The sequence below is a fragment of the Panulirus ornatus genome, chromosome 44 (genome assembly GCF_036320965.1).
Source record: "Panulirus ornatus isolate Po-2019 chromosome 44, ASM3632096v1, whole genome shotgun sequence".
Taxonomy (NCBI): domain Eukaryota; kingdom Metazoa; phylum Arthropoda; class Malacostraca; order Decapoda; family Palinuridae; genus Panulirus; species Panulirus ornatus.
In genome coordinates, this window is record NC_092267.1 from 8,430,490 (window position 1) to 8,502,578 (window position 72,089).

Sequence of the window (72,089 nt, forward strand, 5' to 3'; positions counted from 1 at the left end):
CTATATCATAAATGCTACATACAAATCCTTTTGCTTTTCTAAGTATTTCTCACATACATTCTTCAAAGCAAACACCTGATCCACACATCTTATACCACTTCTGAAACCACACTGCTCTTCCCCAATATATATATATATATATATATATATATATATATATATATATATATATATATATGCCTGGGAGTGGATCTGTCAGCGGATGGAACCATGGAAGCGGAAGTGGATCATAGGGTGGGGGAGGGGGCGAAAATTTTGGGAGCCTTGAAAAATGTGTGGAAGTCGAGAACATTATCCCGGAAAGCAAAAATGGGTATGTTTGAAGGAATAGTAGTTCCAACAATGTTGTATGGTTGCGAGGCGTGGGCTATGGATAGAGTTGTGCGCAGGAGGATGGATGTGCTGGAAATGAGATGTTTGAGGACAATGTGTGGTGTGAGGTGGTTTGATCGAGTAAGTAACGTAAGGGTAAGAGAGATGTGTGGAAATAAAAAGAGCGTGGTTGAGAGAGCAGAAGAGGGTGTTTTAAAATGGTTTGGGCACATGGAGAGAATGAGTGAGGAAAGATTGACCAAGAGGATATATGTGTCGGAGGTGGAGGGAACGAGGAGAAGAGGGAGACCAAATTGGAGGTGGAAAGATGGAGTGAAAAAGATTTTGTGTGATCGGGGCCTGAACATGCAGGAGGGTGAAAGGAGGGCAAGGAATAGAGTGAATTGGAGCGATGTGGTATACAGGGGTTGACGTGCTGTCAGTGGATTGAATCAAGGCATGTGAAGCGTCCGGGGTAAACCATGGAAAGCTGTGTAGGTATGTATATTTGTGTGTGTGGACGTGTGTATGTACATGTGTATGGGGGGGGTTGGGCCATTTCTTTCGTCTGTTTCCTTCCGCTACCTCGCAAACGCGGGAGACAGCGACAAAGTATAAAAAAAAGAAAAAAAAAAAAAAAAAATATATATATATATATATATATATATATATATATATATATATATATATATATATATATATATATATATATATATATATATCCCTGGGGATAGGGGAGAAAGAATACTTCCCACGTATTCCCTGCGTGTCGTAGAAGGCGACTAAAAGGGGAGGGAGCGGGTGGCTGGAAATCCTCCCCTCTCGTTTTTTTTTTTTTTTTTTTTTTTTTGATTTTCCAAAAGAAGGAACAGAGAAGGGGGCCAGGTGAGGATATTCCCTCTAAGGCCCAGTCCTCTGTTCTTAACGCTACCTCGCTAATGCGGGAAATGGCGAATAGTATGAAAGAAAGAAAGAATATATATATATATCTTTCTTTCATGCTATTCACCACTTCCCGCATTAGCGAGGTAGCGTTAAGAACAGAGGACTGGGCCTTAGAGGGAATATCCTCACCTGGCTCCCTTCTCTGTTCCTTCTTTTGGAACACATATATATATATATATATATATATATATATGTGTGTGTGTGTGTGTGTGTATGTTTCAGAAAAAGTGCTAATTTCTCCGGATTTTGGGTGTAATCAGGGTCATTTACCTCAGAGAGTCAGCCCCAGTTGTTTTCCTTATGGCTGAAGTCTCCTAGAATGATAATTTTATCTCTCCATGCATGCCTACCCTCACCAATTCTTTTAGTGTAGGTCATCCCTTCATTTTTAATTTAAAAGTTGATTTGGCATTTTTTGATCCTCATGGAGGATTGTTCACTAGTTCAGATTTTAACAGTCACTTGCCTAAAATGTGCTACCTAGAATTCCTGTGTCTGCCATTATCTCTTGGAATTTTATGATTTCAGTTATCAGTGTACTGGTGTTGGTGCTGTGTAGTAGTGTAGAACGAAGAAGCTAAGATAGGCTTAGAATTGTTCATTGTGTAAACAGAAGGATGAACTGTGTTTCACCAAGCGCACTGAGGCTCTGGGAAAATTCAGCATGGATGGAAACCATATAACGCTTCAGCCAAAAATCAGATTATGGTTACACTCAGGAGTTATCATCTGCATCAGTATATATACATGATACTGCTATCATGATGTTTTTGGAGTTGGAGCTCAACATGAGGATGTGGAGTGATACTAAAATAATCTTTTTATCAAGGAATTTTAGGTTATTTGGAAGAGGTCACAGATACAAGTTTTCACTGACATTTCCATTTCAATTTCAAGAACAGTTTCAGTTTCAAGTTTTGCTTTCTCATGAGAAAAAGGACCCCATCTACAATGTGATGAGGTGCCTGCATTACTATATTACCAGTTTCATTCGGTTTTACACATGTAGGGAACACATAGTGACTTATGTTTACATTATTTCTAAAGTTTAGCAACTTTATTAATTATTTATATTAAACTAATAGCTTTATTATCTAGCTTTATTATCATATCTCCTCTTACTCTGAACTAGACAGTGCATTTCATATTTTGGTATAATGCTGATGTGTACCCCTTTCCTCTTCAAAACACTTCTTACCATTTTTCAATACCATACTCACTACTTATTCTGTATTCCCATCCACTTTTTGTTATTTTATACTAGCCATAACATATCCTTATGGCTATTTCTTGTTATGTTTCATTATACTGATTTAAGTCGTATTGTTTTCTTTCATATCTGAATAAGAGAATGATATACCATTCTTTTTTGGTCTAACGGGTAGTTGTATCTTTGCTGTTGTTGTAATCAGTTCATCATTGATATCATTACTAGTTACCTCATTAAGCCAACTGTCACTTCCCATAACCTAAGCAGCATCAAAGCTTGAAAAGTTTTGAGAATATGAGGCTGAAATGGAGCTATCATCTCTGACTCTAATGTTGTTCTTAATATGAAATCACTGACCATTTGTTATGCACCTCTTACTAAGTATGCATACATCTAGGGAGAACTTATGTTTCATGAGATATGAAATTTGGTTTACAAGAGCTCTCAGTTCTTTTGTCACCTTAAAACTTCCAGGATCAGCTCCTAATCAAGGCATGAGATACATCTTCACCTTCTTGTATTTAGACTGGGTAGTAGATATGTTTTTGGTTCCCTACCTGAGTATGTTTCTTGTGTAACTGCTGTGAATGGATTTGTATGTGACATATAACCATACAAGAAAGCCCTTACCACAGGGAAAGGTCTTTTCCATGGTTGTGGATCATTGCATTCAGTGTTGTGACTTTTCATCCTTTTACCTCTGCTGTAGTGATATGGTTTAGTGGCAGGTAATGGATAGGGCAGGGTAGAGTTGTTGTGTACTTGATGTGATCCTAGTTTACCTTTAAAGGAATCTGTGGAAAATTTTTCTGACAGAACTTGAAAATTAATGCTACTTATGTGATTGGATCTAGACATAACTAGCTGATTCAGATATCATTATTCTCACAGTATAAGAAAAAGATTGTGTAGTGTTAGAGGATGTTTTCTTATGTCTTACTTTTAGCCACAGAGAATTGCTAAGCTCCCATTTCTAATTATCAGAGTAAATGATTTTATCACTGACATTCCTCTTAGAGATTGTTCAGTTCTAAACCAGTACTTTTCATCCATCAATTGTATATTACTGGATGATTCTAGAATGAAATTTTATTCTCTTAATGTTCATAACTTTGTGAGCTTGGTGTAGCTGCTCAAGAGAAATGATTGTTCTTTAGGTTTAGTTGTGAAATTGTTGCGTATGGTTCTTCATCTGTAATGTTGATTTACTGGTTTTTAGTGTATGGTTGCAAAGCTAATCAGTGTCCTAGCTTTAAGGGTACAGCATTGTATTTTGTTCCACTATTTTAGAATGAAATATATCATTTCTGTGAAGATGTTTCAGTTTAAGGAAGTTTGATTGTACAAAATATATTTTACATTTGCCAATATGTTTTTTTCAGTAATGTAGATTTATGATTGCATGATTAACTAATTCCTTATTTTGGTAGGGAGATTTTCTTTTACAAACATGATTTAGTTTTAATTTTTTTTCACATATGTCCATGTTTTACATGTTTAGTTGGAGACTGATCATGACAGATCATAAATAGCCCTCTCCCTCTCTTTTTTTTTTTTTTTACTTAAGCTTGCTGTGACTTTTACGTTTAGTGCTACATTCTCCTTTTGCATTAAAATCCTGGTGTTGACTGCATTCTTAATCTTGAAATCCACAAATTAGAGACTCTATCTTACCATTTCAGTGGCTGTTGAGATTACTATTGGCTGGGTAGATGAGAAACAGCATGTTTGTTTTGAAATCTTTTATTTGGATTGGCTAGTCAGATGGCAGCCAACACTTGGACATTAAGGCAATACTATTTTTAGTTTTGTTAAATGTGGTCAAGCCCTTAAATTTGATGCTCTGGCAAATGGGTGTTTCAATGTGCATCCTTCAAAATACTTAAGCTGGCATATACTGGATTCAGTATGCTGATAAAGCTTTAGATATTAATCAAGAATCCATTTTTTGGTCAATAGGTGTATGATATAGTTTGAAGTATACTCCAACTTGGTCTAAGCATTATCTGGCCATATTAATCGCCTTGAATTCAGGAGGCCTGCTCCTTCCCTTGTCAAATCCCTCCCTACACTTGCATTAATATAATAGATATTCATGGTGATGATCAACAAATTTGATTTGTAATGGTGATGTTACCGTTAGATTTGATATTAAGTGTACAGTATAAATGAATGTGATCAAAAAGTGCACCTTGATAACCATAGTAGTTTTATCATTACTTTCCTGTGATAGATTAGAGTACATAGAGTCAATCTCTGTGTACTCTAATCTATCACAGGAAAGTCCTTTTTGCAAATATTTTCACATACAGTAAATATTCATGTATAGTTCAAGTTTTTAAGACCACATGTCTAGGCAAAAAATTAAGGGGTCGACCTATTCATGGGTAATAGTTTTCATAGGTTGAAAAATATTTACCTTGTGACCAAGTTCTTGTGGAAAGTGCTGTGATATTTTCATTCTCCATCTCAGTACAAAATAATTTCTTTTCAGAAATCTTGTGCACCAGCCATGGCTCGTCTTAAAATTTGTGATGCCTTATTTCCTTGCTAGTTTTAAGGCAAAGATTCTGATTGATCCTCAGGAAATACCATATCCATTCTGTCAGTTTTCACTCACATACTTTGCCACATGTTTCACTTTCCTTTATTAGCATCTTTGTTTTTTGGGATGTGCTTAAGTTGTGCAGAGAGCTTTCTTTAGTCTCTAAGATTATTTCAGATACCTTAAATTCCCTTGCTGCATATTCAATTACTCGAAGCTTGAACTTTGCTGTGAACTTGTTTTTTCTTGAATGCATGCTGAAGAAAATATAGGGCGAGCATATCTACACTATAACAAGACACAATTTAAAATAGCTGTTACATGTAGGTGTTTTTGCTGATGTGGGACAGGTCATCTACACACAGTTCCAAATTTTTAGATTTTCTGTTTAAAATTTTATGTTACTGAGTGTTTCTTTTCCCAGATTGTTTTACAGTATTGTTAGAAAAGTAGTTTACTATAGCAGGAAATATTGCGCAAACCCAACAGAAAAAAATAAGACACCAAAAATGTAAATAAAAAAAATAAAGAAAAGGGCTGTCTAACTTGAAACTTTGTTGGTAGGATAAGCTGATTCTAATGGCATCCTGCCAGTAATCAGATTTATAGCAGTGTCTCTGTTTGTTTGGCGTCTTATGTATTTTTGAAAATGAACACTGTAAATTAAAAGTACAGTAACATTGTACTCTATATGAACTGTCATATTTCTGGAAAATAAGCAGGACAATAAGAGTATAAATACAGTTTCAATATATGGTAATACTAAAGGCTGCTTAGGAGGGCCACTACAAAGGCAAAGTCTCTGCAACCAGGGCTTTGCCATACCAGCTAGATGGTACTTGTTTTTCAAATTGTATTCAGTTAAAAAATTTTACATCACAAGTATATTTTACCTTAACTGTGTCTGAATGAATATATTCTCAAAAATAAATAGCAGTTTTGCTGAAATGTGATGTATTTTTATATAAGATAGGATAAGATATATGATGAAGACAAAAGACTGCTTAACCTTCTGATGTTCAAGAAATGTTGCTTTTTTTAAGAGTTTTCATTTGAAATACTGTTATATTACGATGATATTCTATTTCTGTGCTTGATATAATGCATTCACAGAAATGTAATACTTTTGCTGAAATGAAGTACGTATTACAGTGGGAAATTGGGATAAAATCATTTTGAACACAATCAACTTCTGCTATCTTTCACTGTCCAAAAGATAGTGTGATAATTGCTTTTCGAATGATTTTCATTTAAGAAAAACTGTTGTATTACAATGATATTCTGTCCTAATTGACTTGAGTAGATACATGAATGGAGATATACAATATTTTTGCTGAAACTATTTTTGCCGTAATGATAAATGGAAAACAGTTTGCCTTTGGCGATTGGAGTTTCAGTCTCAGTGAATCTCAGTTTATATGATTTAGAGGATTTTTAGTAAGGATTTTCTGTAATTATTTCTATGTGCCCTAAGATATGGTGCTTATTACCCTCATTTGTTGTTCCATTACCCTCAAAAACTTGGGTTAACTTATGCACAAGGCATATCATAAATTAATGATATCTTGGCCAGAAATCAAGGCTCAACCTATACATGAGGTAGACATATAGATGAGGATATACAGTATATAATGATTATTCTCTTTCTCAGTGAGAATTCTTTTCAAAATACTTGTACCATTAGTTTGCTTCCTATGTGATATTCCTGATTATTTTTACTTTGCTTCTCTGCCTTCATCAAATTTTTCACTTTTATCCTAAGTCCTGAATGTTTTGCATCTTTTTATGTAAAAGTTCATCATAGACCCATTATTCTGAAGAGTTTCTACCATAATTTTACTCTATTTTGTTTTCTACAGCCTAATGACTTTTGTTATCATCTAATGCCAATTCTCTCTTTAGAACAGTGTTGTTGTATCAGGTAACATTAGTAACTCACCTTAAATTCTTCAGATGAGATCATGTGTTCTCTATGCTTGCCACTATGAAATACTGTAATTGAATGTGTACTAAACATCTGACCAAATTATACATTTCCATATAACTTCAACAGCCTAAGCTAACTTTCCACTTAGTCTCCCAGCCAACTTTTCTTCATGCAGCTCTTTCATTCCTTTTAAAACATTTCACTTTTAATCATTTGTAAGACTCTGTAACTGTCTCAAACCAGTAAGATCCCCCATGCAAATAAGTCTTCACTGTATTTCTAGCTTATGAAATGCTTCTTGTACTGCAGTGTGATTCAACAGAATTTCCTCCAAACATGGGCAATTGTCTGTGTTCACCTACTATACATCTCAAACTCTTTTGGTCTTGTTTCTTTACTCAGGCCTTCTTCACTTTTAGAGTGCAATCATATACACCTCAAGTTATCTACCTGTGATATATTCTTTTAGATGATATTTTCATGTGCTTTTACCACCTCTGCACTCTGTCTTTACAGATTACCCATATTCTCATAAGTGAACCTCTTTCTAATTTCTCATTCTTTATCTGTCCACTGTATGTTAATTCCATATCCACCTCTTAGCTGTTAGCTTTCTGCTAACCATTCTTCTGTTACATACTCATGCTTCACAAATGTATAGTAGAGTTGGGGTACATCACTCCTAATAAAACACTGCACTCTTAGTAGCAGAGCAATACAGACAGGTCCCACTATATGTCTTAAGTTGCATTTCTTAGAACTGATTTCTTACAAAACAACTTTTAGAACATAAAATTTTTCCATCGACCCAATGTATATGATTAGGAGTTACATAATTAGGGCAACCTTTTTGGTCAAACTTTTGTCCCTAAGGCATCAAATAAGATACTAAGCACCAATATTATATTATTTTAACATTAATAGACATCCTGATATAATTTGCAACAAATGAATGAAAGACCACATTCACCAGAGCAGTTCTCTGTGCCATAAAACAAACTTTTAGCTTTTTGTAGATAATCTTGCTAAGCGGCATGCTACGCTGATTTTGATTTTCCATTCAGATACTTAAAAGTTTTTCTTGTCCTTCATAATGCCAATTACTCTAAAGTTATTTTAGTAACTCTGAATAATGTGACTCTTTAGGAACAGTTTTTAATTTTGTTTTGTTTTGTTTTTGTTTTATTTTTACATAGGATGTAACCCAAACACTATGGCAGTATCAACAGCCTGTTAGTGAGCATTCAAATGCTTCAAATATCTAGATTCACAACTGCATTGATACTTTCCTTTGCTTTCTTTACTAGACATACAAGTTCCCCTTGCTGGCATTTTCCATTCATAATTCTACAGGTTTGATGAATTTTTAAAGTGAAATAACAGGAAAATATCTTTCAAAACAGATGCGCACATAGAAAAATGGCAGAACTGGGTGAAACTATTGCTACTGATTTGATGCTGTCAAGCAGTTACAGTTGTTAAAGACTACAAGTGTTACAAGAACTAGTCTGTAGCTACTGAATCACACTGGCATGTCATTTAGAATTCTTGATATATCTTTTATTGTTTTCTCCTCTCAAGTACCTGGGATATGTTGTTTAATTCAGCACCAACTTACATCAGGATGACTAATAATGGGGCCTTTCTGTATTTTCTATAATGTTTTGGTGATCTGCATTTCGTATAGCAAACTTGAATCTCTGTATCCATTCCACTCTTCATCTTATATGTAATACCCATGTATAAATTTCCCATGCCTAATTTCTACCATATTACACTTACTAACAACTAGTAAATCAAAAATGTGTTTTGTCTTCTATGATTAATTATGATATATGATATTGTCATTTCTCTTATTACTGTTCTCTCTTTGCTCTTGGATAAGTATGTGTGCATAAGTTTTTTTTTTTACTAAGGTAGGAGTGATCAGAAGTACAGTTTGCATTTATTAGTGTTGTAGTATGGAGCATATATGTATGTATATAGACAGAGTAGATGAATTGATTGAGGATGGGGAATTTTTTAACATAGATACTGTGTAATTGTTTCTGCAAATGAGATGTGAATAATTTCCTGCCATTTACAAAGTCTGCTGCTAAGCCTTGCACCTGAGCTATCTTGCATCTCAAGATGGGTGATAGCCAGTCACCCCATTAGCAGTGCTCATGAAAAAATATTCTTACTTCAGGGTCTCTTTCTACGTCACATTAGCACAAGCTTTAAATATAGTCAGATAGGAAACCTAAAAATGAGGAGGTATTTTATTCATACAAAAGTGACACTTGTGTTAACTTATAAAGAACTAAAACTGAATTACTTGGTTCACTGTTATAGACTGCTAACTTTTTTATCCAAAAGCTACTGGCAAAGTTGTAACTGTTTGCTGGCAAATATTACAATCACATTTGGGTATATTGATAAGGAAATGTTTGGTAAACTACTCACAACATATGATAGGCAAAACTTGATTATGCCTTTCAAGTCTGGTTTCTTCACCAGAAGAAAGACAAAAATTTAACAGACAGCAGGTCCACAGAAGGGCAACTAAGATGGTATCTGAATTAAGAGAGCTGAGGTACAGGTAAGAGGTTGAGGGTTTTTGATTTGTCAAGTGTGGAAGAGAGAATAGAGAGGGGGTGACATGGTTACAGCCCTCAAGCATATCGGTCATTTAGATGATTATCATGAAAGTGTACTGTACTTCATGAAATGTAGTGCCATAGTAATCAGATACCATGCAAAGAAACTAAGAGGCAAACTTGTTTGAAAGGACATGTAAGGCTGGTGGATGGTTTGAACAGATTAAGAAAGGAAACTGTTAATGCTGACTGTCACAGTTGATATTAAGGCTACATAATAGTAAACAAAGTTCAAGAGATGGGGCCCCACAAGTGTAGAATTATCTCCCTATACTGTACTTATAGGTAATTACTAAGTTTGGTCTATCCAGTATGTTCATTAGAAGTACTACAAGTCCATTTCAAGTGTCCTTCATTAGCTATGTGTTCACAGTACATATATACACAAAGCACAATAAAAGCATTTCTCATTAAATTTTAGCACTGCAAATTTGCTTTTTGTATATTATCACTTTAGCCCATAAACTACTCCCATTGTCATCTGAAAATCCTTAGAGTTCTGCTTGCATTGTTCCATGATTGTTATCTTTCTTTTCCTACCTATGTATTAACATCCAGCATACTTATAATGGCTCTTGTAACCTATAGAGGTCTCTTCCATTGCTAGGAAGGCACAAGAAAAACTTGTGCAGTGCCAACTACTCCCAAAGCAAATGTTATAAGTGCATTGCTGTTGACCTGTGAGTTATGCTTACATGGTGGCACCTTGGAAAATATGTAAATTGTTCGATAACATGAGTGATGAAGGGGAACATTTATTATATATATCACTTTGTGAGGAAAATTAAGAATAATAATATGTTCAATTATTTACTACTTACATTATGCCTGTGTATGTAATAAGAGTAATCATGAAAAATAGTGAAGGAAACAGAAAGACAATGTTTTCCTATCACCACTTCTTATTGGAAGCTGTCATATGTGTCAAACACATCCCCTTCCATCCTTACATAGCAGTAGACCATGTTAACACAAAGGCATTGATATACCTATATACTCATGTATAGTTCGAATTTTTAAGAACCAAAATTTTAGGCAAAAAAGTAGGGGGTTGACCTATACATGGGAAGTAGTTTTGTTAGGTTTAAATCTGTGCTTGATTGGTAGGGCTAGGAGCAACTTTTAGCTTCAGACGAAAAATATTAACTGTGTCACCAAGGTTTTGCGGAAGATGCTGTGATATTTATGTTCTCCATCTCCGAACAAAATTATTTCTTTTTTGTAAATCTTGTGCACCAACCATGGCTCACTTTAAAATCTGTGATGGCTAATTTCCTTGCTAGTTTCGAGGCAAAAAATTCTAATTGACAATTGGGAAACACCATATCCATTCTGTCAATTTACACTTACATACTTTGCCACTTCAACTTCCAACTGTGGAAACTTGTTACACTTTCCTCTGTTAACACATTTGTTTTTCGGCGTATGCTTAAATTGTGCAGAGAGCTTTTTAGATTTCCCATTTAAAATTTTCATTACCAAATATTTCTTTTACCAAATTGTTTTACAATACCGTAGGTAAAATAGTTACTATAGCAGGAAATTTTGTGCAAACCCCACAGAAAAAATTGACAGAAATGGAGACAACAAAAATGTAAAAAAAAAGTTTGTCTGACTTGAAACATTGTTGGTAGGATAAGCTGGTTCTAATTGCATCCTGCCAGTAATTAAATTTATAGCAGTGTCTCTATTTGTTTAGTGACATATATTTTTAAAAATGAATGCTTGGAAATTAAAGGTACTGTAACATTGTATTATTTACAAACTTGTCATATTTCTGGAAAATAAAAAGCAGGACAATAAGAGTATTAACAGAGTTTCAACGTACAGTAATATTACATCACAGGTATATTTTACCTTGACTGTGCTTGAATAAATGTATTCTCAGAAAAGAATAGTAGTTTTGCTGAAACATATGTATTTCAACGAAGAATGGGATAAGATACATGATGAAATAAAAGACTCTAACTAGCCTTCCAGTGTTCAAGAGATGCTACTTATTTTGAAATAGTTTTTGGTTAAAATACTGCTATATTACAATGATATTATATTCATACTGTGCTTGATATAATACATTCACGAAATGTTATATTTTTGCTAAAATGAAGTACATATTACAATGGGATAGAATTATGGGAAAACAATTGACTCGCTTTCTTTTGTTATTCAAAAGATGTTACCATAATCGTTTTTTTGAATGATTTTCAGTTAAAAAGCCTGTTGTATTACAATAATAGTCTATCCTAATTGACTTAAATAAATACTCAAATGGAAATATACAATATTCCTATTGAAATTACATGCATTTCAGTGTAAAATGTCTTAATGATAAATGGTAAACAATTTGCTATTGGTTCTTGGTGTTTCAGGCTCAGTGAACCTCAGTATATAGGATGTAGAGAGTTTTTAGTGATGATTTTCTGAAATGAGGCCGTAGAATATGGTGCTTTATTACCCTAATTTCTTTTTCCATTACCCTCAAAAACTTGGGTCGACCTATACATGAGGCATATCATAAATTGATGATATACTGGCCAAAAATCAAGGGTTGACTTATACACAAGGTGAACTTATAGACGAGTATATATGGTAATTCTTTTGAGTATTTTTGATACTTCTGAATGATAATCTATTAGTCAATATAGGATTATTTTTTGCACAAGGGGATGAACACAGTAGCAAATACTGCTCTCTAAAAGGTTCAAATGCACAATGAAAAGATACTGATTTATGAGAGGTTTACCAAACCTATTAAGTTTGCTAAAATGCATAGTGTCTGTCATAAGTAGTTCATGTTTATTTTAAGTGCTGCATGTTTGCTATGAGTGTATGATATTCTGTAAGTCATGTTCACCATAAAGGAAGCATGTTCCTCATAAGAGTGCCATATTTTCTGTAAGTACACATTGATCATGATCGATTCCTTCATGTTTATGTTCAGTGCTCCATATATAATAAAGCTGTATTTTATTCACTGTATGTGCACCATGCAGCCTTTGACTGATGACACATAATGAGAGGCAGTATTAGGTGTGAGTCAGTTATCTCCATATCAGAGTAATCAGAAAAGGCTAAGAGACAAGAATAGAAACATTGTCCTCCATGAAATAAGACATATTATGATTAGATATGGAGTGTAGAGGTCATATAGATCTACTAAAATTTCAAGTCAAGAATGGTATATAACCCCCATAAGGAGAAATGTTGATTGCTGCACAGGCCATGAACAACATTAGAAAAAGTTTAACAACCAAAACAAGATCTAATGTTTATCTGTGTATCAGTAGACTCATTGTTACTAGTTAATGAATCAAACTCCTGAAAATGAGGTCTGATGAAAACTTTTCCCATGTTGCATCAGCAAAAGCATAAGAATCCCATATTCTTTGGAACTCTCATACACTCATAAATGTAGCCATGTGTAAGATAAGAAAGAAAAACCAAGATTATTGCATTTACATATCTGTCACCAGTAAGGAGCACTCATGAAAGAACATTTTAATGAAAGATGAGAGACATTTGCTAGAAGTCAGTAATTGTAGATTGCAGAAGAAAAAGACTGGCTACCCTTTGACTCTTTGTTCTGGTTTATAGATTTCGGGGCAGAAAACAAGTAGCAACTCATTTGCAAGCAAAATTACTTGAATCTTTCACTTTGATTGGTTTGAAAAACTCCCTAGCATGGTGGCCTTACAGTCGGCAATCATTCATGCTTATATGACTATGTAGGAAGAAAACAGCACCTTTCAATGGCTGCTAATTAATATATTAGAATACTTCATTGAATTTCATGTCATTTGTGTCTTTCCATATCTGTTCAATTTGAAGAGCTGTACATGATGCACAGAATTTGTTGCACATAAGCTCCACAACACAGTTATTTAGTTCATGGCATATATCTAGTCTAAGATATTAAACTTATGGACAGAAGAGGGTAGTGCTTTTTTTCTACTGATTAGTTGAATTTCAAATGAATCACTCCAAAATACCATAAAGACCAGCAGTAGATTATGGCTCCATCTTCACCATGTATCAGTTTGATATATTTGATTACTAGTATATCATTAGCTATATCAGGTAAAATTGTGTGAGAGGCATGATGAGATATGGCTTTTGTTGCAGCACTCAGTCCTGGAGCTGGGTGGTGTTGGGTCCTCACACACCACCTCCACTCTTGGGTCTTCCAGTGATGATGTGTTCAAGGAAGAGGATGAGGAAGAGGAGGAGGAGGAGGAGGAGGAGGAGGAAGAGGAGCAGCAACAGCAGCAACAGCAACAGCAAGAAGAGGAAGCTAAGGCCAGACTTATTGTATAGTAATGAAGAGCAATAAAGAGATACCAGGCAGAATGAGAACAAATGAAGACAGAAAGAGGGAAAGAGAAAGAGACCAGACAGAAAGAGGACAAATGAAGATAGGGAAGAGGACAAAGGCAATGACATCAAAAACAACATCCCAGAGAAGATGCATGGTTTTATATGCATGATATTCTACAGCAAGGCAATTACCGAATGCAAATTGCTCCAAAATTTTGCCTCACAAAGTACACATGTGATTATCAATTTGAAAAGGAACAATGCTGAGCTGTATCGTAGCCAAAATCATAATCCAGCATACTTGTAAAATTCTAGGTTTTAGTTATGAAATACATACACACACAACTTTTTATGTCATCCATATATATATATATATATATATATATATATATATATATATATATATATATATATCTTTTTTTTTTATTCATTTATATTCATAAATCCTTTTTCTGAAAGGTAAAGCTCTTACACTGTTTGAATCAATGTTGATCATAATCTGAATGATTTATTGTGCTTTTATATTTGTTTCATAGAAACAGACATTATTTCATATATTGAAACATTTTGAAATGAGGCAAGAAAATTGATAGATATGATGTTATACATTATGTTTATTTCTTGAAGGGTATTCTGGGAATCTGAAGCATTTTTCATGAGTGCATTTATATCTATAACTTCCAACTCTTTCAGTGAAAATGATGAAAAATTAGAATATATATAAGAATTTATTTTAATATGTTGAAATATATAAAGCATTACTGTAAAGGTTGTTGATTCTTATTACAGTATAAGTGTTATATATGGAAGATAAACAGTTTGACCAAAGAGTAGCATTGTATATTACAGTCTCATTGTAATTTGATTAGATATTCCATGAACCATCTTTCCAAGAAATCTGTTACTATAGCTTAAGAAATTTAGTAATATATTGATACAATGTTTCACAAAAATATAATATTTAGAAAGATGAAATCATTATCTCATGATAAATTATCAGAAAATGTGCATTAATCTTACTGACAATAACTTGAGGAAAAATCTGATTTTCAACAACTGTCAGTTGATATAGATATTAGATAGAATAGATGTGCCAAATTTTTTGTGATACTGTAGATCTTCCTAATTTCATCCAGGTAAATGAGTAAAATAATTGCTCTTCCATTCTCAAAATTTTGAAGCCTTGTAGACAGATGATAGAAATGCAAGTTTTAGAAAATATTGTAATTTTTTTATTAGATTCAGAATTAATACCGTAGGTAAATAGTCAAGTAAAAAGATAATTCAAATAAGGCTTCAGTTTATCTGTTTTTGGCTACTTAGATTAAAAAGCTTAAATTATCTTTAAATCTGGCACAGAAGGTTTGAAAATCTTACAAACAATGCAACGATTTTGGGACGAACTGTACGTACCTGCAAAATAATATAGAAAGTGTACGGGCAAGATAGTTCAAACATCCAGCCTCATGAAATATAATTTTTCTTCATTTCAAACATAAACTCATGTTTAACAACTATTTCAGCTTTAGACAGAAACTATCTTGTCAGGACAGCTTTCAGTGTATTATCAAAACTTTTGAGTTCAACATTTTTTGTAAAAGCCTACTGACTGCAATTTGGCAGTATTACATAGGAGTCAGAGTTTCTTGGAGGTACGAAAGGTCAGTACATATCGAGATTATATAGTGTTTTTCTCAGTATTTTGAAGAAAAGCATTATCATTTTGCAATTATATGCTCTTGAAATGCATAAATACTATTGGATATGCACAATCAATATAAATACAATATACACACAGGATTTTGTTCCTAACTTCAAATTTTTCTCCAAGATTTTTTGGAGATTAATCAAGTACCAAATTTCATTTCATAGTTTATAATGGATATTGTAAGATTTGCAACAGTTCAAGGCTCACAATGCTCCATATTCCATCATGTTTGATGGTATCTGAAGGAGGTGGGGCATGGAAGTACCACAGATCAGGCTTTCTATAAGGAAAAACATTCCAGGGACTCCATAAGTGAATAACCCCAGTACCATGAACAAAAATGTCTGACATACCCCAAATCCTTCATCTAATAATTCTTTTTATCTCGCGGGTGACCAACTAGATGTTTTCTACAATAAATCTCGACACCTGAGTGTGGGTCTCAAAGCTTTTATCTTAGATTTAAGAAGATTGTTGTTTGTGTTCTGAAGTAGAACTTGGGTCATATTAAGACAAAAAGCAAGCACTGCATCAGCTAATCACACTACTTGGTGACCCTATAGTTAATCAAATATTAACAGGTACTAGTTGTTCTTTAACTTTCCACTTTCCCTTAGCAGCCATTAATAGTACTTGTAGAAAATGTAGCAATCATATTACATAAATAGATTGCCTCAAATAAATATTCACTTTTTATTAATCTTTATAGAACCTTTGTATTGAAATATGTTGATGATGTAGAGCACTTATGCACCAATTTACCTTCAAGGGCTATTTCAGAATTTGTACGGCAGTCTTCTATGAGTATGCTAACAGAAGGATCAGTCAGAAAGTTCCAAGACATACTATACCTTGCCAAAAGAGACTAGTTCAAAGCTTTGACCAAACTCATAGAACCACACATTTACAAACCTTTAGGTTTTGGTATAAATGATTATTCTTTATGTTAATGAAAGTTTACGTTATTTAAAACCATTAATTTAGTGTGATGAGAAATGAACTTTTAATAATTTTGTTGGAAGATACACTGAGTGAGATCTTAATCAAAACCATGTTTTTCCATGAGTACATTAGGAATAACAATGGTTCAGATTACTCAAACTTTGATAGATTCAGAGAAAGTCAGTACCACAGTTCATATATGACAAGGGGAAGGTTCAACTTATACCCACTTCATTTTCATGTATGGGGGGACCCTTCAACGAGGCAGACTGTGATTATTTAGTATACAAACAAACAATGTGCAAGAATATATATTTTGTAAACCGTGAATGATTTCTTAAAATGCTTACTCTCCTACACTTATCACCCAGGAGAAGGGTCTAATTGAAATTGTTCACTTTATCCAAATATATAGAATCTTACTGCACCTAAGAAACACGTTTGAAATCCTCCACTTATTGCATCATCTGTTTATTTTAGACGAAACCTTGAGTGGCTTCGGTCCCATGGGCTCAGCCGGTGCCAGGAATGGGTTTGGTGCTTTTGATGGGTTATATTATAGGTATTCTGTTGTTGGTCGTCCGTGCCATCAATATTTCACCCAATGGTTACCAGCTCATAAATATTATGAATGAGCTATTAAAATATTTTTATGTTTATGGAAAATATGTCTTGTGACATATTTTTTCGGTTGTCTATTAGGCCTGCCTTGCAGAGTCTTGAATACAGAAATTACAGATATATGGTGTATTTTGTAGTTCACTTCACTGGGTGAAATGGTGATGAAAGACCATGTAACGTATTAGATGTTTAAGGGCAAATACATTCATGTGTAATATATTCCCTTATCTGTAGACAATCCTAATATAGATGTACAAGCTATGTATTAAGTGTGCCAAAGTGTTTAGTTGTCAGTTAATGATGTTCTGATGTGCCGACTATCTTGTATACACCCCTCGCTTTCTAGCTAAAGAGTTCATTGTACTTTACGTCACAAGTTCTCGGCGCCCAAGTGTATGTTCCATGTGGCAATATAATGACTATTTGTCTGTTTATGTAGTATATGTTTTAGACTACAGTAATGATTTTAATATAACTCCAATCATTACCTCAAGATACTGGTAACAGGCTTGTGGTAGATCTATATTAGTAACAAGGATGGTTGGCAGGATTTTTCCAGTTTTTGGGTATGTTCGAAGTGGTTTCAGGTTAGGAGATTTGTGAACATAAAAGTTCATGGCCTTCTTCCCCATGCGCTTATAATCCAAGTTCAAAGGCCTGAATTTTTAAATGTCACTTGGTTGATACTGAAGGTAATAGTACTGACACTGTTAACCCTTGAAGTTGCAAAATATTTGCATTTCCAGTGTTTAAATAATTTCATGGGACAGTGGTTGAAGTACTGGTTTTTACTTTAGGACTTACTTAAACTTGGTAATGTTTAAAAATTGGGGCCAAGGTCTTCAGCTCAATCCTACTTGTGGAGACTTATCTGTTTCCTGACAACTGAGTTAGGGTTGGCTTCTGAGCGAAGACAAGTGAACTTTTCTACTTTCTTCAGGATTTTATGAGAGTGAACAGGATTGACGATTAACAGATAGAATAACTGCACTCTACATATAATGGATAAACATTTTGTCAGTCGTTTCTGGCATAATGACTTTAATGTATATGTTACACTGAGAAGATTATGCAAGACCATGATATATATTACATAATACCAGGCCCATTGCAAAAAGTACCAGTGGAAACTGACTTCGAATTCTGTTCTAACTGAAGTTGGGCATGGAGATAATATTCTCCATTCTTTCATTCTCCCGATCTGTGCCAGGGCCACACGGTATGCATGAACCTGTCTTGTTTGTGTTTGGGTGCTGTTGTAACATGCTGGTGGTGACAATACTTCCAGCAAAACCACAGGACACTTGGGTGTGATGCTTTGAAACTTCTGATGACCATTATGTAGGACACCCAGAACCACAAAAGGATACTGAAAAATGGCAGTGCAGACTACAAATACCCTACATCTGAGTTGTTAAACTTACTGGATGTATGGTTAATTAATAATATCTGTTGTAAAGAGTGAGTTAGAATAAGACATCATAGTGGGTAATTAGCGAAAAATATGAGTAAAGAGAACAAGGAAGGTTGAAACAGACTCTGTTGTACATCAGTGTTGTCGAGTCATGTTGTCCCTCGTACATACAAGTACAATATTCAACCATTTCGTGCTATGTCCTGTTTTATTATCCTTTTTGTAGCTGTTTTGATTATATTGTCATTTTCAGTACAGCTAATTTTGAAATTAAGAAATGAAATGATATTGAATCCTGTCACTTTTGAAGAAGTGTATAATGTAACATGTTTATTTATGCCTTTATAAATGAAACATGAGTTCTTGCTCTGCATTATGCCCATATGGTATTCCATGACTGTATTCATATATCATACTGAAACTATTGATTACTTGAGAATATATGGGAGTGGACTTAGCAATGGATGGAACCATGGAAGTGTAAGTGAGGCACAGGGTGGGGGAGGGGGCATAGGTTCTGGGAGTGATGAAAAGTGTGTGGAAGGAGAGAATGTTATCTTGGAGAGCAAAAACGTTACATGATTGTGAGGCATGGTCTACAGATAGGGTTGTGCGGAGGGTGGATGTATTGGAAATGAAACATTTGAGGACAATATGTGGTGTAAGGTAGTTTGATTAAGTAAGAAAAGGGTAAAAGAGAGATGTGTGGAAATAAAAAGAGAGTGGTTAAGAGAACAGAGGAGGGTGTGTTGAAATGGTTTGAACACATGGAGAGAATGAGTAAGGAAAGATTAACAAAGAGGATATATGTGTCAGAGGTGGAGGGTACAAGGAGAAGCGGGAGACCAAATTGGATTTGAAAGGATGGAGTGAAAAAGATTTCTAACTGACATGGGCTATGTACCAAAACCACAACTCGCACCAAACACACACATACAAATTTCACAGACGTAAATCAAGAGAAAAGATCCATCTGCTTGATTTGTGAACAAATCAAATGAGTATTAGTGGATTTTTAGATTTCCTTATTTAAAACTATCAAAACTCTCCTAAAATTAGTGAGAGGCACCCACCATTTAGTAGTTTTGTCAGTGACATGAAATAACAGAAAACTATCAATTTTGATGTAAGACTGGATGTGTTATTGTGATATAGTAGTGGATAAAGTCTTCTCAGTATCAGGAAACTGCTTTATTTTGTAATTTTGTACATTAATAACTTCTATGTCAATTCTATTAACATTTACAATGTATTTTGTGTTTATGATTGTGTAAAACTAATCTTTGAATGGGTGTTCTGTGACATTATATTCTGAGGATATTCTTTTGATGGGTATTGAAATATGATATCGATTTCACTTCTTTTTTTCAGGAAAACAATCCATTCATATATCTAGAGATGAACATATAGGTGTTACCAGACTGCCTGCTTGAGGTTACACTGTGAATAAGGAGTTACCTTTAGCGAGGCAGTGTTGTCGTCACTTGGCAAGAGTCCAGTTTAGTTCAAGAACTCATTTCAAAGGAGTCCATCCTGTCCCTGTTAATGAGTGTAGTGCAGCAGCCTTGATGCAGGAACCTCATGATAAGGGGTTCTGTTTGTATAGCCCTAAGACCCCTATGTGAAAGGGGTCTGTGTTTGTGTAAGAATAATAATGATAAGGACGGATTTATGGTGTGGGCTGTGGGGATAACTCATAGTGGAAAACTCCTTACATATGTTTTTGTTACTTCAACTGGATGTGTGAAAACGATATATTTACATGTACCACTTGACCGGCAGGTGAGCAATGATCACATACCTCAGCAAAGAATTTGATGTTAATGATGATATACTATAACTACTAATTCGCCACCTTCCCAAATTTTAACCCTATCTAAAATCAAGCATGTTTTCCTAATTTTAGGCTTGTTACTTTTTTTTTTTCTCGGAATAATGGTGCTTCCGATGTAAGATGCTTGGGATTAAAGTGGTGAGGCCGTTTCTTGGGGCTGGTGTGTTTAGTAATGGATATCTTTTACCTCTAGAAATGTGAGGAGTGACGCAAGGGCCCAGAAACACGGGTATCACAACAGCGATATTATAATAGGAACAATGATGGTCACCGAATATGGCATTTATGACAAATATACATCAGAAGGAAGTAGTTAGCATGCTAACAAACGCCTAAAACTGCTCAAGAGCTTTAGTTGGACAGGTGAAGCAGTTGTCCGGAGGTGTTACTGAGGCCTAGGGAGAGACGACTGAAGGAGGGAAAGATGTATACGACAGCTTGTTTGAGCTCCTGATCACGTTTGCGTAGCGTTTTCTTTTTGAGTTTGCATATGAGAACTGCTGTGCGCCACGGGTTCACTTGCATGAACACCGTACAGCAGGCAAGCATTGCCTTTACATATCTTTACAATTCCTCTTTCTTCCTTATATGAAAAACCATTAACACTAAACAAGATATCATGTTTTCTCTATTACATTACGTAATTTCACGTAGGAGTAATTTTCGTTATCAGAAACCGGATATGTTCTCACATCAGAACAGCTAGGATGTATGAAATATTGGTAAATGTCTTGTAATTTATATGAAGTATTATCGACGAAATTTGTATCCTGCTAGAGAATATATAAAATCAAGGACTAAGATTCTGGAAGTCAAGGTAAACAGAAAACTGAAGAAAAAGTACCTGGTATTACTTCCTAATTCAGAAAACATTTAATAGATATTTTATGTGACTTATTTACGAAACTAACGATATAAACTTTTGAAATATTTTTTTTCAAACAAGCAAAAATGTATTCAAACACAAACATGTATATATTATATGACACCATTAGGTTTTATTTAGTTTAAAGCTTAGAAAATTGATAGCTATTTCTTATTATTCTATAAATGCGCTTTGAGATACACAAACCGGCCCACAAGGTGAAGAAAGAGTTTTCTCGAATCCTCTGTTGTATAGTCCAGGTAAGCATTATTTTAAACTCTAATCCGCATGCATATTCATACTCGATGAATCTTCGAGGGTCTCCGGATATATATGCTATCTATTTTGTGATTGCTCATTAAATATGAAGTTAACTTATCTTTGGCATGCACTTCATCTCGTGTATTGGTCATGATCGAGGTTCATATAAAAGCTTCTATTTAAACATGGAATAAGTTTTGTGTCTCATGAACTCTGACGTTAATGACCCTTGTAGTCGACAGGCCTAAGGCCCAAATAACTAAGTAAAAAGACTTATTAGGGTCTTTACTGCAACCAGTCCCCTCTTCCCACCAGTTTCCCACGCTTGGTACGTAGTTATTCTCTTTTGTAAGTATGGATTATATAGTGTTTTCTTATGCTTGTGTGTCTATGTCTTAGTCTGGCATGAGGTAGAGATACCCACGCTCCTTCTGGGTCCAATTATGGAAGAAATGTTGGATTGACAACGGACCAGCGTCTAGTTACCTGTAGCCATGGAGACACAGCAGCAGAGGTCATAGTCTACGGACAAGAGCCAACCATTTGACTGACAGATACCACAGATGCTGCACAGAACTTACACTAGCACCCGGAAGGTTAAATTGAGCAGATTTTATAGTTAAAAGTGGGACATCTTGAACAGTGGAGAGAATATAGTATGAAATGTATTGCTTGGCCTTGTAATGGTAGGAATAAAAAGAATATATAGTTAAACGGTTAGCATTCCCGCCTCTGGCACAGGGGTCCCGGGTTCGATCCTAGCTGTTGGAGGTTTGGATGTTCTATGAAGGTGTACGTTCATAAGCACTTTATTCGTATATATATATATATATATATATATATATATATATATATATATATATATATATATATATATATAAGCAGTCCACAACCAAAAACACCACTGGTGCTATCACATCTAACTACCCTAAACACGGCTAACGCTATAGGAGGCGATAACTATATTTAATAGCATAATAACATGACAGATTAGTGGAATTCCTTTAAGGTAGTTATAATCCTTTACCTTTTAGGTAGTTTAGTGATAACGTTTATTGAATTTTAAACAAACTGGTTTCCTAATGTATTCTCAATTAGAATATGGTTGTGTGTAGATTTTTTGATATTGAAATAAAGTGCATTACATGAGGGTAGTGCTTGGGTCGGCTTGAGGTCACCCTTCAAAAAAGAAATTTATAGTTTTGGATATACTGATCTCTGCTATGGACGCACGTATTACACCAACAAAAATTCCATGCTTTCGTAAAGCTTACTTGTAGTAATTTTGATAAAAGATTTATGAGACTCGCTCGCTGAAATCGGTCACTTCATAATAGATAACAGAGGTGCTGCAAAGACTGGACTGGCACATATAATACATAACAGAGGTGCTGCAAAGACTGGACTGGCGCATATAATACATAACAGAGGTGCTGCAAAGACTGGACTGGCACATATAATACATAACAGAGGTGCTGCAAAGACTGGACTGGCACATGTAATAGATAACAGAGGTGCTGCAAAGACTGGACTGGCACATATAATACATAACAGAGGTGCTGCAAAGACTGGACTGGCACATATAATACATAACAGAGGTGCTGCAAAGACTGGACTGGCACATGTAATAGATAACAGAGGTGCTGCAAAGACTGGACTGGAACATAGTAGCCTAATTGCACGTGGTAGCTTACACTTAGTACGTGTATTTTATTGCACGTACCTAACCTAGCTCGTAGGAGTCTATTCGCACGTAGTATCCTAGCCTAGCATGTAAGTCTAGCTAGAATGTTTAGCTTAGTCGCGCTTAGTAGTCTAGCCTAGCATGTAAGTCTAGCTAGAATGTTTAGCTTAGTCGCGCTTAGTAGTCTAGCCTAGCATGTAAGTCTAGCTAGAACGTTTTAACCTAGTCGTGCGTAGTAGTCTAGCCTAGCAATAGCTAGCTAGAACGTTTAGCCTAGTCGCGCTTAGTAGTGTAGCGTAGCATGTAAGTGTAGCGAGGACGTTTAGCGTAGTCGCGCATAGTAGTCTAGCCTAGCAAGTTTAGCAGAGTTACAAGTGATATCGTAGCCCGTTTAGTCTAGTTGCATGTAGAATCCTAGTATTGATTAATCCTAGTAATACATTAATTAACGAAACAAAGCGAGGCATAAGGATGGAATGTTGAATGTTAGTTTGTGAGATGTGTGAGGCTGCCGCGGGTTTTAAATTTGTTAAGTCATATCATGTAATAACTTCCAAGTGCATGAGACTTGAAGGTGCGTGAAATTGTACATGTCATATACCACGCAGTTGCTATATGCTGTTCGAGTCAAGCGTGTGAATTTACATGTAAGTCGTATCTGAGTGAAGTGACAAGTGCATTGATTCATGAAGTGTGTCGGGTTGTGCAAGTTGTCTAAGCTTTGTGTCAAGTTGTCAGTGTCGCATCATTGTAAGTTTGTCAAGCTGTAGGTGCCATGATAACTTAATTCACAGAGGCAAGTTAAGGGCCTTATTTATATATCTTTGCGTCAAGTTGACACTGATTAGTGCCTTAGTTTCTCCAGCAATGAGGTACCTTATCTTTGATCAAGTTGGTTATGAGTTATGTCAAACAACTAAGGCCAAGTGTCTTAGTTTGTAAATTTGTAAAGTTTGTGACACTTTTTAGTAGTGTCTCGTCCTGTAAGTACCGTATGCTTCAGTATTTATAAGTTGACTTTATATTTTTACCCTCTGTGTCTCTTGCTTCTTTTTGGAAGATTTTGTCAAGTGCCTCAGTGTACGTGAGGTGTGTCATGTTGTCGTTGTGACGCGTCCTACAGTGTCACATGTTTAGATGGGGATTAACTGTGCAGTTGAATATTGTAGCTTCGCTTCCACTCGAATCCTCATAGAATTCTTTAAGATTTATTGGGTGCGACGAAGTGTAATAAAAGAAATGGATGGTTTATGGATTGTATTATAAGATGTATACAAACATGAAAGGACGTTAACAAATGCATATTACAATACAGATTGGAAATAGACGAAATCTAAATGCATCCAGAAGCTATATGAACCTAGATATTAGTGAAGTGTATGTCAGGAGGGAAGCTTCCGTTATGGAAACCACCACCATCCAATATTTGTTAAAGTATGGGAGCATACGCCGCAGCAGCACCACTCTTGAGTCTTCGTGTGACTCGATGCATCAGGGTCTTTCAAAGCGAGTCTTCCAGGTTGACATCTTCCCATTTCACAACTGGTCGACCAGTTGTAGCCAGAGGCTTGGTAATCGGCCAGTCGGTCCCGTCCGCTCATCATTACCTTGCAGGGGTGACACCAGGTGTCCTTGATGGCTTATGTACTCAAGTCACGAAGATGAGTTTTATATACGTTTCCTGGAGTGGATCCATTCTAATTAGATAAAACAGACGAGTCTGTCTCGATGCATGTCCGTAATTTTGATGGCCCGTTCCAGCGGTCCACAGCCAAAGGGGGTGCCCAGGTTTCCTTTTTCAGACGAAAGGAGTGGCACCTTTTTAGTTCCTTCTGTTGTTGGCCCCAGTCTCCTCCTTCGACCCACAGCTTGAGATGGATAGAAGGTTCTCAGTGATTGGTGGGTTGTCAGCCAGGACCTCACACGTCCACAGCCAACAACAAAAGGACTGGCTGAACAAACTTGACGTAGGTGTTCGAAGTGCTGGAACAGAACACACTGACGTCATACTTCATATTGGACCTGGAACATCTCTTTTGTTTTGTCGATGCTCTTACTGAAGCGTTTCTCCTGCTGGAAGACCCTTGTCGACTTATGGTATTGTCGTCTGGAATAGCCACGAGCCTTTTATAGTCTTATCCTGAAGGGATGGTCTGATGATAGCACCTAATTCCAGCTCCAAAGATGGCAAGATTTGATTCAAAGGTGGCCAGTAGATCTCGGTGGCTGGTCCCACATGCTTCCCTCCTGCTACCATATAAACTATCAACATTATATATATATATATATATATATATATATATATATATATATATATATATATATATATATATATATATTCTGTTCATAGTGCGGTAAGTGTGTGTGTGTATGTGTGTAAAACGTAATTACATAAGAATAACTTAGAGAGGACATGACACTTTAAGAAATCTTAATTACGTGTGAAGTTAAGGAAGTTAAAATACTGTAGACACTGACTTCACGAGCAAAGACAGAAACGCTGTTATTACGAAGGGTTCGAGGGGATTGTTAAGAAAAGCAGAGCAAATCACGGCGACTAAACATTGTAGTGTGTAGCGAATGAAATTTAGTATCGGAAAATGGATATGGCCCATGTCTTGTTGGATCCTACGTGTAGATCTTTCGCATGCAGTAGTTGTAATGAACTAGTCTGGTGTGGGAAGCCTTAAGGAACATAATATGATACAGTAGCATAGATACTGATAGTGTTTCTCTTTGTTCTTGTGTGCCTTCGTGTTCTTATGTTCCCCTTGTTCTTGTGTTCCTCCTTTTCTTGTGTTGCGAAACTTTTATATGGAGGACTTGGAACTCAGGTCCAGGTGACTGTGTGTCTGTATAAGAATGTCTAATATTGTTCTTATTGAATCACAGATATTGTCATATCCTCTCTTGTATCTCAGGTAACAATAAGCATAATATATAGATACAGTAATGATGTTCAGCTCTGTAGAAACTACAAGTAATTAAAAGTTAATATTTCTAGGTTAATTGTCTCTTGGTCCTATCGTCATGAGGAGGCTTTTGATGATTTGTTTTTTCCACGATACTTTGAGCACATAGCAGCCCACCACCAGGGGCCTGCCACCATTGCAGCCCACCACCAGGGGGGCTGCCACCATTGCAGCTCACCACCAAAGGGGCTGCCACCAGCGAAGCCCACCACCAAAGGGGCTGCCACCATTGTAGCCCACCACCAGGGGGACTGCCACCATCGCAGCCCACCACCAAAGGGGCTGCCACCATCGCAGCCTACCACCAGGGGGACAGCCACCATCGCAGCCCACCACTAGGAGATGGCCACAGATGAACCTCACACTAGCTTCCTGAAGACGTGAACAACTACTATAGCTGTGTGACCCTGTAGCCTTTGTCCTCGGGTTCCTCCGGGTCCGCTGCGTGTGCGGGGTCCTTGTCGTGGTGGTGGGGGTCGCTGTCGTCGTCGTTTTCGTGATTGTGGTCGTCGGCGTCGCTCCACTGGGAGGGCGAGTCCATCCTCTCCGGCAGGTCCCCCCAAGACACTCGCAGGCTCCGGCGGGACTCACGGCTGCGGTCGCGACCAGTCTTGAGCACCCCGGCCCTCGGCCGGACCTCCGAGCCGTCTGCGTGGTTCACCTCCAGGACGTCCTCGCCGAGGGAGGACGTGTCGTTAGCGAAGACCTCCGTCTCGTCCTGCGGCGGCGACGTGGTCTTGTCGGCCTCTTCCCGGCAGCCCCCTGAGCCCCGCGGGTCCTTGGCCTCTTCAGCCGTCGCCGTCCCAGTCCGCGCCGCCTCGGGTTGACGGGCTGCGCGGCCGCTGGGGTTGGCCTCGTCCGTGAGGGGCGCAAGCTTCTCCCTCGGGGACGCCTCCTCCATGGAGGGAGCCAGGAGTCTCAGGAGGGACTGCGAGAAAGTCTCCGAAGACGACGAGTCTCTGTAGAAAGGAATCTTCTTCCTGGGCTTTGGCTTGGTCTCCGGCGGCGACATCTTGCTCGTAGGCGTCTGGCTCTCAGCGTGCGGACGCTGGTCGACGGTGGGACTTAAGGATTCTCTCTGCTTGGGAACCATCGATATTATAGTGGGGATCGTGTCGCCTTTACTTGGAGACTCCGACAGCTTCTTACCGGCCACCGGGTCGCCTATTGCGGTGCTGTAGGGAATGACATTCGACGCCTCGTTTTCTGTTTTCATTTTCTTCTTGTCGAAGAAGAAGTTATACGCAGCGCCCCTACTGATGGCCCTCTCTGGCTGTGTTCGCGAGACTGGGTCGTCCTGCTCGGCGTCTGGTGTCCTAGCTTCCTCCTTCCTCGTCTTGACCCCGTCTTGCCTCTTTTTCCTCTTTAGACTACCCCAGGAAAAACGGCGCGAATCCTTGTTAGCCTCTGTTGGCGGCTCGGGAGTGGCACATTTAGGCTCTCTGTCTTCTGCGTGGCGGCATTGCTTGGCCTCATCGATGTGTTTCATGTGTAAATGCGAGGTTTGTTTGACCTGAGCACAGCCCGTGAGGACCCCAGTCTGCTGGCCATCACCATAGTAGGTGGCGGCGGGTGTGTGGTAGTGTTCCGCCTCCCCTGCAGAACAGCTTATGTCTCTGACGGGACTGGTGTGGTACAAGGTCCTCTCCTCCTGCTCCTCCTCTTCTTCCTCCTCCTCCTTTTCCTCCTCTTTCTTCAGATCGGACGGGGAGTGCACGCTGGGCAATCTTCTTCTTCTGACGGAGCTTCTCAGTTGTTTGAGGTGCGTCTGGTGACGCCTTACCCCGTAAATGTCGTCGTCGTCCGACGCCTCTCCTTCGTCGCTGTGCAGGGTGAACCTCCGGCTAGGTCTCTCGCTGGAGTGCTCACCGGACGACAGGAAGGAGATGGCTTCCACCGCCTCCTCCACCGACTCCGGGTTGGCCCTGAACTCGTCCGTAGACACCTCGAAGCTGGAGGTGTACTCCACGACTTTCGTGTCGTGGTCCACAGTGCAGCTCGGGGACTGCTCTGAGGCCGACAGTAAGTCCTCGTTGGCAATGCTCGACTTGACGTAGTTCCTGAAGGAGATCCTGTCCAACCTGCCCGTCCTGCTGGGGATCAGTGACGGTGCCCTGTGTAAGGACACGTCCGGTTCAATGACTCTTCTCTTGACGGACGTCCTTTGGAGTGAGCCGGTGGGCGATGACCCCACACTGCCGCGTCTGCATTCCCTCTTCAAGGCACTTCTTTGAGGAGAATGGTCGGGTGGTGTTAAGCTGTAGTTCTCCGACCCTCTGGATGGGATTATATTCTGGGCTTCACTTGAGGGCAAAGGATGCGATCCCGTATCCATGTCGTGGCATTCCCCATAAGGAGGTGCCATGGCTGGTGTCTCAACGCTGGGGAGGGCGGAGGAAAAATATTCGTCATCTACCTGTTGTGTGTCCACTTGAACCGTGTATGATATGACGGTCATCTCGTCCAGCTGTGGATCGCTGCCCAGGTTTTGGCCACTGTCGTCTTCGTCTGGAAGTGTCCTTCCGCCTTTTCGAGCGTCTTTTCGCCTGAGGTGTGACGTGTTTCTGATTTCTTCGTACATTTTCCTCTCTCGCGACACCTGGGTGTCGTCTATGTGTCGGATCTTCTGCAGGAATTCGTGGCGTTGGTCGTCGCCGCACATTGATTCCCTGGTCTCCTTGCTCTTTCGTTTCGATTTGACGGATATCCTGTTCCCCATCTCAACCACAGCCTCCATTTCATCCTCGTTGTCGGATCCTTCTGGGTTTGGTGGCAGCTGCCTCCTGGTCCCGGCGTCGGGAAACGCCTGTCCCTCGTCGCTGGAAATCTCGAACATCGTCTCCTCGAAGAACTCGCCGCCAGCCGGAGGCTTGTCTTCGGGAGTCTCAGGGTCCTCCGTCGGCGTCGCCGTGTACAGCCGCAGAAAGTCCTGCTGGATCAGCGTGCCGATGGAGTTGGGTCGTGAGGACCTGGGTGAGGGGGGCAGGGACTGGGCCTTTATCCTTTGCGAGAACTGCTCGACCATCTTGTTGACTGGGGTGGTCGAGAGCTCCTCCCCCGGCGTTGACCGCGCGCTCGAGGGCTGCCGGGGCTTCGTCAGCATCTCCCGCGAGGTGTAGGTCTCCAGGTCGATGTTTATCCTCATGGGTTCCTCATCGCTGTTCTCCTCCTCAGGAGGATTCACTGATATTTCGGGTATGCGTTGATGCGTGCACTGACCTGTAGGCTCAAGTGCGGGTTCAGGTTTACAGGTCACAGGTTCGGTTGTGGGCTCAGGTTTAAGTTCAGGTGAAGGTTTAACTTCATGCTCAGGTGCAGGTTTAGGCTCGGGTTTAAGTTCAGGTGAAGGTTTAACTTTGTGCTCGGGTGCAAGTTCAGGTTTAGGCTCAGGTTTAAGTTCAGGTGCAGGTTTAAGTTTAGGCTCAGGTGCAGATTGAGCTTTAGACTCAGGTGTAGGTTTTAGTTTAGGCTCAGGTGCAGGTATAGGCTCAGGTTTTTCAGGTGCAGGTTCAGGTTTAACTTCAGATGCAAGTTTAGGTTTAGTCTCAGGTGCAGGTTTAGGCTCACCTTTAAGTTTCGGCTCAGATGCAGGTTTACGTTTAGGCTCAGGTGCAGGTTTAGGCTCAGGTTTAAGTTCAGGTACAGGTTTATGTGTAGGCTCAGGTGCAGGTTTATGTTTAGGCTCAGATGCAGGTTTATGTTTAGGCTCAGATGCAGGTTTATGTTTAGGCTCAGGTTTAAGTTCAGGTGCAGGTTTATGTTTTGGCTCAGGTGCAAGTTTAGGCTCACCTTTAAGTTTAGGCTCAGATGCAGGTTTACGTTTAGGCTCAGGTGCAGGTTTAACTTTAGGCTCAGGTGTCGGCTCAGGCTTAGGCTCAGGTTTAAGCTCAGATGAAGGTTTAGGCTCAGGTTTAAGCTCAGGCATAAGCTTAAGTTTAGTCTCAGGTGCAAGTTCCACTGAGGGTTCAGGTGTAAGTTCCGGCGGAGGCTCAAAACTTTTCGAAGCTCTTCGGGCATCGATGACTCGAACTTGCTTTGTGCTTACGATGGTCGTAAGTTCCGAGTTCTTCGTTACGTCACGTGGGCTGGAGCGAATGTCCTCAGGCGTCTGATTCCATGATGATCTTTTGGGACTCGTCGTGTACTCAAACACCTCCTGTTGTGCCTGGATGCACTGAGCAAAATGCTCCACCATCTTTCCCACCGACGTGGCGCCTTTCCCGATTTGTGGAACGGGGGACCGTTTAGGGGGCTCCGTCTCCATATATTCCATCGTTGCGATTTTCTTTAAGTTCCCCTTGCGTGTGTTGATGGAGTCCACGGGGCTCTGCACTCTCCCCTCTCTCCTTTCGATACTCTTTTGTCCCTCTGACACCATCGCATTTTCTGCACCTTCACGTTTCCAGTCGTCCATCCTTTCCTCTGTAATGTACGTCTCATCTCGTACGTTCTCTGCTTTGTGACGAACCTCTCCTCCGTGATCCTGGTCGTGGCTGAAGTCCTTTCTTCCATCGTCGAAGCAACTGGTCGGGTCTTTAATGGGGCAAAATTGTTCCTCCTGCGAGAGCAGTTCCAGTACTTCCATGTCTGTGTCCGTCAGTGAGGATGACAAAGACGCAGATGTCAGGGACATGAGGTTTTCTGGAGACAGTATTCTTTGACCATTGAAGTCGGCCTCTTCGATGGCTGCAGCGAGGTCTGACTCGTGGATCACGTCGCCATCGCAGCTAAGGCCCTGGCTGGAGGCCAGGCCCCACGCTGCACACTCGATCTTGCCTGTGGGAAAAGCGTCCCTCTCGGTCCCCGAGGGTGAATCGTCGTCTTGCTTCATCGGGCTGCACTGCCTCTCCACCAGGTCTTGTTCAGTCTGGGCTTTGGGAAGATCCACGACGCTTGTGGTTGGAGAGGATTTCGGAGAGAAGATGTTTTCCATCGACATTCTCGTCTTCTCGTCCAAAGGTTCTGATACCGCGGTTTCTGCTGTTGTGCTTTGCCTTTTGCCCTGAGGCGTGTCAGCTTTTGGTTTTGCCTCGGGGTGAACACCTGCAGCGTCTCCCTCAAGCTTCCGCAGGTCTGGGGTGGGCGATCTTATGTTCACTGTAGGAGACCTGGAGACGTTTAAGTGGGGTGCGACATATTCCGGTTCGTGCGGAATCTGTTTGGGGAATTTTTTGAGGGCGGATTTCCACGGGGGCGACGAAGGCGATTTCCTAACGTGCTGTCCCTTCCTGTCTTTCCACGGTGGTGATGGCGTAGGGGACTTGATATCCTGAGGCACTCTCCTATCCTTATGTGTCGGTGAGGGCGATTTTCTCACCTGGTGTCCCTTATGCGGTGGTGAAGGTGATGGAGGCTTCTTCATGTGGGGTTCTTTCTTGTCCTTACGTGGCGGCGAAGGTGATTTTCTGACGAGCGGGCCTTTCTTAGTCTTCCATGGCGGTGAAGACGATGGGGATTTTCTGACAACCGAGCCTTTCTTCTCCTGGCATGGAGGTGATGGTGACGGAGACGTTGTGATGTGTGATCCTCTTCTATCCTTGCGTGGTGGTGAAGATGATTCCCTCTTATCCTTACGTGGTGGTGAGGATGATTCGCTCTGACGTGGTGGTGAGGGTGATTCCTTCTCCTTACGTGGTGGTGAGGATGATTCCTTCTTATCCTTACGTGGTGGTGAGGATGATTCGCTCTGACGTGGTGGTGAGGGTGATTCCTTCTTATCCTTACGTGGTGGTGAGGATGGTTTCTTCCTCACTGGTGGTCCCTTCTTGTCTTGGGGGCTGTCGGGTGTGCTCTTCCTCCTGCTACCACCGTCCTGGTCAGACGTGCCGCTGCTCCGCCTGGGGACGGGTGCCTCCGGCCAGTCGATGGCTTCGATGTCGTCCGTGGACGGCGAGGGAGATATGGGGCTAGGAAGCCTTGGGCTGCCCGGCCTGAGGTTCACCAGCCGCACCTCATCCCGTTTGACGGTGATCGTGTCCCTCAGCGGGGTCTTTTTCGGCTGTGCGACGGTCGCTCGGGGCATGACGGGGCTGACACTGAGGGTGTTCAGCCCGGAGAACAAGCTCTTGATGGGGGATATGTGACCCCTCTTGTTGCGAGGGTTGTCCGTGGTGTCTACGGCTAAAGACTTCTTTTTCTCGGGCTTCTTATCGGGAGTTTTCGGTATCGAAGCGATCGCCTGCCTCTCTCGATCTATGCAGGCCTCGAGGTAGGAGAACTTGGTGACTGCGACGGAGTGCGGTCGAGCCCGGCGAGGGAAGGTGCTCATGCCCGAGTCCTGTGCGATGCTCCCCTCGCCGCTCCTCACCACTTTGTGTTTGCCATTTCGATTAATCTTCAGCGAGTTGGTGAAGTGTTTGCTTATCTCTTCCTTCTCCTCGGGCGAAAGACGACTCTCATGGAGACTGTTGCTTCGCTTGAACTTTTTACCCACATCCATGTCTTTGTCTTTTGGGGTGAACGCCCGGGAGAACATGGACACCAGCTTCTTCACGGGCGTGCTCGGGGTGACGGTCTCAACGTTCTTGCGAGCTTCCGGGAAAGTCGAACGGGCTGCAGTGCCTCGCTCGAACACGCTTGCCTTTTCTTTCACCGCCTGCATCTTCCTGGTCAGTTCGGGCGATACCGGAGCGCTCTTTGGCGCGATCTTCTCTGGCTTCGATTCGGCCTGGAGGGCTTGCTGAATGCGGCGACTGATGCCCTCCGGAATCTCATTACAGGCAAGTGCCGTGGGCGTCTTTGGCTTCTCCTTAATGAGATCGTGGTGTTCCCAGAAGTCGAACTCGGGTGACAGGAGTGGACTTTTGCAGCGCGTCGAGACGTAGAGACTACGGGGTCGTGCCCGGCTGCTGGATCGGGGTCGTGACGGTCGGTCGTCGCCCGTGGTCGTGTGCTCGACTGGGCATGGTGAGAGGGAGCCCTCCCGGCTGTTCAGGTGGTTTATGGGTCTGCTGTCGGCCCCCGGTAGGGCCATTGGGGAATTTTTGGACATGGAGATGAGGTTGTCGACGTAGCGTGAGGCGGGGTCTATGTCATGGCTGGGGGTGCATGGGAGTGTCTTTGGGGCTGGATTTGTCGCAGCGGGAGCCGATGCCCTTCGGGTTCGACCAAGGCGGCGCCACTCCAGCGTGTGGAGGCGGGAGTCCACCATGCTCACCGTCCTCTTATCCGCTTGGAACCTGAAAGGGACGATGTGGTTCAGCTGCCGGGTGTAGTCGGACATGACCATGTCGTAGGCGTGGCTCACGTTCCTGAAGACAAGCACGTTCTCCGGCTCTAGCGGCCTCCCGTCCAGGACGTGGAGATGGTGGAGGAGCTCCGCTTGCAAGAAGTGCCTGAAGGTGGCCCAGCGTCCGGTCAGCATGAGTGTGGGGTCGGGTGCGCGGTTGCATTTAAGGCTCTTGTGGCAGGTCTCCCGGGCCTGCTGGTCGCTGCGCCAGTCCAGGCACAACGACCAAACCCGATGGTGCGTCAGGAGCCGGGCGCAGATGTTGTCCGCCTTCAGTAGGTTGCCGAAGTGCTGCAGAACGTACGGCGTGCCCAACAGATCCGCGTGAATGCCTGAAGCGATCCTGTCGAACCTCCCTCGTAGTTTATGTGGCTCCGCCGCCAGTTCGCGGACATTGGCCCGGATGAAGTTGAGGGACACCTGGTTGGACTGGAGGAGCTTGTGGCTGGCCCTGATGAACACCTGAGTGAGGTATATGCGGTACATGTCCACGACATTGGCCTCTTTCTTGATGTTCCGAGACACCGTGAGGAAGTCCCAGTCTTGGAAGATCATGTCGATCCCGTGAGGGGCGTAGACCATATCGTCTTCTGGCGAGACGGCCTTGATCCAGTCCGTCTCCTCGGACCACTTCGGGTTCACGTCCTCGAATTTTTCGAGGTGTTCGCGTTTCAGGGGACTGAAGCAGGCCAAGGTGACGTTCGGAAAGTTGCCGCCCCTGTTCTTCTTCATGGAACCCTTCTTGATCCAGTCGGAGACGGCCTTCTGGTGTTCCCGAGGGCAGGACTTGACGTAGCGGGAGAGGACGTCCTTGATCACTTTCCCAGACAGCTTCAGCGTCCGTACTTTCTCTAGCTTCTGGAGAGCTGTTGGGTCGTTGGCGAAGCTCATCCACCCATTCCACACCAGCTGCACCAAACTGTAACTCGCTGGATCGATCTGGATCTGTGTACAGAGACATGAGATGAAAAAGAAAATAAGAATACTTGTACACTATGCCTCAAAAGAGGTAGAGTTCACAGTTTATAGGCGTCTAAAAAAAAAAGAAGTACTGCTTAAAGATGCTTAGATTGCATAACACGAATTTCCATACGCATATTCGTACGTCCTCCGAATTCACAGGTATGCAAGTCCATGTCATGGATTTTGAACATCTATAAGACAGGTAGTAGATGAAAAGAATTCCGTCTATGAATCCTGTCTTTACCCACACTAAGCGTTGTGCATTTATCTATGTTGAATTCGATTTTCCATGTACCCGCCCATTCTGATAATCTGTCTAGGGCCCTTTGCAAATGTACAATTTTCATCTGAGTCAATTACGGCCCCTATTTTTGTATCATCCGCAAATTCACTGCAGTAGCTGGTTATTCCCATATCTAAGTCGTTGATATATATAACGAACAAGAGCGGTCCCAAGACTGACCCCTGAGGAACACCACTGGCTACATTGCCCCAGTCCGATGTAACTCCGTTCATGCACACCCTCTGTTTTCTGTCAGTGTGCCTCCCTAATCCAATTTAATACACAACCCCCGATGCTGTGTGCCTCTATTTGTTTAGTGGTAGAATTAGGTATGACATTCGGACGTTGTAAGAGATGTGACGCGGAATGTTTTCATTCACAGACGGAAAATAATTTGAAGGAATGTGAGGAGTTACCTGTTGCCGCGTCTCATGGAGGAAGGACTTGTGGGTCAGGTTGAGGAGGTTGTGCAGGGTGTTGCAGAGGAGGGCGTGCGTCTCCATGTCCAAGAACAGCGAATAAAACACCATCACAACCTGTCGGCGAACACTTCAGTCAACGCACGAATTATCAGCAGCCACAGTAAGTTATGAGTGAGTTAAGTATCTTTCATTACGACGGTTCGATCTTTGATTACGAAGGGACAAGTCCTTGAGCACGACGGTACGACCAGGCTATCAAACCCAAGGGTCGTACCGTCGTGATGAAGGATCGAACCGTCGCGATAAAGGGGTTAGTCAACATCTTTAGCATTAATTACTGTAATCATAGTTAGTCTGAAAACTAATGACTGTGGTAAATCAGCCTGAAAATATTCTTCAGTATTTCCTCTCAGCTGGTCTTCTAACGATTAATGAAGTGATGAGAACACTTCCCCAGCTACTGAATAATTAATTACCAGTAGTATCGTTATTCATAGTGAAGAGAGAGAGAGAGGAATAGATGACGAGGTGTCTACGAGGGTTATTAAAGATAGGCAAGTTGCAGGAGGTTTTGAGATGGGACGTGGAAGTGTCAGGGAGGCGACACATAACCTTATCTATCTACCTTGATGCGTGGCTGAGGGAAAGGTCTGGCACTGGGAGATTGTTAAAGAGAAGACGCTAAAGCTGTGGCGGAGTGGAGCACCTGAGGTGGGAATGCTTGGGCGAGAGGAGTTGGGTGTGGGAAATAAGGGGATGGATAAAAGGAGTGGCTGGAAAAAAAAAAAAAGGAATTATTTGATCAGGAGGGATGAAAGAGATGGGTGCGAGAAGAATGCAGGAGGGTGGCCACCAATCCCTTTTTAAAACACGTGTGGCCTTTGAGCACGGCGATTGACCTTTGGACCTGATGGCCTGGGCTTTGACCCCTGACCCCTGAAGGACTAAGTCCAAAAGGCCATACCGTCGTGCCCTGAGCTCCGTATCGTCGTACACAGGTGGACATTAGCCATCGAGCTCCTGAGTTATTGCAGCTGCAACCAGCCAGTGGTGGACGAGAGAAAAAGAGGGGGGGGGACCTTATTTACATGAAGCATATATATAGAGAGAGATGCACAGAACACATGGTATCCGATACTTGAAGAGCTCCAGGCCTGTGCTTCATGAGAGTGTCTGGACATTATACATCTAGTTAGTACTAAGCTCGGCTAGATCTAGTTGTGTCGACCTTCTCTGCGTGGGTGTGAACCCGGGCCGGATCCTGCAGAGGGGTTGGGGCGTCTGGGAGCATGAGAAGGTACAGCATGAGGAGGTCTCTGGCCAGGATGTGCGGGCTCGAGTCCACGAGCGTGATCTCCAGCGGCTGGAACACAATAGAAAACGGTATAAGTGTGGCTCCCTGTGATGCTCATAGGTGTAATAATGGGGAAACATTACACTAATAAGGAGTGAAGTTGTATTGATGTGTTCGTACAAACACAACACTGTGTAAGACCTGAGGTAATATATTTGACCTTGACTAGATTTCCACATCCCCCCTCCCCCTGTGATAGCCACGTCCAAACGTCCATCATCTGTATTTACTGTATTGATTAACATGGCAACCTGAAATACCGATGCGTGTTAGCGCCCCTTATCTTTAACCTGGTTCAGGCCCTTTCTTTAACCTGGTACAGCCTTTGTCTTTAACCTGGTTCAGCCCCTGTCTTTAACCCAGTAAAGCCATTGTCGATAACCTGGTGCAGCCCTTGTCTTTAATCCGGTACAACAGCCCTTGTTTTTAACCTGGAAAAGCCCTTGTCTTTAACCTGGTTCAGTCCCTGTCTTTAACGTGGGAAAGCCCTTGTCTTTAACCTGGTACAGCCTTTGTCTTTAATCTAGAAAAGCCCTTGTCTTTAACCTGGTACAGCCTTTGTCTTTAACCTGGTACAGCCTTTGTCTTTAATCTAGAAAAGCCCTTGTCCTTAACCTGGTAGAACCTCAGTCTTTAACTTGTGACAGCCCTTGTCTTTAACCTGATACAGCCCTTTTCTTTAACCTGGTACAACCCCAGTCTTTAATTTGGGACAGCCCTTGTCTTTAACCTGATACAGCCCTTTTCTTTAACCTGGTACAGCGCCAGTCTTTAACTTGGTCCAGCCCTTGTCTTTAACTTGGTACAGCCCCAGTCTTTTACTTGATACAGCCCTTGTCTTTAACCTGATACAGCCCTTTTCTTTAACTTGGTACATCCCTTGTCTTTAACCTGGGAAAGTCTTTGTCTTTAACCCGGTACAGCCTTTGTCTTTAACCTGGAAAAGCCCTTGTCTTTAACCTTATACAGTCTCTGTCTTTAACCTAATACAGCCCTTGTCTTTGACGTAGTACAACAGCCCTTGTCTTTAGATTGCTCGTAACCACATATTTTCTCAGCTTTAGTGAAACCTCCCATCATCATCACTACGTACAACTTCTTCACTACAAGTCAGTTACAGTATTAACAGTCATGATGTTTCATCTATCTGTACAATATCTTCACTACAGACTAAATCTTCTCTAGTCTTGGAACGTGCTTCTTCAGATATATCTTCACTATATGCTAGGTGTCCACTATGGAAGTAGTACTCGTGTTAATGCTTTTCTAGTTTGATTAAGTACACCCTTGATGTCACTGTAGGTCAGGTCAACGGTTAGGAATATAACATAACCTCTTACGGAAGTACCCTTTATCTTCACTATACTACACTGTTAACGTCAGTGGCCTTTGACCTCTATGGGCAAGTTCAAAGGCAGTATTCACTGCAACCTCAGTACCTTCTGTTTGTGGTAGTCACGATGAAGTGCTCTTCATGATAGAAAAAAAGGCACATGTATATCCTCACTTTATGACCATCTTAGAAAAAAAGGCACATGTATATCCTCACTTTATGACCATCTTAGAAAAAAGGCACATGTATATCCTCACTTCATGACCATCTTAGAAAAAAAGGCACATGTATATCCTCACTTCATGACCACCTTAGAAAAAAGGCACATGTATATCCTCACGTCATGACCATCTTAGAAAAAAGGCACATGTATATCCTCACTTCATGACCATCTTAGGAAAAAAGGCACATGTATATCCTCACTTCATGACCATCTTAGAAAAAAAAGGCACTTGTATATCCTCACTTCATGACCATCTTAGAAAAAAAGGCACATGTATATCATCACTTCATGACCATCTTAGAAAAAAGGCACATGTATATCCTCACTTCATGACCATCTTAGAAAAATGGCACATGTATATCCTCACTTCATGACCATCTTCGAAAAAAAGGCACATGTATATCATCACTTCATGACCATCTTAGAAAAAAGGCACATGTATATCCTCACTTCATGACCATCTTAGAAAAAAGGCACATGTATATCCTCACTTCATGACCATCTTTCCTTTTTTTTGGGTGATTCAAGGCATCAGAGATATATAAACGCCCTTGGGTAATAATCTTATAGTAACACGTTAAGTACAAAAGCTATATACAATGCCAGCAGGAGTAAAAGACTTTCAACTGACGACCAAGCAATACGTCCGGGGGAAGATATTCAAGTTGTGTGGCTACATGCTGTTAGTCATGAGTTCAGTGGACATCATGCTTGTGGGCAAACTCTTACTGGACAGCAAGTCTAGCCTGAACCACTTCGACTACAACTTGTACCACAGTTCGATCGTCTTCACCATACTCGCCTCTTCCTTTACGCTGGTCTCCCACTTCATCTTCAACGAAGTGAAGGTGGATATGCTGGCCGCCGAGAAGGTCAAGGCACAGTTACACGTGGTGAGTGTCATAGAGCGGGTGAAGTACGTGGACATAATCAGCATAGTTTTCGTAGTCATAGCTCTCTCTTTATCCATCATGGGTGCCTTCGTATCCAGGGACTCGATGATCCAGAGGTACGGCTATATGAGAGTCGATTATCTCTATGACGAGGAGTTCCACATGATCCTGGACGACGTACACCAACAGTTCCAGTGCTGTGGCGCCACCGGCCACTACGAGTGGATCGTCGATAAGTTTCAACTCCCGCCATCTTGCTGCAACTCCACCAAGCCCCAGTGTCTGTTCGCTGATGGCAGCGCGGAGGTGGAGAACATCTACACCAAGACGTGCGTGGACACCATCTTGCACGAGAAGAAGATCTCCCAGACCTTCGTGGACAACGTGAACTTCTGGCACTTGATTCTGTTGCTGATCCACTGGCACGTTAGTCGGAAGTACTTCTACTCCATAAAGATGGAGTATGAAGAGGATCACATCCCTATTAAGTGAGCTGTTTGTCTCAGTCTCGCCGAGGACAAGAAAATGAGAGAGAGGGTTCCAGACCTTAAACTCGTAGTATTGATATCTTTTATGCCTTCTATATACTTCTATATACTTCTTTCCATCAGTAAGCACAGTAAATCCTGTTCATTTACCGAGGATGCATTTTGACCTTATACGTAAGGGTCAGGTCAAATGCAGCATCTCTTCAAGTGGTGTCACAGTTATGTTGATTATGGCCTGCCTTTGACCTTGCCCATAAGGCTTAGGTCAAAGGCCTGTGGTGTCGAGGGTGAAGATGAGGGTGTAGTGTGGTTAAGGGTGAATTTAGGATCAGGATATGGTGAACATGGCCTTGGACCTGACACGTATCTTGAAGGTAACCTGACCTGTAAGGGTGTAGTGAAGATAATCTTTAGCCTGTCCCATAAGAATGCAGTGAAGATTACCTCTGATCTTACCAGTAAGCGTGTAGTGAAGATGGCCTTTGGCCCTGACCCTATAAGGCTGTGGAGATAGCCCTTGACCTGACCCTGAAGGATGTAGAGATGACCTTTGGTCTGACCCGTAAGGGTGTAGGGATGACCTTTGGCCTTACCCGTAAAGAGATTGAACCAAAAAAGGAAAAAAGTACGCAGGCTTTGAAAAGCTGCTGTGGTCATTCACAGGCCAGTGGTGTAAACATTGCGATAAACATAATAGATACACAGTGCAGATGGCCTTTGACCTGACCCGTGAGGCACAGGTCAAAGTCTAATGGCGTAGTAAGGGCGAGGTTGTAGTAAAAATGTATTTACGAGGGTGTATTGAAGATGAGGGTGGGATAAGGATGGTGGTGGGAAGTGGATGTGGGGAAGGATAGGTTCACCATACCTGCGTGCAGGCGTCTGGGGTGTCGTGCAGCGTACAGAGGACGTGTTTCAGGTCAGCCCCCAGCAGGAGTAGCCGAAGGGAGTCCTCACCCAGCCCATCCTCTGCCCTCCTGTTCCACCCTTCTTGTCCGACCTCCTTTATCTCTCCTTTGTTCTCGTCCTGAAGTGGCGTCCAACGACTTAGAGACGTATCCATACATAGATCGTAAATACATACATATGTAACGACTTGAGACTTATTCATCCATAGATCATACATGTATAACGACTTTGAGACATACCCATACATAGACTCATGCGTTTATGTATTCATATCTTTATCAGTAAAGTATATATTAAGTATATATTAATGGCTAAGGCAGTAAAGTATATATTAATGGCTAATATGTATTCATATCTTTATCAGTAAAGTATATATTAAGTATATATTAATGGCTAAGGCAGTAAAGTATATATTAATGGCTAAGGGAAGATTAGTTTGGGGTCAGCAGTAGTTGGATGTATCCAAGGGACCAGTGTGGTCCTCAGTGACTCAGACCCTGCGGTTGTACCCTGCTGAATCGAACCCAGATCCATTTACACCTCGGTGTTGAGAGAAAGGCCGGTGTGGTCTTCAGCCCCGCGCCCGGGGAACGACGCTGCTACTGTGGTCAGAGCCGAGAGAGTACATCAACACACCCTGGGATCTAAAGCGCCAGTAACCCCACCCAATCTCACCCACTTATACTACATTGTTTTCTGTAGGTGTGTGTGTGTGTGTGTGTGTGTGTGTGTGTATAATGCTTGGGGTAGACTCGTGTTTACCTTGTGTTGTTGGTGCGGCGAGGATAGCGTCACAGGCTGGACCCTTCCTCCTTCATTCTCACTCCATCTGTGGGAATACGAACCATCATGAGACAGTCTTCAGTGACAATTAGGAAACCGAGGCAAAGTTTGATAGAGACTGAATTTAAAACAGTTGTATTTTTTGCAAAGGGAACATGACTGGGATAATCTAATTACCCCCTGATGTGCTCGTTTTTTTTTTTCTTCGAAATTTAGCGTAGTGATCAAGTCTATGATAACAACAGCAAAAAGAGTACGAGCGATGCCAAAAGAGACGATGGTTTACCCTGTGGCAGTTATGGAAGGTTCGGAGCTTCATCACTCTTTGTCCGAAGCTTCAAAACTCACCTGAGGTAGTCGACGCCGTGGATGAGACGACCCAGGTACTGTGGAATTCCCTTGGCGCGGCGGTTCCACTCGTTGATCTTCTTGGCTGCCTCCACCACCTGCCAGTACACCTCATATATATATACGAAACTGCTCATGAATGTAATTCAAAGTGTAGAGCTCGCAATAATGAGTCAATGAACCTTACGAAACATGTTCAATGAGACGTATACGGAACGCTGCGTCGCTCAATTCCGATCAGTGTTTGAATCACTGCGAAGTCGAGTGTTCCAAGTGTCATTAAAGGATAAGGAAATGTTGAGTGATAGTTTTGAAGACTTGAAGATGGGTTTAAAAGCTCTACACACCCATGAGTATGTTTAGCAATAACGATATATATAACAACAGGACTTACGGTAAATATTGACGATTACAGTCCTAAAAATTATATAGCATTCAATCTAGTAGACAGATATATATATATATATATATAGGGTAAAGAAAGATGTAAGATATGCTATAATTTCAAGTGTCAGTTTAGCTGTAAGGGATGGTCACCCAGGTTCACAGAGCCAGACTGCTGAGATGGGGCCGGCTGAGGAGGATCATTGCTGTTACGGGAATGGATGAGAAACACGGAGACAAGACAGGGTTCAAAAGCTAAACATATAGATAGCAGAAGAACTGGAAAGAACAAGCCGAGGTGGTGTGGCTGTGTACAAGGCATGGAAGGCGAGAGATACGATGCCAGACGGGTGGCTGGACTGGGCCAGGTGGAGGAAAGCTGGCTTCCAGCTGGCCGTCCTGGAACGAGAGGGACTGAGGGGCGTCAGCAGTTGGCTCAGGGGGAAAAGTGAAGATGCTGGAGGAAGCTGAAGAGGGTTCTCTAGTGTGTGTGTGTGTGTGTGTGTGTGTGTGAGGTGGGGGTGGTTGGGCGGTTCCTCACCTTCTGCTTGGCCTGGAGGCACACAGACCGGTGGTTCTTGGCGTCGATCTGCCTGCAGGAGTCGGTGCAGTAGGCGGCCACCAGGCACTCGGAGCATGGCACGCCGCCTAAGGCTTCCTCCCTCCCGCAGTAGCTGCAGCACACTCGCCGCCGGCTGCTGTTCACGCACTCGTCCTAGCACGCACCCAGAACAAGTAGTGTCTGTTACTGCCACGCACTCGCCTGGACACACACACACACACACACACACACAGAAAATTCCTTTTTAATGAACTTGTCCAAACTGCTGACCCTTAATGACCTTGCCTTCGTATTCTGACCCTCAGTGACCTTTTCGTAAATGATGACCTCTAATGGCTGACCTGTGATGACCTTTTCCACAAATAGCTCACCACTGTTGACCTCTTTTTTGTCTACTTGCTGATCCTTTATGACCTCTTCATATCGTTTTCGTAAGTGATGACTTGAAATGGTCTCAATGGCTGACCCTTTGATAACCCATTTATTTTCCTAATCTCTCACCACTAATGACCTTTATTGCTGACACTCAAATGACCTTAAATGCTGACCTTACTGGGAGCATGTCGGACCACTTCACTCGCACCCCCCTCTTAGTGGGCAGCTGTTTGACGAGAGTGTGCGCTGGCAGGAGCCACTTACCAGATGTCTGAGTCGGTCCTTCTTCTGACAGGCGAGTGAGCAGTAGAGGGCGAAGCGGCAGAAAGAGCACCATAACCTTCCTGGTCCCTCGCACACCCAGCACCGGCCGGGCCCCGAGTCCATCTCTGTCACCCGGGACCCCACAGGGGAAGGGAGGGAGGGAGAGAGAGAGAGAGAGAGGGGAGGGTCATCCTCTGGGGTGACAATCTTTCGAAGGTTCAATGCAGAGCTTCAAGGTTGACATGGCTTTCCCATTGTGAGCGGCGACCCTTGGATATAATGGCCTGACTATATATATATATATATATATATATATATATATATATATATATATATATATATATATATATATATATATATATATATATTTTTTTTTTTTTTTTTTTTTTTTTTTTGTCGCTGTCTCCCGCGTTTGCGAGGTAGCGCAAGGAAACAGACGAAAGAAATGGCCCAACCCCCCCCCCCCCATACACATGTACATACACACGTCCACACACGCAAATATACATACCTACACAGCTTTCCATGGTTTACCCCAGACGCTTCACATGCCTTGATTCACTCCACTGACAGCACGTCAACCCCTGTATACCACATCGCTCCAATTCACTCTATTCCTTGCCCTCCTTACACCCTCCTGCATGTTCAGGCCCCGATCACACAAAATCTTTTTCACTCCATCTTTCCACCTCCAATTTGGTCTCCCTCTTCTCCTCGTTCCCTCCACCTCCGACACATATATCCTCTTGGTCAATCTTTCCTCACTCATTCTCTCCATGTGACCAAGCCATTTCAAAACACCCTCTTCTGCTCTCTCAACCAATATATAAATATAATTTTTTCATACTATTCTCCATTTTCCGTGTTAGCGAGGTAGCATTAAGAACAGAGGACTGAGCCTTTGAGGGAAATCCTCACTTAGCCCCCTTCTATATATTCGAGTCCACGGGGAATATGAAACACGATAAGTTCCCAAGTGCAACTTCGTGTAATAATCACATCATGAGGTTACACCGTGAGTGAAAAGTCACCTTTTGCGAGGCTGTATCCCTGAGTGTACAGTCATGTAAAGGAACGTCTCATCCCGAAGGAGTCCATCATTTCCCCTGCTACTGGAAGTAGCGCAGCCTTGGGTGTGCTTATGGAAAGAAGTTCATAGGTAACACCATGACTCTCATAAAAATTGGTCTTCAATTTCCACGCGCTTGAATCCTCTATTCAGGGGATTTACACATTTTTTTTTTGGCTCTGGTGCGGTCGGAACCGTAGCATTTCGAAGGCCACTACTAATGATGCCGCTTTCACTAGTGTATAACAACCAGTTGTATAGTTCCCATGACTTGTACACATAGAGACAGTATATCGCCAAAGAATTATCTTTCAGACCTGAACATGGTTTTGCATTTTTTTTTTTTTGTCCGCACATTGGTTATGTTATATCTACCTCGATGACGACCTTAATGACCCTGGTAGTTAAGGGACTGAAAGACCAAATAATCAGCGAACTTAAGCATCCAACGAACCAACCATGGTAGCGGTGGCCTGGCCATGTGTGAGCGAGAAAGGGGGGCGGGGCGTCTCTCTCAATCACTTGGATGATGAACCTCCACGATTCACTCCCGTTCACATCGCAAGTGTTCATCACTTACCTGTCCACTAAGACCTACCTCACCACCGTCACTAGACCTTCTCACTCCGGCCCAGTGTCCCGTCCTGGCAGGGATGTTGTTTTGGTTTACAAATATACAACGTTCTCTGTTGGTCTGGCCTGATCGTCTTGATAATCCCCTTGGCGGACCCCGGCACTTCCCCTTGGCGGACCCCGGGACTCCCCCTTGGCGGACCCTGGCACTCCCCTTTGGCGGACTCTGGCAATCCCCCTTAGCGGACTGCGGCACTCCCCCTTGGCGGACCGCGGCACTTCCCCTTGCAGGACCCCGGCACTTCCCCTTGGCGGACCCCGGCACTTCCCCTTGGCGAACCCCAGCACTCCCCCTTGGCGGACCCCGGCACTCCCCCTTGGCGGACCGCGGCACTTCCCCTTGGAGGACCCCGGCACTTCCCCTTGGCGGACCCCGGCACTTCCCCTTGGCGGACCGCGGCACTTCCCCTTGGCGGACCCCGGCACTTCCCCTTGGCGGACCGCGGCACTTCCCCTTGGCGGACCCCGGCACTCCCCCTTGGCGGACCCCACCACTCGAGTAGTGGAGAAGGAGTCTTTCCATGAGGGTATTATTACCTTCACGGATACACCTCACATTACCAGAAGAACTTTGTACAGTTGAGTTTTCTTTTCGATCACTAACTCAAAAAATTACTCGTCAATTTAAAGACATAAAAGACAGAAGTTACATCTCTGTTGCAATCAATAATTTCAAACATTTGGTACTGTGAAGTCTATTGTTTTAACACCAAAGTCAAATGATGTTAAATGTCTGTATGTTGTGGTGGAGGAATAATACTGTGTGTGTGGTAATGGATGTGGTAATGTGGCTTACCTTGAGGGTCAGGTGGTGGCTTCAAGGGGGCCAAGATGTCCCTCTGTACACATTGCTTCTCCGCACGGTATCCCTTGAAGTCGGCGGGCCAGTCTTTTACGATCGGGTGGGCCAGTCTTTTGCGATCGGGGTGGCCTTCCGTATGATGATGAATGTTACGTCGCTGTCGGTATATCGGTCGTTCTCCTCTGGCCTTCTCGTTAGGCCACTCCGATCGGGTCTCAGGCACGTCAGCTGTAGGTCCGTGCGTCTCAGCTGTGGTCAAATCAGTCTTAGCTTTCGGTATCTTTTCTTATGTGTGGGGTTGGGGGGGGGGGGTGTTTGTGTCCTCAGTGGCCCCAGGTTTATCGGGTGTCGAGATCGGGTCGTCACAGCAGATTGATCTTGTTCGTCTAAGTTAAAAAAAACAACAAAACAAAACTTGAAGTAACTTGAGTGGATTATCACCGGAACACCTGTTATTTTTTTTCTTTTTCTTTTTTTCTTTTTTTTTTACATATATATACACGTTCCTCCTCGAAGAATCCGCAGAGTCATTTACATCGGCTGGTCTGGAAAGGGAAAGGTTTTATAATAGGTCGGAGGCGCAGGTGGTGGAGAGGAGGAGGAGGAGGAGGAGGAAGAGAAGGAGGAGGAGTAGGGCCGCCGGACGACGCTTGGTGGTGGTGTTGATGTTGGAGCAGGTGGCTTCTACCGTCGTTGAGGCCTGCGAAGCTCCCTCCTGCGGCGGCGGGCAGCGAGACCCAAGCCACCCGACTCCCTGCATCTGTTCTTCAGTAGCTCGTGTCGATTCTGGTCCGGAAGTAGCAGAAATACAGCGACCCGAAGAACAGGAGGAACATGATGATCAGCACGACGTAGATGAAGAGAACGGGCATCGTTGCTAGCTAGTTCCCTGCCCTGGTCGGTGTGAGGCGGTGGGGGTGTCTTGGAACCGACTGCTTCCCTGATTTTGTCTGCAGGAAGCAGCACACTAAAGGGGCTTGGACGCCGACGCCTCGGAACACAAGCCCTTGGCCCCAGCAGCGGAAGCTAACCACCAATCACAAGCTGTCTGGCAGGATGATCTGATGCCCTGTTCGTGGTCAGCCTCGCGCTGCAGCCTCCCGGATCGTTTGTCAAACCCCATTTGACCTTGTCTCGATCCAGCGGCTCTACCCTCCGTACTTACCTCGCGCGCCCCGCCGCGCCGCGCCCCCCGTTCCTCCTCTCCTCCAACCCGTCCCTCTCAAACCACACACTCTCACAAACTGCACCCTTAACCCTATCTGACGGGGCTTCCGTCGCGCTGTCGCCACAGTATGTCGGCAGTGAATAATTATGGATGGTTAGATTCTCTTGCGGCGCAGCTGACGGGGATGGCGGCAAGCGGTCTACCACAGTGTGGTGGTTTGGGGGTTGGGGGGAGGGACACACACTAAGACGGCGTCACGTTACATCCAGACCTCCCAGTCAGCCACACCAGCTCTCACGCTCCCTCCACACACACTCACAGCACTAACACACTCCCACTACACACTCTACTGCACACACACACACACACACACACACACACATACACACAGACGCCATGAAACTGAAAACATTACTTATGGACCTCCACTTGAGTTAGAATCTGATCACCTGGTACTTGGCGCGGGACCTTTTTGGAAACAGGGACTTCCTCAAAGATGGTACAGAATGTACGTACGTGCAGGAATTATGAACCCTCAAACACCTACATCTGGTACACAGATAGGCAGGTGGAATACCGTTGCCTGGACGGCGCTACGCTGTACCATGTGAAATTGACAGAGACCGAGGGAAAGGTATGAGGACTGACAGTAAGGCGCAGGGAGAGAAGGGAGGGGGACAGAGGAGGTTAGATTTGAGGAAATGGGTGAGGCGAGAGACATAATAAGAGAGGGGTGACAGAGGAGGTAGATTTGAGGAAATGGATGAGGCGAGAGACATTATAAAAGGGGGACAGAGGAGGTAGATTTGAGGAAATGGATGAGGCGAGAGACATGGTAACGAAAGGGAACACCCGGCAGCGTATGGGAGAGAGAGAGAGAGAGAGAGAGAGAGAGAGAGAGAGAGAGAGAGAGAGAGAGAGAGAGAGAGAGAGAGAGAGAGAGAGAGAGAGAATCAAGCTGGATTCGGCAGACATACATATCAGGACATGAAACAGGAACAATTGAAATGGGAAAGATATACATTTCAGTTGTGGGAAGACCGACCCAAGACAGATTCACAAGTTTATGCAAGCCACATTAAGCTGAGGACGAAACTGTTGGATTAAGGGTTCGGGAAAGGTGGTGTTGTACTGACATAGATGAGAACCTATCAGTTCAATATGAAGTCTCAGACTGTATTTACAACTCGGAGACCCGGATGTTCTATTACTGCCAGCATGAAAAAATTCCTTAAGATATATATATATATATATCATACAAAGCTCCAACAGCCAGGATCGAACCTGGGACCCCTTGTGTAAGAGGCAGGCATGCTAACCGCTAGGCTAAGGGACTGTATAATAGGAAACAACTATTCGAAATACTAAGTACTCGAATACCCTTCGTCTCACAATGGTGAGCAACGGGGTCTATCGGTTGTTTCCGAACAGAACACATAGCCAGCTGATAGCGTTTTACCGAACCTGACTGTACAACGAGGAGTTATATGAATACGAATAAAGTGTATATGAACGCGCACCTTCATAGAACATACAAAGCTCCAACAGCCAGGATCGAACCTGGGACCCCTTGTGCAAGAGGCAGGCATGCTAACCGCTAGGCTAAGGGACTGTATAATAGGTATAATACATTTTTTTTTTTTTATTATACTTTGTCGCTGTCTCCCGCGTTTGCGAGGTAGCGCAAGGAAACAGACGAAAGAAATGGCCCCCCCCCATACACATGTATATACATACGTCCACACACGCAAATATACATAACTACACAGCTTTCCATGGTTTACCCCAGACGCTTCACATGCCTTGATTCAATCCACTGACAGCACGTCAACCCCGGTATACCACATCGCTCCAATTCACTCTATTCCTTGCCCTCCTTTCACCCTCCTGCATGTTCAGGCCCCGATCACACAAAATCTTTTTCACTCCATCTTTCCACCTCCAATTTGGTCTCCCTCTTCTCCTCGTTCCCTCCACCTCTGACACATATATCCTCTTGGTCAATCTTTCCTCACTCATTCTCTCCATGTGCCCAAACCACTTCAAAACACCCTCTTCTGCTCTCTCAACCACGCTCTTTTTATTTCCACACATCTCTCTTACCCTTACGTTACTCACTCGATCAAACCACCTCACACCACACATTGTCCTCAAACATCTCATTTCCAGCACATCCATCCTCCTGCGCACAACTCTATCCATAGCCCACGCCTCGCAACCATACAACATTGTTGGAACCACTATTCCTTCAAACATACCCATTTTTGCTTTCCGAGATAATGTTCTCGACTTCCACACATTCTTCAAGGCCCCCAGAATTTTCGCCCCCTCCCCCACCATATGATCCACTTCCGCTTCCATGGTTCCATCCGCTGCCAGATCCACTCCCAGATATCTAAAACACTTCACTTCCTCCAGTTTTTCTCCATTCAAACTCACCTCCCAATTGACTTGACCCTCAACCCTACTGTACCTAATAACCTTGCTCTTATTCACATTTACTCTTAACTTTCTTCTTCCACACACTTTACCAAACTCAGTCACCAGCTTCTGCAGTTTCTCACATGAATCAGCCACCAGCGCTGTATCATCAGCGAACAACAACTGACTCACTTCCCAAGCTCTCTCATCCCCAACAGACTTCATACTTGCCCCTCTTTCCAAAACTCTTGCATTTACCTCCCTAACAACCCCATCCATAAACAAATTAAACAACCATGGAGACATCACACACCCCTGCCGCAAACCTACATTCACTGAGAACCAATCACTTTCCTCTCTTCCTACACGTACACATGCCTTACATCCTCGATAAAAACTTTTCACTGCTTCTAACAACTTTCCTCCCACACCATATATTCTTAATACCTTCCACAGAGCATCTCTATCAACTCTATCATATGCCTTCTCCAGATCCATAAATGCTACATACAAATACATATATATATATATATATATATATATATATATATATATATATATATATATATATATATATATATATATATATATATATATTATATATTGAACTTAATCTCGAGAAAATGATGAGATTCGTGCATAAGCTGGACGATTCGGAGCCTCTCCCTTGGATTGGTATCTTGCCATTCGTGCCCACAGTATGAAGTGTTGACCCTTGTTGAATTAGTGATGATTATACGAGATTCTTCAGGTGTGGAGGGAATGATCCTATGGAGTGGGCCGAAGAGCAGACCATAGTTGCTATACGTAGGAAAGGATAACAGTGAAGTGGCCCCGAATGACACGCCGTCATGGTCTCATCATGAGCATAGTCTACAAGTGCTGTAGATTAGGATCATGAAGCATTTAGGGCTGCGCTTTAGATTGTTGAAAGTAAACCACTTCAGAAGAGAACAGGTCTTGCGTGACGAATAGCCAGGGTTTCAGCGAACCAGTCAAGATGGATGGGGGTGGATTCGCAAACTCGCTACAGGGGTCTTTGATAATGTCCACCACCATAGGAGACTGATGGTCAGGGTAAACATCCAAGCCAGGTGGTCAACGAAGGGATGTACAGATGGATTAGGAGCTGCCTGTGTGGGTGAAGGTGACAGATAACGAATGCAAAGGGAAAGTGAAAATTGCCCCATACACCGACATGGAAATGAGGCATGGTTTGAAATGAATATGTGATGACAAATCAATCTAATGGTGATCTTAATGTATATGTGGCTAACTTAACGTATCAGTAGCTAATGGTGACCGTAATGTACATGTGGCTAACTTAACGTATCAATAGCTAATGGTGATCATAATGTATATGTGACTAACTTAATGTATCTGCAGCTGATGGTGATATTAATGTATATGTGTTAATGTGTATGTGGCTAACTTGGTGTATCAGTAGCTAATGGTGATCTTAATGTATATGTGTTAATGTGTATGTGGCTGACTTAATGTGTATGTTGCTAACTTGATGTATATGTGGTTAACTTAATGTCTCTGTAGCTGTTGGTGATCTTGATTTATATATGGTTAACATAATGTATCTGTAGCTGATGGTGATCTTAATGTATATGTGGATATCAGTGAACGTTTCCCAGCAATACTTGCTACTGCTGTGGCCATATATACCTGACCTGTGGGGCAGGTCCACCACTGCAGGTGTGAACATATGCCATGAGAGAGGCGGGATCCTACGTACACAACACTAGGGGCCTAAGTTGACACGAACTAGGATCACTATTGTCGTAGGCAGCGGCTCACGCTATCCTCATATAGTGGACACTGTCCCAGTTGGTCGCGTCACTGCCGTCACTGGGCGTCACTGTCCACACTCCTCCCCTCAGTGTAGGCGTCACGTTACGGTAGACATCAGGTCGGTCGTAACACAACGAACGTCACACTGATAACTCATTCTTCATCCCCAGGTTATGCCAATAACACCAGACCAAGGTTCGTTTCCGTGAACTGGATGAAGCGTTTCCTCGGTTGGTGAAATTCGTGTTAAGATTCCCGTAGTGCGGCTCTGATTAAGAGCACGCCCTCACTTTCACCTGAGTTCTTCATACCACACATCCAACCTCTTGTGGTCAACGCACGACACACAAGAACCTCCTCCAGTATCAAGATGGCACAACACATTCCTCAAGTGTTGCGACGAGGCAGTGCAGAACTCGACACATAAACGCTTTCGGAAAATCCAGCCAAATCAGTCACGTACGCATGGTTTTCTAGCGTCCGCCTCGTAGGTCAGTCATCACAGCGTTTCTGTCCGCCAAGATTCCGTTGTTCAATGTGCTTTCATCGACGCGAGCACACACTAGTCGAGGACCCAGGTACTCCTGCTTGAAGGTGGTGTTGTTGGCAGAGGTTGCTCACCGGGGTTGAGCAGCGCCCTAGGTGCACAATGGTCGACGGCTGACTACCTCCCTTCCCCTGTGGTCCGGCCACTCACTGAACTGGGCCAACACCCGATACCCGCTGTTGTTGTTGTTGTTGTTGTTGTTGTTGTCCTGGTGGTGGTATGGGCATTCACCACGCTGTCTTATTCTCGGCCCTCACTACAGACGATCATTGACGAGGTGCGTCGCTCTTACGATCTGCTGTGATCGAAGGATTTTGCGGTGTTATTACCACCTAAATTCTGAAGCCATTTGAGTGTTGAGTGTCACATTACACTCTTATGACCTGTTTGTTAGCTAAAGGCAGAGGGGTAAGGGACGGGTCGAACGAGTGAGAAGGCAGCCAGTGTTCCGTTTGAAGGCTACGTTACGTCGTGTTACAGTGTGCACAGTTGTTGTTGAACGATGTATTACCGACATATGTACGACAGTTAGCAGCAGTCATACCGCCTGTTATATCCTTACTATATGAGTAAGATACATATTATGTACTACACTGCAGCAGTCATACCCCTATTATATCCTTATTATATAAGTAAGGTACACATTTTGAAGAGACTCGGGTCCACTTTTCTAGCATCCATCTACCGACACCATCCTGTTTTCACTCGATTCACACAGTCTGGTTGCTGCAGGACGTGAAGGCCTCGCCTGGTTACACCACTTGCTTCATCCATTGTCTTCAGAGATAATGACTGATGTCTCGGATGCATAGAAGGCATTTCCATCCACAGTTGATGACAGTTCCATTTAATTCAAGGTTGATTCGAGTGTTGGTGTATATGGCCTTAGCTCATTAGCTTTATGCCATACGAAGGAAATACTACCAAACCTGGTTCCCATCTGCTACATGTCTGTAGTCACGAACCAAGTCCCATTTAACATAGCTTCAGTACCGGGTAAGTTTTCGTAATGAACTGATTCCAGTCTTGGGCGTGTGTCCACTTTAGTCCCATACCAGATACCCCCTTCCCCTCCTGCAGGCAGTGTGTTGACGACACCAAACTGTAGTTGCCTGACATTCGCTTGTTTGCATGGCATTTTGTATGATCATGGCTCGTGACCGCAAGTTGTGTAGCGACTACGTTGTACATCGTAGGTGACCTGATGAACACATCCTACATCACCTGTCTTTCTTGGGATCGTAGGATTGGCGCCAGCTTTCTTGGCCTCTCGTTTGTTCGTTCCTTGTCTTGTAGCAGGAGAGGAAGTAACACGAGGGTAAAAAAAAATGGTCATAGGTTTAAACTTTTGAAAGATTATGTGACATTTTATATCTTGTTACTGGGTGATTATAGCTATACCTACCTAGGGCAAAGGTTTCTCCCCCAGCATTGGTCTGACATTGATCACTACCTGGAGATGCATTGAAATCAACGAGAGTACAGATACTGGCTTCAAGGACATATTTTTTTGTAGATGGCTGAATATTGACTGACACAAAGGCTACGCACCTAGAATGTTGACTGTCGGCCACGGCTGCCTGTGGTGGAAGTGAAACGTGAGGCTTCCATGTGGCAGATCCCCTTCGTCTGGAGATATACACGAGGGAAAGACTTGGACAGAGTGTAAACCATGTGTCCCGTTGTGATGTCCACTTTACCCACAGGCTGGGCTAGGAGTGACCAAGTCCCCAGTGGATCTCCAATATAGAAGTCTCACTAGATGTTAGCTGCAGATGATTGCCTCTCCTGCGACTGTTATACACGTTGTCGTCCGTGTGCTCTATCGCCTACCCTAGCGAGAGGCAGCATATCAGTCGTCGGGACTCACTCCATCTCCATTATTTTCCTCCAGGTTGTGGAGCGCTTGGGGGGATATGGTTACTGGCGTGTGAGGTGGGTACAGAGTCAGGGGAGTTCGAATCCATCGCCATGGGTCAAACACCGACGCTGCCATGAATCGTATTGGTATATAAGAATGACGCCCAAATGAGTTCCTTTAATCTTCACAGGAGTTCTCCGTCCACACTGGCCTACTACTGTCTAGAACCTTAGGGTCGTGATCCACACTGAGGGACATACGTCGATATGGACAGCTGTTCGCACCCGTCTTGTTCCAACCTGTCCTCACTAAGGGACGGGTCCTCTCGTCCACTGATCTGCCGCCCTGTCTTCACAGGAGGAGAGGAGGAACGTCGCCTTGGAATAGGGCTAGACTAGCAGCCTATGGATTAGGGCTAGACTAGCAGCCTAGTGGGCCACTCTCATGCTGACGCCGTCATGGTCGAGGTGAATAGACGCTGAGGGTTTAAGATATCGTAATTCCCTAAGGGGTCAGGTCAAAGAACAGGTCATCATTACCAAGGGTCGTACACGGGTGCTTAAGGAACAAGTAAGGCAGACATTCCAAGTTCGGGATAGTGTATATATATATATATATATATATATATATATATATATATATATATATATATATATATATATATATAAAGGAGAAATATGGTTAATGAGAATACTAGCCATTTTATTGGGTTTTGCAGTTGGGAGAGAGAGAGAGAGAGAGAGAGAGAGAGAGAGAGAGAGAGAGAGAGAGAGAGAGAGGTTGGAAAGTATAAGTTTGAGTAGAGGGAACCTGGAGGAAGTGGAGCTTTTCTTTTCTTCTTTATGCTGGTAGTGGTCATGGCAGAGATTAGACCCAGGGGAGTTGAGGCAAGTCATATGGTCGGTGAGAGGGTCACACAATGACCTCGGCGCATTAAGGAATGTGTGGCAAGGCTGGTCACTTGTATGTTTGATGGTGTAGTAGACCCCACTGATGTTATACGGACCCAAGGCCTGGACCCTAGAGGGCAATTGTGTGATGAAGTGTTAGAGGGTGATTGTGTTATGAGGTAAGTGTACGAGGACAGTAAGTGGTGTAAAGAGGTTTTTTTCCATTTAGAAATGCTAGGGGTAAGGGAGAGGCGTGGTACTTAGAGGAATATGTGTAAGAGAGCAGAAGGTGTGCTCGAAGTGGTCTGGACAAATGGAGAAGATGACTAAGAGGGGTCATACATGTCGGGCATGGAAAAAACCGGGAATACCCAGTTACCTTTTCCAGCAGATATTTCGACGATTTCTTTCCGATTTTTCATTTAGGTCGGGAATCCCATGTCCGCCAGTTACACCCATGCCTGCCACACCACCCACTCTTGCATGCGGATCCCGAAGTACTCAGATATCTACCCCTTGCATCAAATCTGGCAATGCAGTTCCTCATCTCCCTCCCCAAAGAGAGGACATGAGTATCCAGGTCCGTATGTGTTGGTTCTAATGCTACCAGGTGCATAGGAATTGTAACATCAATACTAGTGGAGATCTATGCAAATTGGATAGCTTTATTGTAGATAAAATTTGTAAACTACCCTGTCTTGTCCACGTACTAAATATTGTATGACACTCGCCAACCTGCCTATCACCATTCGGGTAACGCTTGTTTACCAAAGGCGTCATAGCTAAAGTCTCTGCCTCGTATATCAACTGACTGTTACATTTCTCTCATATCTCCCCTGATGATGTGATCATTACGAGAAAGTGCACTTGGGAACTTATTGTGTTTCATTTCCTCGTGGATTATAAGCATTTACTAGATCACGCGCACTACTGTAATCTTTTACAGTCTATATATATAAACTAGATAGATAGATAGATAATAGCTACACGTATAGTGGAGGATACTCACCGGGGCACGACGGACGGCAGGTCGTCCGGTTATCTTCGTAAATGACTCTAACCAACACCAGTTTGCCCAGACATTCACTCCCCCCTGTGGGTTATACAGCGAGGCACTATCAATAACGAGCGTGGCACAAGAGCGAGGCGCGATAGAGCCCGCCAGCACAGCAGATGAAGGGAAATAATATCAAGGTGTTGCGTGCGTGCCGGCCGGCGGCACCAGCTGATGGTAGGCTTGCTTTGGTCATACGATCCACTCCGCCGGGGCCTCAGGTCCACCGCGCTCATTGGCTGAGAGGCATACCCTTCCGCGTTACACCACGGCCTCCTGATTGGCTCATTTTTTCGGGAGAGGGGGCTGGAAAAATCTCGGGTGTCCGAAAGCAGACAGCTTTCTCTATTTGCTTTCGTCGACCACTGAAGCTCTCAGACTATATTTGGGATGATACTTATTCCTACGTCTTGTGGTGGGACTTATCGTTCCAAAATAGCTTATAGACTCGAAAGATTAGCATAGAGACTTAAATGTTTTGAAATAGTACGAAGGAAGATATAAATGTAGTCGTGTTGTATGAGTAGAATTGGAAGGGTGTGGTGTGCCTTATTATTATAATTATTATTATTATTATTATTGATTATTATTATTATTATTTAAGAATATATGAATACACGAAGGCTTCCAGGCTTCGGTGTGTAACCTAGCCCCAACCACGGCATATTGAGTCGGTCGATACACTGTCTTGGTGTCTCGTTGTGCTGCATTCGCTCGGTCGAGAAACCCTGTAAGAAAAGTGGGATGTTTTCTGGAACCGCTGTCAGGTTTCTGGAAAGCCAGTACCATTTTCAGGAACCTCGGTCTTATTTTCTGGAACCCCATCTTTAATATTGTGGAGCCTTGATCTCATTTTCCTGGAACCCCAGTCTTCTCCATCCTATTCTTTGCCCTCCATTCTTAGCCAGATATTGTAACTTCTAGAACTTTGTCAGTCGTTAACCAGAATTATGTTCTGCAACACCTCTTAATAATACATGATCTGCTACGCTGGGCATCTTAAATTTTTTTTCTATATCATTACGGAATACATTACTGTATTATGACTACATTCAGCGAGTGTTTGCGTGGGAGTAGTTATTGCCATAGCCATCCACATACATCTTGCCCAGCGCATCTGGGGGTTCTGGTTAGGGTTGGTGAATAGTTGAGAAAATAATCTGACTAGGCTGCACTGGCTCTTACACCCGCTGGAGTCGTTACCACAGGCTAGGTTAGGTTGGCTGGAGGATTGGATTGGGTTACGTCAATTCGAAAGGTGATGGAATAGCGTCATCCCTGTGACGTACGGGTGATGAAGGCCAACCATCGTCCTTATCTGGGTCGACGGACGTGTTTTTTTCTGTACTAATCGACACGGACATATACGTACGTACGTCAGTGACGCTGCAGGGGCGATCGCCTGCGTCGTACGGTGTTGCTAAACGACGAGGTTTGCGTGAGGGTAGGAGGATGAATGATTTAACTTTTGACGTACGTGAAGAGAAATAAGAATACTGTGTGTTTGTTTGTGTGTGTGTGTGTGTGTGTGTGTGTGTGTGTGTGTGTGTTTCATCCTTATTCGTATGTCACGGGGAGAGTTTTACGCTCTTGTTGTCCCGCCTTTTAATTATGCGTTTACCGTGTCTTCACTCCGTGTTTTACAACCCAGCTTAAGTCAGGTATGCGGTCACCACACAAGGATGGTAGAATGATGAGTGAGGAGAGATTTACAGGACGGGTTTCTGTCGTGTTGGTGAAAATTCTCGTGTGGTAGGGATTGTGGTAGGGAGGGGTGGGTTGTGGTCGCGTATGCGGGGGGGGGGGGTTACCTATTGTCTAGGCCTGGAAATCGTGGTAGAAACAGAATAGTAAAGCAGATGACACCCTCCCACCCACACCTCTCCTTCTGTCTCAACTGCCGGCTGGAAAAAGATGAGAAAGAGATATGCAATATGTGGGGTAGGAGTGGAAATGTTAAAGAAAAATGTGGACTGGGAAAAAGTTCCTAGCCATTTAAAGAACATCTGCTCTATGATTGGGCTCTGTAAAAGAAAAGCGGAACACCAGGTTATCTATTGATAATATAGCAGTACCTATCCTTTGATTTAAGGATGTTTGTAGCCTTTACGTTTAAAACAACATTCCATCACTACAGTAAAAAAAAAAAAAAAGCACATTTTTACATATTTCTGAATCTGTCTACAGAGAAGAAATTTTGGTATGTTGTCGAAATTATTTGGTATTTTGAAACTATGTCAGATTTTTTTTTTAATAGACTAATTTTAGGTGCGAGTCTTTCCTCATGAGGCTGATTTTTGAGTGAAGGCATTAAGTTTGGTGACTTTGAATTCGTTCTAATTTCTCTCTTATCTTTGATCAGGTTTGGTGACCAGAATGGAGCAGCGAATCCCTGGGCGTCATGAAGGTAAGCACTTTATCCTCGTTATGTAGTTTGTGATTCGAACTATGGAGCATATGAAGGGTAAGTACCGTATCCTATATTTCGTAGTTTGTATTTCAAGCTGTGGAGCCTAACATCCTGTTGGCATTATTGTATGCAACTAGGCGCTGTTTGCCGTATTTGAAGCTATTACTTGATGCTTCACTACGACCGGTTTATCTTTCCTAAGAGCTAGTCGCTATCTATGAACGGGTTCGCTCTCCAATGCAGTGGACTTCACAGTTGTTTATCAGTCTTATACGTGGTATATTACTGTAGGCTTTGAGAAAGTCTGAGTACATAACATCACAGGGTATTTTGGAGTCTTAGTTATTATATTCGTGACAAAAGAATTCAGTGAGATTCGTTAATATGATCGTTTGTAAAGGAGACTATGTTGATGTTCGGTCGAATAATCTGAATTTCAAGATTCTGTCTATATCTCAAAACTCTTTTTACCGACGTGTCATGAATGAGTTAGTAGTTCGTGGCACGTTATCTGTCTCCTTTTTAAAGTGTTTTCCAGGTAGCTTACGTTCATATGGTACTTTACGTCCTTGCAGTATTGTTGAATATTTTGTTCATCTTAGAAGCTGTTTGTCGACTCGCGTCTTTCAATATTCTTGGGTGGATATCGTCTGGAACACATGTGTTGTTCGGATATAGTCGGTCTGAATGCTTTTATCAGAATTCTTCGTGGTATTTAGTATTTTCAGTGTCTACTTTTTCATTTTCTGAGCCGAGAAATACACTTTGTGCCTGTGGAGGATAAATGGTGGTAAGTGGCAGGCACTGTACGTGGTGGTAGTGGTGGGCATGGGAGACGGTGGTGGAGGTTGGCAGGGCAAATGGTGGAAGAGATTGGCCAGGTAAGGCAGGTGGTGGTGGAGATGGGGGAGGGTAGGTGGTGGTGGCAGGGGAGGGGATGAGTGGTGTGAACATGATATTGCATCAGACTCACATGACCCGTCTCCTGGCGTCACGCGCACCAGACCAACCCACCTGTACTTGGACGGTGTGAACACTCCTCTCCTCAATCCTTCTGGCTTGGGAAGGATCACCCTTCACGAACATGTGTGAGTGACACTCACTGCCCACTCTTACCCTTTCTCATACCTACACCATCCTTTTACATGTGACAAACAAAAATCTAACGTCTGTGAAGGCTTGCCTCCACTTGCTTGTCATTTATCTGTTAACAGTTGTTAATTTTGCCTTGAGGTCTCAGATAATATAATTAATTTTACTCTGTGGAGCGTTGCCATATTTACTTCCAGAACTGGTGCCGTTCATTTGTTTAGTATGGCCGAATTATAGTGGCGAAAGGACGTATTTATATTGTTATTATTAGTTACTAACTCACCATTTCAGTCACTTTGGACAACATTCCCCCTGCACATAGCTGTACCCCTCGACAGACAAGCTCTCCTCCACACACCAGGCACCCTTTACACACCAATGCTCCTCCACATACTGGATCCACTCCACACATAAGGTCCCCTCTAAATACCAGTGCCTCTCCAAACACCAGGTACTTTCCACAGACTAGGCCTCCTCCACACATCAGGTACCTCCCATGCACTGTACCCTCCTTCACACACAAGATCCCCTCCACACAGCAGATCCCTTCCACACACTAGATCCCTCCACACACCAGAACCCCTCTACATACCAGGTACCTGTCACACCAGATACCTTCCACAAACTAGGTCTCCCTCCACATACTGGGTCCCCCTCCACACACAAGCATGGGTTATAAATGAGAATGTGTGGAATTGATGGGAGAATGTGATTTTGGAAATGAAATGTTTGAGATCATTATTTGGTGTAAATATGTTTGATCAAGCGAATAATGATAGGGTAAGACAGAGGTGTTGTAGTAGTGGCATATGGCTGAGAGAGCTGAAGACAGTGTGCTGGATGGCTTGGACACATGGAGAGGATGAGTGAGGAGAGGTTGATGAAGAAATGCATGTAAGAAGTGGAAGGGCTAAGGAGAAATGGGAGATCAAATTGGAAATGGAAAATTGAAGTGAAAGAGATTTTGAGTGTTTGGAGCCTGAACATACAGGAGGATGAAGTATGTGCATGAGATGAAGTGATTTAGATTGATGTGGTATACAGGGTTTGATGTGCTATTAATGGACTGAACCAGGGCATATGAAGCAGCAGGGGAAACCATGGAAAAGTCTGTGGGCCCCAACTGTGGAAGGGGGACTGTGGTTTCTGTGCATTTTGCATAGCTAGAGAATGGATGTGAGTGAACCAGGCCCTTACTTTGTCTGTTCCTGGCTGATGTGGGAAATTACAAACAAGTATGGAAGACAAAAAGATAAATGGGGTAAAAGAGGCTTAATGCCAACCTTGAATGCAGCTCAGGAAAAATAAATGACTAATAAATAAAGAGCAGTTTACTGAATTCAAATAAGTTTTCAGAGGTTTTCAATTTTTTATAAGTGTTTTAGATGCATCTATGGATGGAGGAGGCATCATAAGACACTTGGGCATATATGATTAAAAACAGGTAAATAAACTTCATACCAGTATTTGTGGCCTCTCTCTCTTATGGGTTATTTGTTGTTTAAGAACACTTTTGATGTGACTGAATAATTATCCATAGGATGTCTTACTATATGTCATTTTAATAATCGACATGATTTATATTACATAATTGAAGAGAATGCCTAATTGTGTATGATTTTACACAAACACTTGTAGGTATGCTATAAACCACTAGTCTATCATCTATCTTTTTTGATAAAATTGATAATGCATTATGTGGAAAATAATTATGGGATCATCTCACTAAATGGCCCCATGCCTGTGACAAGTGTAATCTGTAGATAATTTTCTTTGACATATTCCTAAGGAAAATTGTTGAAAAGAAAAATTATTAGAAATTTAGCTTACAGGATGCCACGAAATTAACATCAATATTGATGAAAGTAAATTTTTCATAACTGCAATCACACCAAAGAATTTTAGGATGCTGTCGAGAGTAGTCGATGACTTTTTATAGCGAGTCTCAATTTTTAGATTGGATTGGATTATATAATTTAGGCTTATAAGCCAAGCACAGGAGCAACTAAGGCTATTCAGCATTTTTAATACAGATTAGAATATTCTATCGTAGAAATTCATTTTAGCCACACGTAAAGGTGTTCCTCCCCCAACTAAAAGAAATGACCAGTTCCCATTTTGATAGACCAAGGGAAAAATGAAAAGCATGGGAGGAGAAAAATAGCCTACATGTGTTTGTCTGAGAGCTCAAGCTAGACCTTTGTAGCACGGTTAAACCTACAAGGGAAAAGAAATCCCCTCTGCCATAACTCAAGCCTTCATTGTTCCACACACTCCAAACCACCACGTTATTGTTCATGTAAATTGTGGGGGAAGGTGGGGGTCGATTTTTTGTTCTTTTCAGAGAGGGATTATATGAAAAGAGGATTGTTTCCCTTGTCTCTTACTGAATGACCTATAGATCACAAGGAAGACTGGCTTGCTATTTAATCCCAAGCTCTCAACAAGTGTAACCCATAGGTAATCATAGGCCTGGAATTCTGATATCATTTGGTTTGACTTTCTTGTAAAGGACCTACAATTTATTCATGAATCAGTTTATTTTTGGAAAGAAAATACATCAGAAAATAGTACAAAGTTTATATCACTGTATGCAGATATTTAGAAATACCAGCTGGTATTGTAAATTAACAGAAAATATTTGAGGCAAAGACTTAAGCCTATCTATGACAGGAAAACCTGAAGCTACTCAGCATTGGTGTAGCCAGGGAGGGTTTGGATAGGGATTGCCAACCCTCAGTCACAACTATTTTTCATTATTTAGTGCCACATTGCTCCGTTTAAACACTAATCTGTCTTTTTATCTTACAAGGTCCCTGCTTAATGTCACAGTGTTTAAACACCTACAAAATCTGCTATCTTACAAGGCTTCTAACTTGATGTCACAGTGCTTTGTTCATACACTAACCTTGTTGGCTATCATACAGAGTCCACTGCCTAATGTCATATTGATTTTAAACATGTCCTTTGCTTAGTGTCACCCAGCTTTGTTTAAATTCTTATCTTGCTTGCTATCTTGTAGGGTTCTTTGCTTAATGTCACAATGCTAAATTATAGCATCCCTTATTTAATGTCAAAGTATTTTGTTTAAACACAAACCATTCTTACTATCTTACAGAAACAAGTCCTTTGCTTATTGTCACCCAGCTTTGTTTAAATTCTTATCTTGCTTGCTACTTGCAGGGTTCTTTGCTTAATGTCACAATGCTAAATTATAGCATCCCTTATTTAATGTCAAGGTATTTTGTTTAAACACAAACCATTCTTACTATCTTACATGATCCCTTGGTTAATGTCAGAATTCTTTATTTATTTTTCATGTTAGCTGAGACAGCACAGGCAGCTGAGGCCCTAATCAAGGCCATCCCATTAACCTAACCTAACCTAGCCTGAGCCAGGTACCCGTTATACTAACCAACCCCCTAGGGGCGGATAAACAGCTGGGTTGACAGTGGACCAACTGTTATAACCAGGATTTGGACCTATGTGCTTAACCCTAGGCCGCCCATGAATATGTCACAGTAGGAACACTAACTGCTACATGATTCTTAATTGGTCTCTTACAGGGTCCCTTGCATAAAATCACAATACTTTGCTTATACACTAATCTTGCAGCATCTCTTGCTTAATATCACAGTGATCTGCTTAAAAACTAACCGTAATGACTACTTCAGGTGTTAGTTGCTTAACTTTACAATGCTTTGTTCAAACACTAAACTTAATTGCTCTCTTACAATGTCCCTTGCTTAATGCCACGATGCTTTGCTTAAGCAAAATGCTTTCTATAAACATTTATCTTCCTTGCTATCGTACAAGGTTGAATTTCTTATTATCACTGACAGTACTACATCGTTAACGTGACTCCTATGTATCTCAACATCTAGCTTCCACATTCTTATGTCATTTGGTCTTTTGGCAGAGTGAAAGTACTTATCATTTCTCTCCTATATGAACAGTCATGTACTTTAATAAAACATCCTTCTTGGTGTTTTATGTTTCCTTATCTATGAACAGTCATGTGCTGCACTAAATTACTCTTCCACGAGAGGGCTTTTTGGCTTGTCTCCTGCATAAAGTCATGTGCTACAAAACCTTTTTTCCAGAAGGTCTTTTGGCAGTGTTATATTTTTATGGCTTCTCCCTTCTATGGATACTCATGTGTTGCACTAAACTACCAATCCAGGAAAAGGTCTTTTGGCTAAGTGAACATTCATGTGGCTTCTCCCTTGAATGTGCAGCCATGTGCTCAACTAAATGACTTCTTTGGGAGAAAGTCTTGGACATTGTGGACATTCATTTGGCCTCTCTCCTGTATGTACAGGCATGTGCTTCACTGAATTACTTCCGTGAGAAGGTCTTTTGGAGTGTAAATATTCGAAAGACTTTTCTTTCATAACACAATCATGTGATTCACTAAGAACATTTATATTGCTTCTCTCTTGTATGAATGGTCATGTGCCGCACCAAGTTATTCTTCCAGGAGAAGGACTTTTGGCAATGTGAACAAACATATGGCTTCTCTCTAGCATGTACAGGCCTCTCTCTTGTATGAATGGTTATGTGCCGCACCAAGTTATTCTTCCAGGAGAAGGACTTTTGGCAATGTGAACATACAAATGGCTTCTCTCTAGTATGTACAGACATGTGTTGCTCAACATTACTCTTCTGTGAGAAGGTCTTTTGGCATTGTGAACATTTATATGGCTTCTCTCCTGTATGAATGGTCATGTGCCGCAACAAGTTATCCTTCCAGGAGAAGGCCTTTGGGCAATGAGAACATTCATATGGCTTCTCTCTCGTATGAACAGTCATGTGTTTTACTAAAGCACTCTTCCAGAAGAAGGTCTTTTGGCAGTTTGAACATTCATATGGTTTCTCTCCTGTATGTACAGACATGTGCCGCACTACAAGACTCCTCCTTGAGAAGGTCTTTTGGCAATGTGAACATTCATATGGTTTCTCTCCTGTATGAACAGTCATGTGCATCACTAGTTCACCCTTACGGGAGAAGGTCTTTTTGCAATGTGAACATTCATATGGCTTCTCTCCTGTATGAACAGTCATGTGCTTCACTAAAACACTTTTCCGGGAGAAGGTCTTTTGACATTGTGAACATTCATATGGCCTCTCTCCTCTGTGAAGAGTCATATGCTGCATTAAAGAACTCCTTTGGGTGAAGGCTTTTTGACAAAGTGAACATTCATATGGCTTGTTTCCTGTGTGTACATTCATGTGCTCCACTAAATTACTCCTCTGAGAGAAGGTCTTTTGGCAACGTGAACATTCATATGGCTTGTCTCCTGTATGGACAGTTAAGTGCCTCGTTAAACCACTCTTCCGAGAGAAGGTCTTTTGGCAATGTGAACATTCATACGGTTTCTCTCCTTTATGAATAATCATGTGCTGCACTACTTGACTCCTCTGGGAGAAGGTCTTTTGGCAATGTGAACATTGATATGGCTTCTCTCCTGTATGGATGGTCATGTGCCGCACCAATCTATACTTGCAGGAGAAGGTCTTTTGGCAATGTAAACATTCATATGGCTTGTCACCTGTATGTACAGACATGTGTTGCATGACATGACTCCTCTGGGAGAAGGTCTTTTGGCAATATGAACATTCATATAGCTTCTTTCCTGTATGAACAGTCATGTGCTGCACTAAATTACTCTTTTGGGAGAAGGTCTTTTGGCACTGTGAGCATTCATATGGCTTCTCTTTTGTATGAACAGTCAAGTGCTGCACTAAATTACTTTTTTGGGAGAAGGTCTTTTGGCACTGTGAGCATTCATATGGCTTCTCTCCTGTGTGAACAGTCATGTGCTGCATTAAATTACCCTTTTGGGAGAAGGCTTTTTGGCAAAGTGAGCATTCATATGGCTTCTTTCCTGTATGTACATTCATATGCTCGACTAAATTACTTTGATATTGTGAAAATTCACATGGCTTTTCTCCTGTATGCTCAATCATTTGGCTCACTAAACCACCCTTCTCAGAAAAGGTCTCTTGCCAGTTTGTGGATTCGTATGGCTTCTCTTCTGTGTGAACAGTCATGTGCTTCATTAAATCATCCTTCTGAGAGAAGGTCTTTTGGCAATGATAACATATAAGAGGCTCATTTTCACTAGCATGAGTTGCCATGTCTTACACCAAGTTGCTTCTTCTTGAAAGAGTTATGGTGCAGTAAACACTGAAATTTTTTCTCACCAGTATTAAATTCCTCAAGCCTTCTAAGTCTAGAATACTGGGTAAAACTTTTCTAGCACAGTGAATGCTTGAAAGATCTCTCATCCATTTATGTGAGGATATGCCCTTTTGTGATAGAATTCTTTATATGTTTTGTTGCACAACGAACACTTCACTCATTTGCCCTCCATAATGCAGCATTCTGAAAAAAAGAAAAAAAAAAAGAAAAAACTACAGAGCACAACTGTTGTCCATGGCAGCCTTAGATGTCCAGCTAAAGATGGAGTGCATAACCCCAGCTGGTGTGATGAGTGAAATTTGCACAAGATCAGCAAGTAGAGAATTGGTCTCAACCCAACCTCCTTGTTGCAAATAAGTGTATCCAATAATAATTTTGATATATATATATATATAATGAAAAGTTTGTTTCCACTAAACATGAAACAAAGTTCTTTTCATTAAGGGAAATCTTTTCCTCATGTTCATTTCACTTTATTTTTATCAATGCTGTTCCTATCACCTCTATAGTTATATACTCTTCCTGTCATTGATGGTCTTCAAATAGTTCTACTGCTGCTTCTGCTCTAATAAGCTCAATTTTCGTTATAGACGTTGATTCTCTTGTTCCAATTTGACTGTAAATGTTGAATGTTGTTGTAAGGCTCTTCATACTGCTATAATTGTTCAATTTTGTTCATGTGGCAGCTTGTCAGTCAAGGAAGCTTGGAAACTCATGTCAGTTGTGTTGAACAGAGAGAGCTGCCAAAGAGTAAACATTCACATTAAATGTTGAAGGTAATACAGAGGAAACCCTTTGTATCAAGGGCTGTCAACAGGGACAGGTAAAAGTTTTATATGATATGCCTATCTTGTAGCAAGATTATTTTGTCAATATCAAGCAGTAATAATATACTGAACTTAAATATTTAGCATATGATGTCAGTACTATATGAGAATGAGATCCTTTACATTAGATACTGCTCATAAGAAAAGATAACATCCCTAACAGTAAATAAAGACAAGACTGCAAGAATTCTAAAGATGTAATCTAAGGAAATACAGAGATGAAATTCATATATTTGCACAAATAGAGACAACTTAATATTAAGAGTAATAGCAAGACAGCAAGAATGTAAACTGGATGTGATGTTGAATTTAATGCTTCAACTACTCATTATTCTTAATGATCTAAAAAGTATGGTGACATTGTGATAAAGGAGACTGACATGAAATTATATAATATACAAAGAAAAATGCACATCCAGGCATTACACATGACAGCTAGAGATTGAGTGTGAACTAATGTGGCCTTTGTTGTCTTTTCCTAGCGCTACCTCGTGTGCATGCGGGGGGAGGGGGATGTCATTTCATGTGTGATGGGGTGGCGGTGGGAATGGATGAAGGCAGCATGTATGAATATGTACATGTGTATATATGTATATGTCTGTGTATGTGTATGTATGTATACGTTGAAATGTATAGGTATGTATATGTGCATGCGTGGGCATTTATGTACATATGTGGGTGGGTTGGGCCATTCTTTCGTCTATTTCCTTGCGCTACCTCACTAATGCAGGAGACAGCATCAAAGTATAATAAAATTTATAACAAAAAATCAAATGCTAAAATAATTAACATTTCAATAGTCACCTGGTCTTTACAGCATTACAGATGTATTTCACTGACTCTACTGCAATTCTCTTGTATTTCAATGTTAAATGATACTGATGCAGAGTTAAACTAACTCTTACTTTAGTAAGAAGAACATTAGGTAAATTTAAGTTGATAGGGTTGCTATGAGGTTTACATGGTTTCTCTAGATTTCTTACTAGTTTTGCTTACTGCTTCTCCCTATTTCCCTTTAAGCATCATAAGCCTCACCACTATCACATACACTACTGTGAGATCAAAATTAATGGTTGAAATCCCACTTTCTCAGGTGAAATCACTACATCTAAGTATAATTAGCTCGTTGCTGTGAGTTCCTTCCAAACCCACAAGCTATTTCTGTGGTGCCCTTAAAGTAAAACTTCACCAATAATTTTCCTAGAATATCATTCCAGTTAATGAGGTGCCATTCTAAGTCACTCTTGTGAAATGTAAGGAAACGACTGATATGCATTTCTTTGAACTCTAGATATCTCTCTACAATATAATTGCATTATTTTCTTTTGATGAGAAAACAGAAATGGGCAATTGTCATGAAAATGGAAGCCAGTGTTATAGATAACAATATTTGACAGTGCTGGTATCAATGAATTCGATTCAAATTGTGGAGTTGATATAGAGTGTTAGATTTTTGGAGTAGCACCTGTGCCTCCATTGATATTAAGTCTTTATAAACAGGGCAGGGCTTTGAAGTAGAGGGATATTGCAATGTAATAACACAAATGCAACAAACATAATGAATGCATTGTAGTTAAAAAAACAAATAAAAACAAACATGAGAAATGCCTAAAGTGCCCAAATGTCATTATCTAATGCCATTGCCTAACATGTCAAGGCATTTAAAGACCAATACTACTGAACCGAGAACCCTAGAGAGTTCTCAAGAACCCCAACATTCTTGAATTATCTAATGGGCAAAATTTATCAAACATGTACTAAATTTATTATTTAATTATATATCTTAACATGTTCATCATAATTTTGTCTATTTGCACCCTAAGACGGGTAATTAAGTAAACAAGTTTACTTTTAGATTGTTGTTGGTTCAACCATATCAATAAGGTGTAATTTGGTTTGACTGGTATTGTGTCTTAGGTAAGATCAGGTGTTCAGTTACTTTTTTGGCTTGGCTTTGGTTAAGTATGATTAGGTTGAGTTTTAGGTCAGAAGATGTTTGATTGTTATTTAGATTATCTTTGGTTAGGTTTGGTTAGATTAGATTGGGTTTGGTTAGATCAGGTCAGAACAATGTAAATAACTTTTATGGATAGGCTGTGTCCCATGTGTGGGGTGGGTCAGCGGAGCCTTTGCACTGGGTTTGTTTACATTGCTATTAGTGATATTTGCCATTCAAATTCATAAACAATCTATAGTTATCATTAATCAGAAGTGTAAATAACTTCTGAATGCCCAGTAAGGGTAATACACCATTATAAACGTCGAATTTACATCTAAGGTTCTTTAGGGTTCCTCAATTTATAGAAACCTTAGAGTGATAGTCCTCCACAGGGCTGATGAAATACATCCACCTGGAGCATGTTTGGATTCTATTATAGCTTTATTTCGTTTGTATGTCACCATAATTGAATAAACTCACCTTACTGTTTTACAATTTTCTCCTGGACAAGAAGATGTATTCAAAGTTCCACTCGGGTGAAACTACATCCTTCATGCAGTTCACCCATACTGAGAAGCCAGTAAAGATAAAAATTTTATTCGGAAATTTATGGCTTCCAATTTGATATTGAAAAAGGGATCCACATCAGTCAATGAAATGGTGTAAGTTTCCCTTTTTCCCCTCCACAATTAGCTTAATAACCATAAATCTCAACTGGATGGAGTGTCACTATTTCTGAAACATTATTGTTATTTAGTTAGCATTTACGAATAAGAGGGCAAGTTGTGAAAGAATTTGATCTTCTCTAAATGACTTTCAAATTCATGTACATATTTCAACTCCTTCACAGCATGATACATCTACGGGAGTAATTTTTCTCATTCTTTATTTAGTACTATAAACTAACAATGAAGTTAAGAGTACATAAATCACTCAAAAAAGGAAATTACATATATAACAGAAATATATAATGGTATTGAGAAATCTTCACAAATATAGTCTTTTAATATTAAGCGTGCATATTTGATTAACATATTCTACATTATCTTAGTATCACTGAACCCACATTTTCCCTTTCCCTCATGACCCTATCACGAACGAATTAATGACAAAAGATAACTTTTAAGGATAGTAAATCAAAATCCCACATTTTTCTATCATTCTTTACAGTAGCAATAAAGATTCCATGAAGGTAAAACTCTAAATATATCGGTTCTCAACAACCCCAACATTCATTAAGTCATTAGCGGTGGATTTACTGTACTCAGAAAAATATATACGATGATGAAAGTGCAGGAATATTATCTAAAAACTAAAAGTGAAGTAACAGTTAATGGCCAGGATATGGACACGATATTTAATAAAGACACCAGTGTTTGTGGGTTTGATATCTTACTAGTGTTGGTAGGGCCATGAGAGAGCCGAAGTCGTGGGATCAAATGATATTAAGCGTGAAAAGTGGAATTCACATGACATGCTCTTATAATGTTTGTCTTATTTAGTGAAGAAGAATATGAGATAAATAGGTATGTATATATGAAAGGATACAAAGTTTTCTCTATTTTACTTACCATTATTGGTAGTTGACGCCAGATGAATAAGGAATTGAACTAAACATTCGTTATAGATGTGGCAACATACGTAGAAGGAATTGAAATATTTATAAATAGAATTAGATTATTTGTTTTATAGGTTCAGAATGTTTGATGATTTTTTTTCATTTTCTCATTAAGGAAAAATTGGAATGTATGTCGTATATAACACATTATACGTGATCAAATCCTCCTCAAGCCTTATTAGGCAACTACAGTGAGGAAAAGGGATTTTTTTTACATTGATCGATATCCATTTTGTTTTCCATTTTGATATTGACGAACCACATATGTGTGATTTATGTCATTTAAACCGTCCTTTCCGGGCAGGTAGTATAGGTTAAGTGACTGAAGTGTGTCATTATACAAGATTGGAACTTCAGATGGATTTTCTTGATCACAAGGCATTGATTATAATACATTTTGAACCATGGTTTATGGTTTAATTGACCATCATTATTGTAGACAGAAATACCGTTTGTTGCACAGAAACGTGGTAAGAGCGCAGGGTTACTTGACAAATGCTGTTCGCTTCACAAGAAGGATCGTATCCATCATTTTCCCCGTGACTGCTTGACAGTCGCAAAACCAACTGTAAGATAACTGTGCTCATTTGCTCTCGACATATGAACCAAACTAAGGTCTGTAGAATCTAAACAATGCCAAGTGAATGTTATAGTTCATTTGCTGGTGTAAGTCATGTATAGCATTTCATATACTCTCTCAAAAGTCCTCTCTACTTGGTGTACTCAAATTATTGGTTATTGAGTGAATTATTTAACAGATCATTGCTATGTCCTAGATATTAAGACATCCCTATACACTTCCCTCTATAATGGATATTCCATTCCCATACTGCTGAGAATGGAAACTGTGATTTCTGTCGCCTTTCTCAGCCAGATTTTCCACATATGTTAATCAACTCGACATGTTAACTCCTAATGTTTGCCTTCTTGTTTCTCATATTACGTCATGTTTCGATCTTCTGTAGATTCCGTTTTGAACGTCTTCGTCAGTTTGATCATTACGGTAAAACTGAGCAAATGTTTGTATCCAGTTAGTGATTTTAAATTGGAAATATCCCACTTGTTCTCTCATCATCCCTGAGGACCTGTCCACTTCGTGTCACCTGTATTTCCCAGTTATCATCCTTAATGGTTTATGACAATGCTCACGTATGTCATTCTTGTTAATCTCCTCATATATAATTGTCGTATTTCTCTTGTTCCACTTTCCTTTGTGTTTGCATATTACCACACGGTATCTGATGGTGTGAATGAGACCGTTGTGACCATATATAAATTCTTAATTGTCATGGTTGGAAATATTCTCTCATTACTGCATTTTCAGGTGATCAGACCTGACCCCCTCATAAAATCGTGTAATGCATTTCACTGTGGCACATCTTGTATCAAAAAAATACTTTTTTGCCCATTTGATAAGCACAGCAACTTTTGTTGTCTTGGGCCACATCTTAGTGTTATCCTCTTAAGAAGATGCTCTGCAGAACAGATATCAAGATGATATCCCTAACTCAATGTTCCCTCATTAATATTCATGTTATCTCATACAGGCATTTGCCATATCAAATTTATGTCTCGGTTTACAAACTTGTCTCGAAGTTTCAACATTATCATCATGGTAGAAGCCTCTGCACCTCTTGCTATAATTGTGAAAAATCTCATCTTAACTTTCAGAAAGGATAAGGCGTTTCATATTTAGATCTTTGTCTGTTCCTCGAAATAGAACGTTCACAGCAGAAAGTCACAAACTCAGGCAAGACTTCAGTCTTAATATAAGACTTCTTAATAAGACTCCATCCAGCCAGGGGGTCGACACCATGAACAACCTTCAACCCTTGCGTATAATTTGTATTTTCTCAGAAGTCTTGCGATTGGATATTGCTTGTGTGTGGCTGTTCATTTCCGTGAAAATATGTTTTACCAATTTGTCCCCATTTTCCTTGTATAACTGGCATCCTTGAATGAACCACAGCAAGACATTTGTGGCCTCAAATCATCTTTAACGTTTCTGTGTGACTGCATAGAGTTCAACCAATATAGTCCCATCTGAAATTTCTCGGGAGTTTCCGTTTTCTGTGAAGTTCTCTTCAGTCCTGGTCTCCTGTCTTTCGATGATTATATTTTTTTCTCTCAAGACTGTTCTCAAAGGTGTAACCTTCTTTGTGAGGATTCCAAGACAATTCCCAGGTACGTGGTTTTGAGGTTGAAAGACATAACTGATTCCCGGGATGATTCTGTATGTAAATTATTGCTTTCTCGCGTTTGGGTACATAAAGCAGATGCAGTATTTGTAACAACTAGTTGCCTGCTATACTGTTTGAGCAAAATTCTTAATACTTCTTAAAACGATGAACGTATTAGGGGGAAAAAAAAGAAACAGAAACTTATTATTTTATATTGGTAAATGGAATTATAGCTCGCTTGAGAATCATTAAAAGAATTATTGAATGAAATAAGGATTTTAAGTAAGTATGCCATCGCTCTTCAGGATAATATTTATTTTTTTTTCTTATTTTATCCGTTGTAATGTAAATGTGTTCTAGGAACATCGCCCTGATATTCGCCAGATGGAAGTGAGATAATATAGTATATGAATATTCATATCCTTCCTTCATCCTACGCCACATACGTCTCCACAACCTTCATCCTACGCCACATACGTCCTCACAACCTTCATCCTACGCCACATACGTCTCCACAACCTTCATCCTACGCCACATACGTCCTCACAACCTTCATCATACGCCACAC

General features: G+C 41.7%; 3 protein-coding genes across 8 annotated transcripts in view; 1 reads left to right on the forward strand and 2 right to left on the reverse strand.

Annotated features, from left to right (window-relative positions):
- LOC139762714 (uncharacterized) overlaps window positions 1-18,776 on the forward strand; it is an 80,364-nt gene extending 61,588 nt beyond the window's left edge. For 3 of the 4 annotated variants that reach the window (XM_071687733.1, XM_071687734.1, XM_071687736.1), the window contains one exon: window positions 13,701-18,776. In XM_071687733.1, the coding sequence (XP_071543834.1) occupies window positions 13,701-13,892 (192 nt within the window). In that variant the 3' untranslated portion in view covers window positions 13,893-18,776. The remainder of the gene's footprint in view (window positions 1-13,700) is intronic. The other variant, XM_071687735.1, reaches the window with a different exon arrangement.
- Window positions 18,777-24,469: 5,693 nt separating this feature from the next.
- On the reverse strand, window positions 24,470-55,310 carry LOC139762715 (uncharacterized). 2 transcript variants are annotated; one of them, XM_071687738.1, is made up of 10 exons: window positions 51,520-51,585; window positions 45,504-46,054; window positions 43,006-43,130; window positions 42,346-42,519; window positions 41,421-41,518; window positions 41,052-41,118; window positions 40,249-40,407; window positions 36,318-36,452; window positions 35,084-35,203; window positions 24,470-34,366 (listed from the first exon to the last, which is right to left on the reverse strand). In XM_071687738.1, exons 3-10 carry the CDS (start codon window positions 43,126-43,128, stop codon window positions 26,585-26,587), a joined length of 8,658 nt encoding a protein of 2,885 aa, XP_071543839.1. In that variant the 5' UTR covers window positions 43,129-43,130; window positions 45,504-46,054; window positions 51,520-51,585; the 3' UTR covers window positions 24,470-26,584. The 2 variants fall into 2 exon arrangements, with proteins under 2 accessions (XP_071543839.1, XP_071543841.1); XM_071687740.1 differs by lacking the exons at window positions 45,504-46,054; window positions 51,520-51,585 and adding an exon at window positions 55,206-55,310.
- A 5,963-nt stretch (window positions 55,311-61,273) lies between these two features.
- LOC139762717 (uncharacterized) lies at window positions 61,274-69,339 on the reverse strand. Of its 2 annotated transcripts, none has more exons than XM_071687741.1 (2): window positions 69,295-69,339; window positions 61,274-65,697 (listed from the first exon to the last, which is right to left on the reverse strand). In XM_071687741.1, the coding sequence occupies exon 2, from the start codon at window positions 64,891-64,893 to the stop codon at window positions 63,166-63,168; it is 1,728 nt and encodes a 575-aa protein (XP_071543842.1). In that variant the 5' UTR covers window positions 64,894-65,697; window positions 69,295-69,339; the 3' UTR covers window positions 61,274-63,165. The 2 variants fall into 2 exon arrangements, with proteins under 2 accessions (XP_071543842.1, XP_071543843.1); XM_071687742.1 differs by lacking the exon at window positions 69,295-69,339 and adding an exon at window positions 68,204-69,239.
- Between the last annotated feature and the right edge of the window lie 2,750 nt (window positions 69,340-72,089).

Excerpts from the sequence above, each read along its gene's own strand:
- LOC139762715 (XM_071687740.1), bottom strand. The coding sequence starts at position 43,128 with ATGGACTCGGGGCCCGGCCGGTGCTGGGTGTGCGAGGGACCAGGAAGG. Across the intron at positions 41,119-41,420 it reads CACGGCGTCGACTACCTCAG|ATGGAGTGAGAATGAAGGAG; the intron begins GTGAGTTTTGAA and ends GTATTCCCACAG. Across the intron at positions 36,453-40,248 it reads CCCCAGACGCCTGCACGCAG|CCGCTGGAGATCACGCTCGT; the intron begins GTATGGTGAACC and ends ATTGTGTTCCAG.
- LOC139762717 (XM_071687741.1), bottom strand. The coding sequence starts at position 64,893 with ATGGCAACTCATGCTAGTGAAAATGAGCCTCTTATATGTTATCATTGC.